Source organism: Vigna unguiculata, chromosome 8 (genome assembly GCF_004118075.2).
Source record: "Vigna unguiculata cultivar IT97K-499-35 chromosome 8, ASM411807v1, whole genome shotgun sequence".
NCBI classification, from domain to species: Eukaryota; Viridiplantae; Streptophyta; class Magnoliopsida; order Fabales; family Fabaceae; genus Vigna; species Vigna unguiculata.
In genome coordinates this window covers 31500875-31572963 of record NC_040286.1, presented here as the reverse complement: position 1 = coordinate 31572963, position 72089 = coordinate 31500875, and the positions used below count along the sequence as shown (strand labels likewise).

At 30.5% G+C, this 72089-nt stretch overlaps 6 protein-coding genes across 8 annotated transcripts; 3 read left to right on the top strand and 3 right to left on the bottom strand.

Moving 5' to 3' along the window:
- Positions 1 to 2593: 2593 nt before the first annotated feature.
- LOC114195235 (aspartic proteinase PCS1-like) lies at positions 2594 to 4313 on the bottom strand. Its single transcript, XM_028085633.1, has one exon. The coding sequence runs from the start codon at positions 4304 to 4306 to the stop codon at positions 2975 to 2977; it is 1332 nt and encodes a 443-aa protein (XP_027941434.1). The 5' UTR covers positions 4307 to 4313; the 3' UTR covers positions 2594 to 2974.
- A 6219-nt stretch (positions 4314 to 10532) lies between these two features.
- Positions 10533 to 18976, bottom strand: LOC114194213 (tRNA threonylcarbamoyladenosine dehydratase). The gene is made up of 11 exons (XM_028084326.1): positions 18872 to 18976; positions 18498 to 18544; positions 17461 to 17554; positions 16626 to 16773; positions 15820 to 16032; positions 15279 to 15413; positions 12917 to 13051; positions 12537 to 12752; positions 11839 to 11963; positions 11299 to 11356; positions 10533 to 10718 (listed from the first exon to the last, which is right to left on the bottom strand). The coding sequence occupies exons 1-11, from the start codon at positions 18964 to 18966 to the stop codon at positions 10608 to 10610; spliced, it is 1377 nt and encodes a 458-aa protein (XP_027940127.1). The 5' UTR covers positions 18967 to 18976; the 3' UTR covers positions 10533 to 10607.
- Positions 18933 to 23044, top strand: LOC114194212. 3 transcript variants are annotated; one of them, XM_028084324.1, is made up of 6 exons: positions 18933 to 19321; positions 19923 to 20016; positions 20205 to 20424; positions 21204 to 21352; positions 21429 to 21560; positions 21662 to 23027. In XM_028084324.1, the coding sequence occupies exons 1-6, from the start codon at positions 19233 to 19235 to the stop codon at positions 22859 to 22861; spliced, it is 1884 nt and encodes a 627-aa protein (XP_027940125.1). In that variant the 5' UTR covers positions 18933 to 19232; the 3' UTR covers positions 22862 to 23027. The 3 variants fall into 3 exon arrangements, with proteins under 3 accessions (XP_027940125.1, XP_027940124.1, XP_027940126.1); XM_028084323.1 differs by having other exon boundaries at positions 21429 to 21584; XM_028084325.1 differs by lacking the exons at positions 18933 to 19321; positions 19923 to 20016; positions 20205 to 20424 and adding an exon at positions 20431 to 20988 and having other exon boundaries at positions 21429 to 21584; positions 21662 to 23044.
- Positions 23045 to 40860: 17816 nt separating this feature from the next.
- On the top strand, positions 40861 to 51517 carry LOC114194645 (potassium channel SKOR-like). Its single transcript, XM_028084994.1, has 13 exons — positions 40861 to 41552; positions 43956 to 44180; positions 44399 to 44462; positions 45040 to 45379; positions 47261 to 47556; positions 48113 to 48193; positions 48711 to 48809; positions 49145 to 49366; positions 49555 to 49740; positions 49893 to 49968; positions 50056 to 50350; positions 50503 to 50624; positions 50982 to 51517. The coding sequence occupies exons 1-13, from the start codon at positions 41248 to 41250 to the stop codon at positions 51221 to 51223; spliced, it is 2553 nt and encodes an 850-aa protein (XP_027940795.1). The 5' UTR covers positions 40861 to 41247; the 3' UTR covers positions 51224 to 51517.
- Positions 51518 to 59474: 7957 nt separating this feature from the next.
- Positions 59475 to 66891, top strand: LOC114193210 (uncharacterized protein At3g50808-like). Its single transcript, XM_028082929.1, has 4 exons — positions 59475 to 59609; positions 66013 to 66285; positions 66394 to 66540; positions 66626 to 66891. The coding sequence occupies exons 1-4, from the start codon at positions 59574 to 59576 to the stop codon at positions 66791 to 66793; spliced, it is 624 nt and encodes a 207-aa protein (XP_027938730.1). The 5' UTR covers positions 59475 to 59573; the 3' UTR covers positions 66794 to 66891.
- A 1642-nt stretch (positions 66892 to 68533) lies between these two features.
- LOC114195103 (PHD finger protein MALE MEIOCYTE DEATH 1) lies at positions 68534 to 71318 on the bottom strand. Its single transcript, XM_028085496.1, has 3 exons — positions 71024 to 71318; positions 70186 to 70429; positions 68534 to 70091 (listed from the first exon to the last, which is right to left on the bottom strand). The coding sequence occupies exons 1-3, from the start codon at positions 71316 to 71318 to the stop codon at positions 68534 to 68536; spliced, it is 2097 nt and encodes a 698-aa protein (XP_027941297.1).
- Between the last annotated feature and the right edge of the window lie 771 nt (positions 71319 to 72089).

The window sequence follows — 72089 nt, the reverse complement described above, 5'->3', positions numbered from 1 at the left end:
TTTATGTCCAATTGTTGAACTTATAAATGTTAAATTTTAGATCAACTTTTAGACGTTTCATCATCTTCTGATGTATCAAATAAATCCTGACTAGGACAAGTCATTAATTAATATAAATAAATTTAAATCTAATATTATCAAATACAAGAAGTAATATTTTTACATATATAAAAAATATATGGTTTGTGCTAATCATTGATTTTAAATATTCTTATAATTTAAAATCTGAAAATTTTCGTGATAAAATAATTTGCCATCCGGACATGTATGGTTCAGATTAAAGTTTTTTTTTAAAAAAAAAATACAAATTCAAGACTTATAAGATTGTTCTATAAAATTTAAGTTTTAAATTTAATATTACTTGGAGATGATATTATATATTGAATAAGAGACTGACATCTATCCCCATCCCCACGCTTAATAGCCACCTGTTTGATCTTTTTAATGTGATGTGATGTCAAATATGTATGCTTCTCATTTTCCCTTTTATTTTCTTTCGGGGTTTTTATAGTAATTAAGATGAATCTTTTCATCCGAATAATTAAAAATGAAATTTTATAAAAATCACAAGTGTTCAAATTTAGAAAGTTTAAAATAATTTAATATTTTTACAAAATATACAAGTAGTCCCTGTAAAAAAATATACCAAAACGAAGAAACTTTTAGAGGAATAGAGTCCCACCAAAAAAAAAACTCAAATCATTTATGGCCACCCAATATATGAATGAATGTATAGTATTTGGACCCATTGAATAGAAAGGGATGTCCAAGTGACCCTCTTCCAATATTTGATTCACCTATATGTTCCATGTCAATTGGGAGACTCTTATTTTCTACACACAAATTTTCTTTTCATTACTTCTCAATTTATAAAATGATGTCAAAATTATATAAAAGAAATTAGAAAATGATCATTTTGATATTGGTTAGAAATATAGAAGAATTTTGTTATTTAATAATAATTTATTATTCTTTCTATATGAATTAATAGAATGGAAGGCCTTGTATTTTTAGGACAAAGACTAATTATTTTAAATTTGATATTCGCGGGTCGACCTTATATTTAATTATTTTTCTGAAATATAAGAAATAAAATTTTACTTAATTTAATCACACAAATAATTAGAGATGTATTTGGTCTAAAAAAAATTCTAGTATTTAACTATAGCACCCAGAAAAAAGAGAGTAACAAATTAAAATATAACATGCTTTTTTGTTTTTTTATAAATGAAACAAAAGAAAGGATGATTAAATAATTGACTTTAAATACTCTAACTTAAAATTTTCAATAACATAATACTACATCAATATCTTTTTAGTTAAAAATTACTATACATTTAAAATATTTAGTCACTATTTAAAAATAATCAATATAATATCAGTTTTAATTTAATTAAACTTTTTATCTTTACTTAATAACTAATAATTAATTATTGTATATGCTATAATAAAAGAAAAAGTTTGAAATTATTAAAAATGTTACATTATATATAATTAATTATGATGTAAGTCTTTCTCTAACTTATCTTCAAGTATTTAATTTCTCTTCAAATAGTTCATTGCATTGACAATAACCATAAGAAGTTCACGGGGAATGATGGATCCTTTTAACAGCTGTACAATAATTCTATTAATTTTTCATTCTTGTGCATTTTCATTTCCATTTTACCTCCTTCTTCCCTATCCTCACCCTGCACCATCATGATCTTGAGGTTTTCGTCAGATCTGTGAGTATATTCTACAGATGAGAGAGGAAATGAGAGAGGAAATGTTAACATATTGTTGAAAAAAAAAAGATGAAGTAGTTCATTTGTTCAACTGTCGTAAATTTTATATTATTCACTAACAAAATAACTTTAGTAAAGAAAACTAAAAAGTGCTTCGATATTTTTCTGATGAAATGATACTTGAAAATATTTATATTCTATGACAACACTTTGAATTGTGTAACATATAATCAAACAGAAAGGGAAAACTTTATCCCTTGGCTGGTAAGATTTGCAAAAAGAAAAATATATACTTTGATTGGAGGCAAAGTAATTTGGAAGCGCGGAGGCATAGAGAGAAGCCACGTGGACATTAGTTGAAAGAAGAGAAGTAAAAAGGTGGTTGAATCAGATTTTATCCTTAACTAAACGACACAAGGTTTATGTAATCATGTGAATGATGTGATTGTCGGGAATTATGTGGACGCAGTTCGCGTTTTGGGCGGTCTCAGCATCTGAGCTGTCAGTCTTTGAGGACCCCACCTTGCATCCTCGTAAAATCTATGCCACTTGCCACGACCACAACAACTACCGTCACTCTTGACTTTGTTCCCTTTTGCACAACACAAGCTTCTAACTTTTCCCTCTTCCGTTTTCGGCATATTTTTATTCTTCTTTCTACTCATTGTTCACTCTTTACTTGTGGCAGTGCTTTGTTAAATCGTCTATTCAGGTAAAGTTTAAATAGTTTAAATGCCCTCTTTAATCAGTTGAGTCTTATTCATATTCAATCGCTATCTTTAAGCCCCTACATGAACCCTAATTTCCTACTGACCAACCGTTCATTTAAAAGATTATATTTTGATTTAGACATTAAGTGGAGATGATTATTAGATAAATAAGAGAGCATCATCTTATTTTTGTATATAATTGAAGCTTATCTTAATTACATACAGAAACTATACACACAGACATTATTGATTGATGCCACTCTAATCGTTATCTATACATTATGAGTCTCCGTCAGATTAATAAACACGCACGACTTAAATATGACACAACACAAGGCAATGCTTCTTCCTTTGGCCTCCCCCGCATGCGTCCAAAACGTTGACGTTTAACCCTACCTCAACAAACACAACTTTTTCTTCAGCTCCAAATCCCAACGTCACTCATCCATCTAATCTATACAGTAACCATGGTGTAACATTTTCTTACACTCTACACATCATAACCGCATGCACCACCACGTATTCTAATGTTTACTCCTATGATCTGCTACAATCGGCCTCACCAAACCCAACTCTGTGATTCGCCAGATCGAACTCCACCCACAGATTCTGCTGATGGATGTTGCCTATGATGTTGCTGGCTGCACCCAATCTCTCCGACCTGCCAATTCCCACGCAGTGGACCCCGCCGCCCACGTCAGCCAGCACCCTCTCCTTTGGAACCACAATCTCCACGCCTTTCTCGAACTCCAACACCACGTCCCCTATCAGCCGTCCGATTGTCTCCTTTGCGGACCCGTCGAAACACATGTCCGCGACTCCGCCATACACGTACCCCTTCTTAATCCTGGGCCCCACAACTCTAACCACCTCCTCCCTCACCCTGTCGTAAGCCTCGTCGACCAGGAAGGTGAATTCGGATCCGGAGTCGATCATGGTCTGCCCCGACCCGCCGGCGTCGGGGTGAAAAACGGAAGGATTGATGTTTAGCCTCTTGCCACCAATCCTAATTCCCTGCATGGGGACGGTGTAGGCCAAGGGGTCCAAATTCGGCATGCGTTGACTTTGACCGAACGTCAACATGCTGACGTAACGGAGGCGCGCGGAGTTGGGGTTGTTGCCGAGGTAGAACGACCCGGTTGGGAGGTTCCCTGATCGGGATTGTCGGGTGGGAACGCAGTATGAGAATTTGGTGATTTTGGCCTGCGAGGGGAAGGAAAGGCGGCCGAGGTTCATTCCGAGGATGCCGCCGGCGTCGTGGGACTCGGTGGCGCAGCCGAGGGTAAGTGGAGGGGTTGTTTGGGTAGGGGAGAAGGTTAGTTTCTCTCGGACGAGGTTGCCCTCGGCGTAGGTGCCATCGGCGTAGAAGTAGGAGTAGTGGCAGAGGCGGTTCTGGTCGCAGGTTGTCGGGAGAGTAAAATCGGGAACGCGAGGTTTGCAGAGGGGGTGGGTGCAGGGGATGACGTAGAAGGAGGAGGAGAGAGAAGGGTCGAACGACGCCGTTGGGGGGGTTTTGTTATGGCACTGAATCCACGAGAGTTGGCTTCCCGTGTCCAACACCATTTGTTGATGCTGCGGAGGGGTCCCTATGGGGAGGCTCACGACCAGAGCCATGGAGTACTTGAACGGCCATTTTACGTTGTACGAGGCGGAGGAAAGGCTTCTGAATTTTGGGTTCTTCTTCAGTGGCTTCACTGCGGAGAGGGGAAGCGACCTGAGAGGGAAAGAGAACGAGACTGAATCATGGTTGGCGGCGGAGGAGGAAGCGGAGAAAAACAGCGACACCGCAAAGAGAAGTGGAAAGAGTGAAACAGTGGAACACAGAGCCATGGTTTTGTGTGAAGAGTTAGGGAGTGAGAGTGATGACATGGGGTTTTATTTATACAGGCAAAGTCTTAAAAAAAAAAGTAATTATTTATACTAGCATTGTTTTATTTGTGCTTTACGTCATAAATTGTACATATTTTGCAAAAGAACAAAATATAAATAGAATTTATGGTGTCGGAAAGAAAGAATTGGACGGCAAAAGTGGGAAGTGCAGCCCCTAGGTGAGGACGCGTTTTTCTTTGGTTGAGTGGGTGATATTATGATTCTTTAACAAAAACAGGGTGATGCGTGTTTCACATCCTTTATGTATGATAATACCCAATTAAATTTGGTCGAATCCATGTTCCATTTCTCTTCCTCTGCCCACCTCTTTTTGAATGTGGACGAAGTGGTTGAGTTCAATTTTTCAGATTTTTTTCTTTTCTTTTGTCGAATAGTATTTGTCCTGTTCCTACCTCAATGCCTACGATCGTTTCGTTTCTTTATTTCATTACACTTGTTTATCAATCAAATTCTGACATGTGTATGCATGTAACGCACCATTACCAACAAAATCATCCATTACTTGTGTAATAATGATATAGTGTACAAAATCCTACTAAAATTATGCGAGATACTATTCCATTACATTAACTAATACATTACCAGTTACTTTATTTCGTTCTCTGGAAGATGCTATCTAATCATGTCATTTCATTTGTTTATTCATTTATTAATATACATTAAAATTCATGGTGGGGCTATCCAATCATGCTTACTATATTCTTCTCTTCTTATCGCAAGTTGAAGTAGGCATTGCAACACCACCAACCATTTGTGTCTTGTTATGTAGATGATAATCTTCAAAACAAAATGAACCAAACCTCCAAATATTCTTTTAATATTTGAAACTCGACCCTGCAACTAAATCTAACAAACTGTGCTTGTTTTCTACATGTATTTTAAGTTGTGGATAATTGTATCAGACAAACTGGTTCTGCATACCTGCAACAACAAACACTTGATGAAAATATACACTTTATTTATCCAACTGGAGTGAGTTAATTTATCTTTGAGATAACAATGGTCTAAAGAAATCATAAAGTGATGCGATATTATTATAGCTTTTATGAATAGACAAACACTTTATCTTAGTAGTCACGACCAAACAAGGGGAGAAGCTACTTGATTATAAATGACTTAAAGAAAAACAATCAAAATTACTTGTTCATAAATGACCATAAATGAGAGTTGTTGAAACAAAAGAAACTCTTAGTACACCATCATTTTGGTCTTTAAAGACATCAAATAAATACACGTAATACATTGTCACAATAAAATTAGAAAAAAAAAACAAAATGGATTGAAAATAATTTTATTTATTTCATTTAATGATTTTATAATAATGTCATATATATATATATATATATATATATATATATATATATATATATATATATATATATATATATATATATGTTTCGACATAGAACTGTCTAACTTTTATAGAAGCCATGAAAACTTTTTCTCCTTTTAAAAATGTCCTTTCCAAGATCAAATAAAATAAAAAAAAAATGTGGAGACAAAAGAAATTAAAAAGGTACAACATGAAGGTAAAGAACGTGATAAAGTTAAATCCGTGTGATTGTTCACGGATTGATTACGGTATAAAGTGATAAACTAATCACGAGATATGTAAAACAATTAATACATATTTTAATCACTGAGATATATATAGTACCATTTTTTTTTTTGAAAAAAATAATAATAAACATGTTATTCATTTTGGATTTTAGGTGACGTTTCAAGTACAAGTTTTCTTGCATTTTTCTTATTCATGCATGAATGGGATTCTTGCGTCCATTGATGCTTCAAGAAAAAGATGTATCACAGTGTTGGATTAAACGAGTTAAGAGAAGTGTTTGATGGATCTAAATTCTCTATTGAATTTTGGTTATTGTCCTGTTTTCAAGATACATTAATTTTTTAAATATTAAAATTAATGTATCTTATAAAACACATAAGGAACAACAAAAAATCCAGAAAATGATCTGTATTTGTCTTAATGTATCATTTTTTTTAGAAATTGCAAATTAAAAATATTAGATTATTATTTTCATTTTTTTCGATAAGATTCATTCTAGGATTAAAATCAATAAAAATTGTGTCCAAATACATTAGCTATAGCATGCTTATAAAAAAAGAAAAATGAACTATAACACTATGGGAGAATATACCATGTCTTGGAAATATATTATTAGGAAAATACTAAGCGCAGAAAATATTATAGTTAAAAATTATTAGTTAAATTGTAGAGGGCAACTTTGGTTCCAGAATATGCCTTTTGGATTTAACTTAGGTTTTCTTTAATAAATTAAACTAAATAAATATTGTTGAGCGTGTAGTATTATAGTTATATATAATTGCGTTAAACTGAAAAGTGTTAGTATATGATGCAAATAATAGAAAACTAGCACCCGTGATAACGATTAGGAGTATATACATCGAATTATATCATTGATCGAAGTAGTTTAATTCATTGATTATTTATAATTACAACTGTTAATGAGCCATATATAACTCATTATTTATAATTACAACTGTTAAATGAGCCACATCACATCACATGAAATACCAATTCTTTTACTTCTATAATTCATGCAACTTTTGGTCGACTTAGTGATAAGTTTTTTTTAATTATAAAATAAATTTTAAAAATTGTCTCATTTATTATATTACTTTATTATAACTTATAGGTCAGTGAAGCAATTTAATGACAAGACTTAAAAAATGTTGTGTAATAATAACTTTTTTCAAGGTACTATATTTAGATTAATGTTACAAAACGAAATTGAAATTCGGGTTCAGAAATAAATTTGGTTTTTGACAATGGTCTGAACATTCTTAGGTTTTAACGGAGAATTATCGTATATTAATTATATACTAATATATGTATTTGTAATTAGGGATGTCAAAAAAATCTGTACCCATGGGTATCCGTATATAAAATCCGCAACGGGTAGGAAATGAATATTAAAAATTGATACCCACTACCCGCAGGTACGGGTATTTTTTATATCCGCATATTAGCGATGCGGGTACGGGTATCATAGTATCCGTACCCGTGGATATCCGTACCCGCTAAACTTGAATTCAAAAAAGTACCCTCATATACATATACATACACACACACACACACACACACATATATATATATATATATATATATATATTAATAAAAAATATTCTGGCCTAATTTTTTCTAAGTTGCACATCTTGTCTTTTGTATTCATTCTCCAAAAGTATTGGTAAGTTGTCTTCTTCCAAGTACACCCCTTGACATTTTTCTCTTTCCTTTATTTTTAAAATTGGGCAAATACATCAAATCCAATATAGATAATGACGTTTATGGTATGCTTGTTGTCAAATGAAGAAATCAAAATAAGAATACTTGGCACGTGGCAATTAAGGTTTATTATTTATTTATTTTGTTTATTTTTTAGGAATCAATTGAAGAAATTTGACTTTTTGATCAAAATACTAATTAAAGAATTTTCATTGTGTTGAACGTCATTTTATATTTACTTTTATAATTATTTGGATTTGTATGAACTTGAGTTTATTTGAACTTTATTTAAAATTTATAACAGTGGTGTATTTTATTTTATTTGATTTGAAATCATGATTAAATATTTGCTTTTTAAATACTTTTGCAAATACTCGCGGGTACCTGTGTATACCCGCGGATATGAAAAAAATAAGTGGATATTCGCATAACGGATACCCGACGGATATGGGTACGGGTATGAAACAGATATTTATCCAGCGGATAAGGTACGGGGGAGCTACTACCCGTATCCTACCCGCCCTGTTGACATCCCTATGTGTAATATTGTATTTTTTCGATCGAGAATGAAGATAAAAACAATTATGTATATATTTGTTGTATTTTATTGTTATTTAAATATTATATATATATATTTGTTCTTTTTAGTTTCTTTTAGTTTTGTATCACTTTTTTTTGTTACACACACTTTTATTTTTCTCTTTTATTATGATCTTAACCATAAACTTTTCTTTTCTTTGTACAATTATTTTCGAATGATATGTTATCAAATTTTAATGAATAAAATAGTTTTTAGGTCTCACATTTTATTAATACTTTTTTTAATATTTTTATTTATTATTTATTTTTTATAAAAAAATGTTTGGTTCTCAATTTTTAATTGTTTAGTTGTTTAAATTCTTCATTTATTAGGTAATATAAAAAAATTATTTTATTAATTCTTTTTTGTATTTAATTTTTGTTTGATTTGAAGAACTTTTATATTGTTAAAATAATTTTCATTATCTCTTAATGATTTGACTAGTTTGATATGTAAATTTGATCAAATCTTCAAAGTACTTCTATTTTATTATGCCTTTAAATGATATATTTTTTTTCATCCCATCCAATTTTGTTATATCAAGTCTTTTCCCAAGAACATATTTGATTATTTTTATTTTTTAATATTTTTATTTATTGATTATTTTTATCATACAAAATACTGTTTTTATGATTTTTTATATAATTATTTTTATTTTCTAAATCATCTCATAAGTGTAATTTTATCATAGTTATTTTTATAAAATTATTTTATTTATTATAATATAATAATTTAATGTTATTGTCATGGATTTTGTTTATCATCATCTAAATTTGAATTTGAAGTATTACAAATTATTACTAGTTTATTTATTTCCATTGCGATTTCATTCAAGTTGTGCAATTATTATTTTTGTACTAAAACCACCAAAATTTAATGTATTATTTGAAAAATGATAAAATAAAGTGAGTTATAACTTTTTAATTTTTTTTAAATATATCATATTAAGAGACCGATAATTAGATTAAAATTTATAAAGATAAACTAGTAATTTTGTAGTCCATTCGCTTTGTTCCATCAATTTTATTTTTGTTTTTGAGGAAAAAAATTGGAGTTAAAATAGGAGGTGGAATTGATGAGGAGTCACTATGTTACATTCCTATTTTTACTAATCAACAATGAAATAACTTATCTTTTAAGCCTTATTTCCTCTCTTCACTTCATCTTACTACCCAAAACATAGGCTAAGTAAAAACTAAAGCTAAAAAACACTCACCCATTAACCCAGAAGACACTTATTAGCAATTTATATCAATACTCAAAATGTATCGTCACATTATACTTTTTTAATATTCTAAATAAGTTATTAATTAAATAACTGATTTAGAATATTGTCACTTTTCAGAATTGTGAAACTTTAGATTAGATTTTACAAATCAATTATATTATATAACTAACTCAGAAGGTCATTATCTATATTTGTTACTATGATATAAGTGAACAAGAAAGTGTTTTTTTACTTAGCTAAAATATAATAAGTTTAATACATTAATTATCTGTATGTGTACTCTTTTAAAACCCTTTCACTATTAAATAATATATAGGTTTCGTTATCGTCTTCTCTCATCATTCTTGTTGTCTCACTTATTCTTATCACATTTTTATTTACTTAATTGTTATTTTTTCTGTAGCTGTTCACAAACTTTCTTAGTTTTGTGAAGAAGTGTATTCATCCATATTATCGTGGCTCGTTTTGTGTTCATGGTTTAATACCGAAAAGGAAATGTATAACTATTATTTATACAATATTTTAATACAAATATAATCATTATTTTTTCATTTTTTTAAATACTCCTGCATTAAGGATACTTGGATTTTAAAAGTTCATATTCATTATACTAAACGTACATTGAAAAGAAAATTATACGTGTTATGATAAGTATCATTTTAATTTTATAAATTAATATCAAACACTATAAGAAAATTATTAAATAATAATCAATTTAAAATCTAAAAATAATTAATCATTACACTGCATTGACTAATTTAACATCATTTGATAAACAAAAAATTATTAATATTTAAAATAGTATATATTATTAATACAAATTATAATTAATTTATAAATTAGGATCTAAATTAATTACATAACATTTTTTTTCATCTAACCTCTAAAGCATTAATTCATATGTGTTGGGTTACGGATTTGTCATTAGACTCTGAAGAATGCCATAGATAGAATGGGTTAGTATCATATTTGAAAAATTATAGAAATAAATCTAAATTTAAAATTAATAAGTTATAATTAAATTTAATTATTAATCTGATTTCAAATTTAAGAGGGATCAAATTCTTTTATTTTAAATAAAAAAAAACTAAATTGAATCAAAATTATAAATAAAAGAACTAAGTTAAAAAAGGTATAAAGATTCAAATTTTTTAAGTCACCGGGAGGAAAATAAAACTTAAATCATTCAAAAAGACTAGCCTCGACAGATTCACAGTCCAAAGTCAAGTTCAGCTCGTTTTAACACTGCAGTCACTCTACTGTAAAATTCTGGTTCATTTTCCTTTATGTCATCCAATGTTCGTGATTCATGTTCATCCACCTGAGAAACAACAACTACATTAGGTTATAACTTAAAATCATCAACTTAAATTGTTTAAAGATTCTGATTACAAAAGAGTTAAAATATATCAGCAAAGAATTACATTGACTGTTATGCTAGTGAATCAGAGGAGACAAATGACAATCATTCAATTACCTTATCACAGCATTATGCCCCAAATTAGTGAATTTGATCACTGATAAGGAAAATTTCTAAAGAGTAGGAAGTTAATAAATATGACTAAGAATCAAGGAGAGACAACCTTCAATGAACACACTCTGATTTGTTGCAAATTATTAAAAATCACAACTTTGAGGGCCCCATGCCCCATGTCTATTGATTTTGTAGTTTTCAAAAAATTCAACCAATCAGAGAAAAATGTGTTCCAAAGAGTTTGTTCCTAACACCTTTTGCTATTTTATGAATCATTGGAGCTTGTCATAATAGGATATGCCCTACAGTGGTTTCTCTATTTAACACACTATACAGATACAGACACAGTTCCATACCATGAATAGGATTCTTAAAACACAACAAAACATTGAAGCTTTTGCTGAATATGATGGAATTACTAAAATACCTCTTTGAATTTCAAAAGAATCAGATTTGAAACAGATGCTGGTTTTGTGATGTCCCACCTAAATAAAACATAAATGTACAGAATAGATAAGTATAAAAAATTCAAATGAAAAGCCAAAGGATTTACATTTGCTATCATTCTAGAAAAACAAAGGACGTGGAAGTGGTCAAATTTCATACGACTGCAACATGTTAGACAAAAATGTAAATTCCAACTGCAATACAAACCATAGTTTCTAAAACTTTTATTACTCATTTAAGCACAAATAATTAATATTGTGAGAAAAGTAACATTTTGAGATGTACAATTTTAATGGAGAAAAGAAATGGAGGAGTGCGCTTTAAGAGCACTTCAATACAAAAAGGAATATGAGGAAAACCATAAATAGCTTGAGGAAGCGTGCATATTTAAACTGAAGCAACAGATATAGCAACAACAGAGGGCACAAGTTTACAGCTGAAAGAAAAAATGTAACCAAATAAAGTAGCTTGAAAGTGAGAAATAGTTAATCTGAAAATAAAATCATAAGCCAAACGATACCTAACAAGCATTAATTCATTAACCGATCGCCACATTCCTCGCCCAACATCTTTCACATGCCTTTCTCTGGCACTTCTTCCATTCCATAACTCTTTAACAATATAGATCACTTCTTCAACATCTACCTATGAAAAAGAAAAAGAAAAATGATAAATAAAAGAAGAAATCTCCATTTATTTTTATTTGTCAAACAAACTACTATATATATGTCAAAACTACAAAAAAATTGACATAAAATTCAATCTGCAATTCATACACGGACGCCACCTTGAAGCTTCTTTTGTGTAAATCAAAAGAAGACCTCTTAGGTTGAAGAATAAAGTTATTTTTTTTAGTTTTCCCATTACAAATACAATAAAAGTAACATTGATCCAGCATTTAATGGTAAGGTGTTGATATTAGTATCACATAAATATCGACAGATATTTTAGAAAACTGTGCTTCGTAATTCTCAGTTATTAGAAGCAAGTATGCAGTAAGTTTTTGACAAAAAAAAAATACTTGAAAAGACCTTCTAAATATGCTGAAAGTAAGTAGATTGTGTCCACTATAATCACTTTTGGATCATTGAAAAAGTAAAATTGATGCAGGATAGAGATGGAATAATGCAACTGATCCTAATTGTTTTAAGAGGTCAAGATATCACATTTACTGAATAATTTGCAATTAAACAAAAATGAAATAGGAAAATTTCATACCAGTACTTCGGTGGATGTTCCATACAATGACTCCTCATGCTCGATAAGGCGTTGATGAAGAGTATGATAATGATCCATATCAAAATTGACTACAGGTTCTGTTTGAACATGAAATCCTGCTAATTCTGTCACAACATAGGATGCCATGAATTGCCCAAATATTGCAGGGATGGTGCCAAGCACAGGTATGATACGAACCCTAAAACCTGGTATAATCTGGAAGAGGACCGAGAAGTCAAAACATGCATCCAGCACCACTAAACGTCATGATAGAACAATAGTTTGACAATGTAGAAAATATTGTAGGCTTATCTTTATTACAATTAAACATATATATTTATATCTAAAGGGTGATTAAACTAATGAAACCATGAATTCACCTGGTAATCTGAAGGGTTTTCTTCTTCTCCGCTTGGACCCTTAAAGGGAAGCAGCTTAGCTTTGGGTTTTTCTAAAGAAAACACCACAGGGATACCACCTTCAATGCCATGATCTTTCCTCAAACGGTGTCTTACCTGCATAGATATGATTCCAGTGTGAGTTATGTAGCTAATACTAGAAAGAAGAAACTGAGTGAGGACAGAGAAAGTCATAGTTCAAAGATGAAATCAATCAGCTCTGAGATAACTGCCATCTAGCTAGTATTTGTAGACACATGAATTGATTCCCTTTACTGAGAGATTATTGAAAACAGTTTTAAAAAAAAAGTGTAAAGAAGCAGATGCACTGTCACGGGTTGGCCATAATGCAAGTTTAGCTACAATACTACATCTTTCATCCACCTTAATGACTGAAGTCACTGAGTCTTGGAAGACAAATCCAAAATTACATAAATTGGTGGATAGACTCGCACAACAACCTTATAAGCAGTACACTTTTGATGGTACCTTGTTTGAAAAGAAAAGGTAAGGAGGTCATAGGTGTTCAACAAGGCTTAAGAAACAAAATTCTAAGTCATTTCCATGATTCTCCCCGTTGTTGGACATTCTGGAAATGAACTCACTTACTGAAGGATTAAGGAGCAATCTCATTGGAAAGGATTACAAAGGGATGTAAAGAGGTGGATTAGGGAATGTGTCAAAGCAATGAACTAGTCACCTGCAGGGCTTCTTCAACCTCTGCCTATACCTACTAGAGCATGGAAGTCAATATCTATGGACTTTATGACTAGGTTGCCTAACTCCAATGCGATGAGTGTCATACTAGTAGTACTTAATAGACTCACTAAATATGCTCATTTCATAGCTTTAGGACACCCATTCAGTGCAGTAAAAGTAGCAGAGTTATTCATGAACACAGTGGTGAGATTGCATGCATGGCCAGAGGAAATTATTTCAAATAGAGATACAATCTTCTTGAACAACATTTTAAAAGGTTTGATGCAGTTATATGGTGTTAAGTTGTTACGATCCACAGCTTTCCATCACAGATTGATGGATAGACTGAGATCCTAACAAGTCATCAAAGGCTTACTTGAGATGTGGTAAAGGGAGTATACTCAAACAGTGGACAGATCAGATCACTTGGCAATGACTGAACTACATTAAAATACAAAGTTTCACACAACCACCCAGATGACACCTCTTGAGGCTTTATATGGATATGTTCCTACAATTCCTAATTTGGTACATAATGGAGAAACTTTAATTGAGGCCGTCGATTACACTGTGCGAACAAGAGAGCAGATTGGAAGAATGCTACAAGAAAGTTCCTGTAAATTTTATCTGTTTATCTGTTCATCTGTTTAAAAATAGGAATAATTCAATTTCTGAGAGAATTGTGAGTGAGTGCAGTCCGACTTCAGATATTTTAAGAAGAAAAAAAACAATCACAAGTGTAAATTTACTTAAATTTAAAAATAACAGAATTTAACTGGCTTGAGAGCAATTTAGGGGAGCAAAACCGCAGAGTCCAAATTAAAAAGTGTAATTGAGCCAAAAGAGAACTTCGAGCCTACACAAGTTTTTCTCATAAGAGGAACAAAAAATAGGATCCAGCAAGATATATAACTTAGGTTTGACATGCGTAAAAGTGAATATCAATCATACGCTTGAAATAACAGTTGAAAGTAATGACTATATCCAGATAATCCATGCCAGCCATTCAAGAAAATTATCAGGACAGATGCTTAAATCACATTTCGAAAACAGTTGCTCTCTAATCAGAAAGTAAAAGAAAACAGGTCCGTATGTATTATGCTTAATTCACAAATTTTGCAACTCAGAAGTCCTGGCAGGCAGTAACCATCCACAATCACAAGAATATTATTTTAATATAATACTTAACTTTAGTTAATTTGAATGAAAGATGACAATATGGAAAATGAGACATCCTGAAATGAAAGAAATAAAACCAAAAGAGAAAGATCATATGAAAAAGCTTTCCACTACTGTCAAATGTCAAAATTCTGGTGTTCATAAAATCAGCAAGAGAGCCCTAAGAATAAAGTATTATTTAAAGTAACCAAGATGCTAAAAACTTGTCTTTAACAATGATATTATCAATTTTCGTGCGCACAAGTTCAGCTGTGCTTTCTATACGCATTTTTCATTGAAGTCAGTAAATTGTAATTGGCAGATGGTGTTGAAGAGCAATGCATTAGTGCACTATTGGGATGATTAGGATATTAGGATGCACATCTACCGGAGGGAATGAGAATTGGTGTTAAATTTCCATAACAACTAATTTATATGGTTTAAGCTCTAGAAAATACAATAAAAAGGAGACATAAAGGAACATTACAGCTCGAGACAATGGATCATTAGTAGACTCTCTCAGATCGGCAATGCGTATTCTTGTTGGATCAGCTCTGGCACCAGCCCCAGTGGCGGATAGAACCTTCAAGCCCCTGCGTACGCATGCAGCGAGAAGTGCCACCTATGACATATGACAAAACAAACCATGCAAGGAAAGATCAATATTATGACAACATATATTTGAGTATGAACGGCATGATTGTTAATAGTAAGGAGCACAGGATAGGAGAACAGTTTTTATCAAGTTTTCCAAGGCCAACCAAGTCATATTGGCATACGTACTACCAATATAAATTATCCATCAGACCACATTCATATATGGATCCCAAAATGTTTCTATTTCACAAGTTAGAAGCTAAGGAATTGAAGGAAAGAAAAGTAAAAGACTATGAATATAAAACAACCATTAGTGCCTGATCACAAGACCTCTCACAACAGGGGATTGAGGGATACCTATGTTACATGATAGAATGGCAGCATGAACTTGTAACAATACAGTCAAGTAGAGAGTAATCTTTAGAGGATACCTTTGTATCAATGTTATCAATACAATCCAACACAAAGTCAGGGTGGCCTGAGAGAATTTCTTCTTCAGTGGATGAATCATATAATAGCACTTTAGCATCTACTTGGCACTCTGGAAAGACAGATAAGTAATACTCCTTAAGGCACTGAGCTTTCGAGATGCCAACATCTGCTCTTGTCGCAACAGCATGTCGATTTAGTGATGAAAGAGAAACCTTCTCATTTAACAAATAAATAAGTACAAAACTATATGGAAGGCACATGCATACAAAAATTCTAGAGTTGGGAAAATATGACAGCAAAAGATAGAACTACTTTATCTTTTTTTACTATGTTTTACCAAATACAGCTTAATAATATTGTTAACAGGATTTTAGCTTGAGATTCTTCACCCATGCACTGGAGTAATTAACAATAAAGGCTTGTATAGATTGACATTTAACGTGAATAGAGTAACTACTAAAATACTATTCATGATAGCTAATCAGCAAAGAACCAAGTAACCCAAAACTTTTTCCAATCTAAACTCCAGTTTCTTACTTAAACTATAATAGTTGATTAATTTACATTTCTTTTATCATTAAGGTAGTATATTCCAAAACTTATGACTATTATGTAGTCATACCATTTAAGCACATAAAATGCAGAATTTCCAGCCAAAATGAAGAAAGGAAGCTCTAAATAACATTGATGTAAGAGTCATAACATCCATTTCACAATGTAAACAAATAAAACTTCAGAGTTTGGTGGCAACGAAGTTTTCTAGATGGCATTAAACATTAAGGAGAGAATCAATCTGAGAAAAAACCTGGTCAAAGTCAACAAGAAGAAGCTTGCCAATCCCTGATCTCAAGAGCATAGTAGCAGCATGACTACCGACACCTCCAAGACCAATGACCACTACATATGATCCAGTCACTTTTTGCTGAGATTCAAAGCCAAAAAACTGAATGTTCCTAGTTACGGCATAAACATTCCACCCAAAAACAATTTGATTAACATAAGTTCGAGAAAAGATATACATATCAAGAAAGTACCATCCATGTACGCTTAATGTAGATCAAGTTGAGTAGAATAGATATATGCGGGCATTTAATGAAAACAAATGTATAAAGGGCATTTAAGCATTGCGGGAGATGTGTTGGTAATCCCAAAAATCAAAGAGAAGAAATCTTCTACCAGTCAAACTAACCCCTTTTTTTTTGTTTCTTCTTATCTCAGCTAATTCACATCAAGCAATCAAAAATCGCCTTCATGGCAAAAAGTAGTCTTTCAAAATAGAATCAATGTAATAATATTCCATTGGTTATCCATGATGGTGGGAGTTGTGGGGCAACATGTATAGTGTACAATTTCTATGCAAGGAAAAAATATTTCATGCCATGTCCAACCAACCTATATTAAACATCAAACACTAACTGTAAAAACTAGCACCAAGCATAGTCCAGCTATTTTGGTAATTGAGGCATTAGCTCTAAACCTTCTTAGACCGCTAAAAGAGCTCACAGTCAAAATGAAACAAGATTGAAGGTGCTACTTAGATCATGTTTTACCAATTAACTCAACAGTGTAGAACAGAGTTACAGTCAGAAATAAGTTCAGAGAAAATGCTAATTAAATTTATTGGCAACCACTTGCAATACCTAGTTAGCTGTTCTGAAACAATCTCATCTTTCAGAAGATCTTCGTTAACCACCCTATCATTTTTCTTTCCAGAAATAGAGCATCCCTCAACACCTGCATGAGACACAAAGTCCAACACTTACAAGGACACTTAGAGAAGCAGTCTTATTAATTTCCTGATGTGAAAGTAGGATTTAGGCAGATAGGAGCATTAGTCACATTGAAACTTGTTCCTAACAGGTTTATACAGTCTGCATTTGTATCGGTAGTTAGCCTGACTTCCTATAAAAAAGAATATAAATGATCTAACAAGTCAATTATATAGTCTATTAATAATTAACATAGGAATTCAATAAAACTACCTGAAATCTAAGACAAAAAACACGGGAATAACTACTTGTAGTACTTGAAATTGGTTACATTTAGTATGAGCTTTAAGGGATAGATAATAACATTTAGGATCTATGGGTAACAGAACAAACTAGCCAAAGTGTATAAAAAGTACCTCTCACCCTGAGCAAAGACACTCAACTCTAAACGCTCTAGCTAGAAAACCTAAAATACAATATCAAGGTACTTTTGCCCAGAAAAACATTGAAACTTAGATGAACTCAAACTAATACATTTACAAGGAATACCAGTTCTACAATAACTAAGATTTAATAAACTATCTTACGAATGCAGTTTTTTTCCCCGTTTGTTACTTATACATTAAAGAAAAAAAAAATGCAAAACCCATTAACTAAATAACTTCCTAAACAAACTATAAACTTGGTATTTAAATTCTATCTCCCCATATCTCCGTTCCTTCCTCTATATTTCCGCTGAAACAAACATAGGACAAGAAATTAAGCATCGACATGTGTGTGACTTATTGCAACTTCAACTCACCACTATTGATGAGTGATGAGTATGCGAGCGAATGTGCAATTTTTATAATTAAAGATTTTAATTAGGCAAATATGAAAGGCTATCGTTTAGAAGCAGGAAAATAGAGTCATCATAACAAAAGAAGTGGAGACAAATTGGTTAAAATCTATTCTTTCAGGCCACTTACCATTGAAATCAGCCGTAACATTCTTACTGCACTGCGATACACCTCTTCTGCAAACATCAAAACAAGCATTCAGTAGCATCCAAAGTACAGTAAAAAAAAGTATCCCTTTGCTCAATGACCTAAAGTTAAACAACGTGATCCAACCAACCCATCAACTTTTACGACACTCAATTATCGCAAAGTCTAAAATTGTAAGCAATAACGTTGTTTTAGCACCAGCCCTTAAGTTTGTGGGTTCCAACAACCAAAGGACCAGTTCAGTGTCATTGTATATATATGCGTGTCTGTGTGTGACAATACAAAACAAAAACAGTAGTTCAGCTCAAATATAATTAACAAGAGAAGAATAAAACGGTAAAGAAGAAGTTGCATACTTTTGAGATTGAAGAAGCCTAAGAAGAAAGAAGGTAGATACAGAGCCCAAGAGAGCTCCTCCTCCCACCAATGCCAAACATTTCCCTCTCTCCATTTTCTCTTTCCTTGCTAAAACCCCCCTAAACACAACTAATTGTAGAGGTTTTATTTCGGGTCCAATTAACCGGGTCGGGTTAAATTACCCTGTTTCAATTCGGACCCTTGTCTCTTTTTTCGAGGAAATTGAAAATTTTGAACAACAATAATATAAAACAAGGGTTCAACAATTTCTTGGGTGTGTTGAGGGTTCCATTCAGAGTGTGCTGCGTTTTCAATCTTTTCCCTTTACGCCACATTCTTCTTCTGCTTACGAGCAGGAACATGGATTCTCCGGTCAAGAAAAAGGCATTGTCTCGTGTTAACTTTAGTTTTAAGAAGAAAGGGAAGTACCCTGTATTCCCCCTAGTGAGGTTTGCACTTCTTCACGCATCTATCTCTAACTTCAATTTTCCTTTTTTTTTCTCTTCTCACAACTTTGCTTATGGAAGTGATTATTTGTTACTTTATGTTGATTTAATTGCAAACACAACCGTCATGATTTTTTTTCTATTTTTTCTGTTCTTTACTTGTGAATGGCGCAGTAGTCTTTAAACACCTTCTGCTTATGCATTGAGTTATGCCCGTTTATGGATTTGGTTGATTTTCTGGTAAAATGTGTTGGCAGCTATGTTTGAGCATGCAACAGTGTATACAACTTGAAAGTGTTCTTTCTCAAGATGTGTTTCATTTTGTATGCTATAGCCTGTTTAGATAAACTGCTTATAGAAGAGGGAAATAAGAAGGGAGAATATATTAGCTTTTTCATGTTGTGCATTTTATCTTTTGGAGAAGTTCATTGCAAAGTGTTTCAGCAAATGTCATGTGTACTAGTTGATTTTAACTTAGCGAGAAACTCAATTTACTTTGCCTTCTTATTTTCTTCTTCTATGGATGCTTGTGAGGAACTTGATCTTATATGCATTATTTTATACTAAGATGATTTTGACTTTTCCTGTGTGCATGTAATTACAGGTATAATGAATTTCGGCAGCCTGTTTGCCAGGTATGTGGTGTGGTTATGTTGGACTCTATACGTTCACACCTGGCTTCTCCTGAGCATAACGAGGTAATGGTATTTGGTTGGTTTATGCTTGAATAGTTAAACATTTCTCAGTGGTATTCTCAAAACTCCTGACTTATTTTTGGATGCTCTTATCATATGATTTATCGAAGAGTACCTTCTTACATGGTTTGTTTTTCCCTTTGTTGTTTCTCAACCTCCCTTTGTTCTTTTGGCATGATTATTATGGGCAGGAAATGAAAAAACGGAATACTAATACTACTGCATCGACTGACCATAATAACAATGCAAAGCCACTCACTGGTACCAACTCTCCCAAGGCTAATACAGAACAACCTCAAGACAAAGAACGCCAATTGCCAGAATGTTCACAAAATGTGCCTCAAGATCAGTCACCGTCGACGCTTCCAAGAGATTTTAGTGATGACAGTGGTAAAATAAGGACAAGATCTGGTACGAATTTGGTTTAGAAAATGAAGCTGTATGTGTTTGCTCTTGTGCGCTAAATCATAGAGAGTTGCAGTTGCATGCCATTCTACCGATAGTGATATTTGTTCATACATACATGTTTTGTGCAAAGATATATAATATCTAGCTTGTTCATTTAAAATTACAGGTATAATTCCTTATTTTTCTCTCTCCAATTCTTTTGTCACATCAATGATAGAGAATTTTCAGAAGACTGGAGTCTCTTTTTTGGGTTCTTATTGGCAATGTTCATTGGACTTTTTATTGAGATAAAAGGAGTTGATCCCTTGACTCTTTCAAATCCTTTTTCCAATTTCTTACTCATTTGTTATCTTGAAATTCTTTCCATCTTTGGATCCCCTTCTGTCGAATGCTCTATTTAAGGCATAATCTTGTATTTGCCTAGGTACTTCAGTGTTTTAATCAGAAACGGTACTTTTATCATCGTGACCTTGGTGTCAAAGCCATGACTTGAAGACATGAAGTTTGAAAAACCTTTTCTGAAGTCTGAAAAACTAATACTACCTAATACTCCCTTCACCGAGGCTGGTATGTCTCCACACCCACCAAGTGGAGCTTTTTGGTGTTTACAAAAACGAAATAAGAATTGAATAAGTTTTCCCATTTACCTAAATAACTTTTATGCCATTTTTCATTAAATATCCAAAGGCTGAAACTTTCTCCCTTTGGCACATCCAATATAATTCATGCATTTCATTTCAACATTTTTATCATATAGTCAACCGAAGTCATTTTCTTTCTAGTTTCAAAAGTAACCGAAATGATGGATCCTCCTAAAGATCAAGAATACGTGGAATCCAACAACAGCTCTGTAAAGATGAAATCCAAGATTTCACCTTCCATCCATGAAGCATTGGCATCTTCAAAACGTGGAAGACCACGAAAAACCAAGGTAACTGCCATCCAAAAACTTTGAATTCCATAAAATTCACTGCATTGGCTTCTGATGAAATTCTTCTTGCTCCCAGCCTACCAAGTTCATAATCAACCAGACACCCAACCCCCCATCAACACCCCGGAGGTCCAAAAGAATAAAGCATGTGGCAGATAGAACTGCCGACAATGTGCCTGAAGCATCGTCATCCGAGGAATTATTGAAGGTAAAAATAATTGCATTACTGAAGGTAAAATTGCTTACATCACTACTAGTCAAAGTACCTCTTCTTCTTAATCACTGTAACATCTATTTCTATCATAACAGAGGCGTACTGCAGAGAGTTCCCTAGTCAATGGCAAAGAGAGTTCCCAAGTAGATGGCAAAGAGAGTTCCCCAGTAGATGACAAAGAAGCCTCTTCCGATATTGACCCCTTAGTAATGTACAAAAGAAAAAGACTACCTCGGAAGCGGTATTCTGGTCAAACGAGCAAGACTACAAAGAAAAGTGCTCCCAGAGAGCCTCCAATTGCTGCAATTTCAAGCTCTACTACTGATTTACCCCCTTATAACGATCCTCCTGCAGCTGCTCCAGTCAATGTTGATGCTCCTCTTGTTGAAAATACAAATGCTGCTGAGCCAATACTCAATGGAAGACTTGTAGAAGAGGTGGAGAAAGTTAACCCTGCCCAAGCCAATGCTCAAGAGCAGGTTGCTTCCAGCAAGGGTGAAGAATCTCCAGATCAAATGGACCCAAAGGCTGATGAAGTCTCTTCTGGAAACACACCACTTGATGTAGAAGCCATTGACAAAATGATCGAAGATGACCCTTTGAGTGCTATTGAAAATATCCTGACTGGGAAGGTTTCCATTTCTTCCAAAACTTCACAATCTGCTACTCTGTCAGAACCACCAGAATCTCAAAGCTGCCCTACAGATGTTCTGTCAAAAGAGCTAAAGGACTTGATGCAGACCTTCAGCTTAGGTGATTTTGTTACAGACTATGAACAATTATCAAAAGTCCTACTTATTCTTGAAGAGTTGCATAAGAATGAGAATTTACTTTCTCTTGCCCAGCAAACATTCATGAGGACATTCAGACTCTTCTTCAACAGTGCTGTTGCTCACCACAAAGAATCTTGTACAGTTGGAATAAAGAAAGTCAAGTTGAACCGAGCTAAAGAAGATATTCTTCACAAACTGCAAGAAACTAAACATGCACAAGAGCAAATCACAACGTCCATTTCAATTGCCAACATCAGGGTCAATGAAATATCTTCTTCTATTGAACAACTTGAAGAACAGTTATCTAAACTGAAGGAAGAGAGGGAGACCTTTCAGTTGGCTATAAATGAAGGCGAGAAACAAAGGGAGACATTGAAGAATGATAGCATCTTGTGGGCTCATCAGACTAAAGACCTGGTTTTTGATCTTGCAGAGATTGAGGCCAAAGAAAAAGCCCTTCGACAGCAACTTGAAGCAGACAAAGATGCATATAACCAATTTAAGGCATCCTTTCCTTTTTAATTTACATCTGAACTAGTTGTTGTAATAATTAACTACAATGTTATGTTTAATTCTGTATTAGACCTGGTTAAGTGCAGAATTGTAGAATTATAACTTTGGTAACAAAATCATTGGACGAAAATTAACTACAATGTCATGTTAATAGTGTATTACTTGTCACCTTAAACTATTTGGTTGTCATTATTTCATGAATTCTACATTTCATGTCTCTCCTTTTGTTTCCACCCGCTATCACTCTAACAATCGTTATATCACGTTATCTTTTTATTTATAGAAAAGTTCTAAAGTATTTTGAACCAACTAACTAGAATTTATTCCATTTAAGTAATTCTAACATCTGGAATGATTATTTGAAAATATTTTCTTCATATCAAATGGCATGTGGGTAAACTTAGTATTTAGCATGCAGCTAGAAGCTTACCTTGCAAAGCAACATAACACAACACCGTGATTTGTTAGGATTATTTATGAGTTAAATATATTTATAATTCCTAAATTTAGACATAAAATTAATTTAGACATAACACAATACAATTTAATTCTCAAATTTAAAAAATAATAAATATAATCTTCCTAGTTTAACTTCGTTAAACATGTAAAAAAATTTAAACTTTTGAGATAAAAAGATTACATTATTTTTAAAATATGAGAATCAAAATGTATGAAATTTAGTATTTCAATTTTACATCTAAATTTAAATACTATAAATATATTTAATCCATTATTTTATTCTACTGTTTACTTTTTCTTTTTAGATACTTCAAAGTAAAATGACAATTAAAATCAATTATTTACTCTTAAAACTAGCCGTGCATATTTCTTTATTTAAAAGTTAAATTCATTCTAATTCCAAAAAATTAAGGCAATTTATAAATATGTATCAAATTACTAATAATTAAATTAATTTTTAATATATTACGAAAAATATAGATAATCACTTCACATAAGTATGTGTATATTTTACATCAATCCTAAACATACAACACAATTATTGATTTGTGTAAACTTATCCAGATGAAATATTACTTTAATATTCTAAAAGATTAATCTTGTCTCATAAGTTATTATATATATATATATATATATATATATATATATATATATATATATATATATATATATATATATATCATTATAAGAAAATTCTTAATTAGAAACAAAAACAAAAAATAATTAGTCACTATAGTGACCAATTTAGATACTAATTTATAAAATTAAAAATTGTCGTTCACTAGTATTATTATAAATAAAAAATTATAACTGATCACTAGTTAATTAGAGACCAATTTAGAAACTAAGTCATTTTAGTAGCTAAAATCTAAGTAGCTAATTTGTAGTGACTAATTTTCTTTGATAGCCAAAACCATAGTAACTAATTTTAAAGACTAATTTAGTGATCAATTATAATTTTTTATTCATAATAGTGACTATTTTAGTAACCAATATTTTTTAGTTTTGTAAATTAATATCTAAATTGGTTACCATAGTTACTAATCATTATTGGTCACTAAAATTTATTTATCGATATATTAATTAATTTTATCTTTTTCATTTTTTTATATTGTAAAATATTATTTGACTATTTCTATATAGTTATTTTTATTTTCTAAGTTTTTATTATAAGTGTAATTTTACCACTTGAATTACATTTATAATAATATAATAATTAATGTTATTGTCATAAAATTTGTATACCGTATCAAATATAGATTGAAGTTCAAAAGTTTAAAAAATAAAAAATTTAAGTTTAAATTTAAATTATTATTATTAGTTTAATAATTTTTATTTATAAGATTTTATTCAATATGATATTTTTGAGTGTATAAGAAAATATATTAATAAAGAGACGTTTGAAATATTTTTAAATTTAAATTTTTTTATAGTTTTTTTAACTTTATTTCATTAATGTTTGAAAATTTTATAGATGTTTCAGTTGTGAAATTTTATTTGTGTAAACTGTGAAATATTTTACATAACTATTTGATATTTTGATTAGAAATTTAACTTTTTATAATTTTTTTAAAAATATTTGATACTAAATATATAAAAATATATTTTTTATATTAAATATTTTATAATATTACGTATTATTAATGTTATTTTTTATTTTTTTATAATTGATATTGAAATAATAGAATGACGAGTATGAACACGATATGACATATTCATGTTACCTGATGATGACAAAAAATTTATTCTTTTGAAATAAGCATGATGATCAATTTTTATCTTGAGGATAGCTCGTTATGATCACAACCTCATTTAATTGAATTATTTTGGATAATTGTGGATAAGTGAAGGAAATTGTTTGAAAATATTAATAAATTTGTGACAATTCTTTTTTTTTGTTGTTATATTAATAATGTGAAATGTAATTGAGAAATTGATAATTAATTAACTAAAGAAAATTACAAATAAAACCCTTTTAAAACATATTATTATTAATATACCTTTATTTTTATTTACTCGTTATTAAAAAAAAACAAATAATCAGGCATGCTCAACTGAATCATTTCTGTTTTAAAATGATGATCATGCAAAAATCTTTTGGCACCCTAATTTACTAGATCTCATGCATGCAACACAGTAATCTTTCCTCATAAATATCATTGAACTGCATGCATGATTTAACAGATTCCCCTCTGAAATTAATATATAAATAGAATGAACATGCAACTCTCTTCCATCACATATTAACATTCTTCTACCGTTTTCAGAGTTTACTCTTTCCACAAACAAAATCTTCTTCTTCATACACGATGGTGTTGACAACGGCACTCACCATTCTCATCTTTTTGTCAACAACAGCTTTTGCAGCCACCGACATGGTTGTCGGGAACCACCGTAGACTTCTTCAGGATTTTGGTGATTACCCTGAGGAAAAACATCATTTTCAAATAACTGATATATTCAAAAGAGTTGACATTATCGTCTACACAAGCATCGGTCTTCTGTTTCTCACCATTATCAGCTGCTCTGTATGTCGTTACCTTCGCTCCAAAAAGGATGCCCCTGCCCCTGCCCCCGCCCCTGCGCCGCCACGACCACAGCAGTGATGCACTGCATCCAAATATAAATACACACGTTTAATAAATGTATTTGGGACAACTAGGTTATTGTTTTCATATGATTTATCTTATTAGTGAAAGTAGTTTTCTCATTACTTGGTCATACATGATTGTGTAGCACTTCTCCTTATTAATGAAATCCTATTCCTTTTCATTTGTTACTATCTAAAAAGTTGTTTGACAAAAAAAAATATATCATGAAATGATCGTCGTGTGTTTTTATTTTTATTTTTATTGTGATGTGACTGCTGCAATAAATTTTTTGAATAATATCTCTAGATTAGTCATTAAGATAGTTTTTATTATAAATTTATTTTTAAATTGGTTATTAGAAGTAATTATCTAGATTTTGCCTATTAAAAAAATTGATTTCAACTTAAGAAATTAATCTCTAATCATGTTTTTTATTAGAATCATTAATTAAGAATTTTATTATAGTATGAACTTATCAAAGGTTCCTTTTGATTTTACTCAAGTGATTTGTAAATTGTGATTTTAGTGTGAAATTGATTAGGATAAATTTCACAATAATTCCATTTTAAATTTCGAAGGAATTATTTTATGTTCACCATTTTTCCTTCAGTGGTTTTATATTATTATAAAACATAATTAATGTAGAAAGATTGACGGGAAATTAGAAGGTTTTTATCGTGTTTCTTTATGTATTTACTGTTAAGTAATTGGTGTAAAAGGTTTGGTGATAGTACTTTTTAAATAAAAAAAATGAAGGCATTTTTGTATTTTGTATTTCATTTGAATTTAAATTTGTAAAAATAGGTTTGTTAATTTTTTTTTTTGTAAAATAAGGTCGAATTGTTAGGGTGGAAAACGACATTATAGGTGAAGTTGTCATCCACCCTGTTGGTTTTTTTTTTTTTTTTCAAAAGTAAAATTGTGATGAAGAAAATCGATTTCTATTCATTGTCAAAAAGTGAAATCGTCCTTGCATTTGATAACTTCACTTTTCAATTTTTTTATATATTACCAAAATACAAAAAAGCTTTTGATATCTGTATGGTTTAATGTTTTTTAATAAACGAGTGGCATAATTCATTTGAAAGACATTTATTTTAGATTTAAATAAACTGATTCAATTTATGATTGACCTAGTTGAAGTGGGGGGGGAGGGGGGGAGGGGGGGGTTGACAGGATTGACAATGGTTTGAGAAGGTTAATATAATTACATGCACATGGGAAGATGCATGTTGGTGAAAATTAAATGTGACATGAATAGAAACCGGTTTTCTAAAATACAATTTCAATTTTTGAAAAGAAAAAAAAAACCAACAGGGTGGAGGACGACTTCATCTGTAATGTCGTCCTCCACCCTAATGACTTGACCATATTTTACAAAAGAAAATTCAACAGACATCTTTTTACAAATTTAAAATCAAATGGACCCCAAAATTAAAAAAAAAAGCCACAAATGAAACTATTTTATTACAATAGGATTTTAATCATCACGATGAAAAATCAACAACACACAAATTCTTGAATAATAAATAAAATCACATAAAAAATAAATAAAAATTGTAAAAGAAGAATAATAATTTTCAATATGCTCTCATTTATCATTTAAGAACTTTTATATATTTTTCAACCATAATTATTTACATTTATTATATTTATTTATATATGATTGGTGTTCTTTTAAATAAATAACATGAATAAGTGGATATAACACAAATTATACATATATATTAGTAAATTTAAAATTTAAACTAAATATAACAGGTATATATATATTGAAATTAAAATTCAAGTTTGAATGAATTATGAGTTAGCAAAAATAGTAAGAAACAATAAGAGAGTAACACTATTATAAAGTACTAGAAATGACAATCTAATATATAGTTCTCAAAGCATAGAAATGAAACAAATCAGTTCCACTTTCAACTATCACATATATTTCTCTTCATGTTCAGAATATATATATATACTATTCTAGTAATTGACAAATCTCTTATAAACCTACTATATAAATATATATCATAATTTGACATTTAAAATGTAAAAAATAAAATAAGTTATTTAATCATTTTAAATATCACCGGTGAAGATTTAAACATTTTTTTTTAATCAGCGGTGAAGATTTAAACATATTTAACTTAACTTAGTAGGAGACAATTAATCTCAAGAATTTTGAGTAACAAAATTTATGATTGTCTCAAATCTTTTGTCATATTCTATGATATGTTTGTTTTGTTCAATCATTGTTTTATTTTGTTAATCCAATTATGACTTCAATGAAATGATTTACATTAAAACACAATCTATCATAAAAAAATAATGAAAACCTACGTATTCAAAAATACAAAAACTACACTATTTGTTACTCATATTATATACCTTTGAAACAATTATTAAAATTGTTAATACTATTAAAAATTCTCATGGAAATTTTTTTGGAAATTTGTTAAAAAAATTTGTAAAAAAAGACTTTTTCCTGATATTTTTTCTAAGAATTTTAATTGACAGGTAATTGGCAGGTAATTCTTTCCTGAGTAATCCTACAAAATTATAGAATTTGCAAGTATTTCTTACAAAATTTGTTACGAAAAGTGTTTTATATAAAATATTTTACAAAAAAATTGGCAGAATTTTCTGCAAAAAAAATTTCATAACAAAATTTATAAATATTTTTTATAAAAAAAATTCAAAACAAAATTGACAGAAAATATGAGTTTTTTTGAGTAATAGTGTCTAATAATATTCAACCCATCAACATTTGGTAATCCAATATAAACACCAAATTGCTACATATAAGATCATGCACGTTCAATAACTTTTTGAACAAATTTCTTTCTTTAAAATGAAAATATAATTAAAAAAAAAAACTTATTACATGGGAATGGATCCAATAATTCAACATGTAGAATTTCTATTTTCAATTATTTAATGTAATAATTTATATATTGTTGATTAGTTTTAAGCACAGTCACTCTCTTTTTCTCTTTCTACACACACAAAGATAGCTTTGTAGTCCCAAACCAAAATGTCAACTCTATAAATCCAAATTATATCCATGCCAATATACAAGACTAAATGAATAACCGAAAGAAGAAGAAGCAGAAGAGCTATATTATGAGCTAGGTACTTGTGTTGTATTAATTGTATGTGTTCTTCTATCCTTCCCCACCTATCAAATGAACACACTGAACAATTCAACACATTGGGTGTCCAAGTGCAAGAATTGTTTATATTGTTTAAAACATTTTATCTTTCTGACACTTTTTACATATAGTATTTTTCCTTACACATGTTTTTTAATTTATATATGATGATAAGTGTTGGCATGCAATAGTATTAATCGTTCCTCATGTAGAGTCATAATTAATGATCACTCAATTGCATGCATGCAAACACATAAATTCCCTCTTCACCTCTGTCATCCAAAATTAATATATAAATAAACTAAAAATGCACTATCTCTTCCATAAACTCTTCCAACAAAATCTTCTCCATGCACAATGATGTGGGCAAAGGCTTCTCCAGTGAGCAAGAGCATGTGCATTATTCTGAGTTTGTTCTCAGCAGCAGTTTTTGCAGGCACAGACATGGTTGATGGGCACCACCGTAGGCTTCTTCAGGATCATCCTCACATAAAAAAAGCTGACATTATTATCTACGGAATTATCGCTGGCCTGTTTCTGGCTACTGTCGTCTTCTTCATCTTTATCTACTTTCGATATCGTCGTTTACTCACTGAGTAGAACACCACTGTCTCACACCAATGCTTCAAAATGTGTAAGCATGCACATCCAATAAATATTTACGACCACCATGTTATTGTTTTCATTATCATTTTTCTTGCCAGTGTCGCTACTTTTCTGATTATTTGGTCATGTCATTGTGTAACAACACTTCATTATCAATGAAATAACATTTCCTGTTCCTTTTTCTTTATCAGTTACAAACTCTTGCGTTCAAACCCTCTTTGTTTCCCTCTAATATGTTGCTCACGCAAAAAAATTATCATGAAAATGATTCGGTATTGATTTCGAAACTTGGATTCAATTGCTCTGTTATTTCGAAACTTGGATTTCGAAATTTGACGCATTTATTGTTGTTTGTAAATTGTGATTAAAACATATTCTTGTAGGCTGGATAATTAAATTTCAAAATAGTTAAATCCGAAATTTGAAAACACTTTTATTTTTGCTTTATGTTTACAATTGTTTTTGTCTTTCTTTTACTTGGTTACTCAAGTTTCCTCCATCGACATATTTTCTTTACCCAGAAAAGGATCAAATTCCTAAATACATATATTTAAAGAATAAAATTATTTATCTTAATAAGAAATTAGTGTAGTATCCAATGAGCAATTTGATTAACTTGAAAGATTTGTTTTCTAAATTACATAAATTTTAAAACATATTGTCTAAATTATGATAAGTCGAATATCTGAATTAACACTACTGTTAATGTTGTATTTTTACTGTTTTTAATTAATACAGAGTTGTTTTGGAAAAAAAGAGAGTCATTATACTTAAAACTTGTTATCCAATGACAAAATTACTAACGAAGACTAATAAAATGATTAATTTATGCGATGTAATACAATTTTTAGGTCTATTTATCAATTTTGTTAAAGATTAATTTTCTTCTACTTTCTTGATAATGAAATCTTGAACGTCAAGATATTTGACATAGTGAGACTTAACCTAAGTTAATTGGTGTATTATTGTACCTCTATAATTTTGGTATATATTAGGAGGATACAATGTTCATGTATCCATAGAAATTGGGTCTACCAATGAATTATTTTCATAGCCGCATAAAGGGATTAAAAATTTCAAGGAATATTTTATTTGTATTCATAAAAAAATAATATATAAAGATTACACTTGCAGTATTTCAACTTTTTTTTTGAATGAGTCATCCCTTAATCATGATTTTGATCCATTGCATAGGCATTCATAGACTGATTCTCGATTTTCTCCACCCATTGTTGTTTGCACAATTGTTCTGTAACGGAGATCAGGTGAACCGAGTTACAATTCAAGAGAAGAATTTTTAGTAGAATAATGATTGAGGGAGAGATTCTTGCGGGGTGACATCAATTGTTGCATTGAGGAGGTCAAGTGGACTAAATCATAATCGAATCGTAACGCTTAGACTGTTACACTCTTAAGTAAAAAAGAGTTGTATTCTGACTAATGACTATATAACTTCTTACCTAATGATAAATGCTTAATCCCAACAATTAATATTAGAGAACCAAGGTTATGAGTCTGATTCCTGTAGACAAGTATTTAGAGACAGATTGTTGTAACTTATTTTACAAATGACATTTAATTAAAGTTAATAAAAAATAAACAAATATATTAACTAGTAGTAAAATATCCCAAAATCAAATTTTGCAACTAAAAGAGAAGGAAATCCTAATATATTAATTAAGAATATTTTAAAATACTATTTAAAATAGTTTTGGTATTGTTAACCAAACAAAACCCCTATTCCATCAATTATTTTAAATCTCTTTCATTATTTTACTTTAATATATTTTTAGATGAAGGATGAAAATACTCATTTGCATTTGCGTTATTAAAAATAATTTATTAACTTATTTGTGATGAAATTGTATATTATTCATATTAATTACTGATTTATTCATGCATTTTTAGTTGCAATTTATTTTCATAAAATAATTTGAATAATGTTGTATTTTGATGATGTAATAGCTTAGCTTTTATATGTATGTTTTATATTTTAATTAGTAATGATAATTTTACTGTTTGAATTAATAGAAATTTAATTTCTTCATAATGTGTTAATTAATTTCATCAATTATATAACAATGTTAATACATGGAAAAATAGAATCTAATTATATACAAATAATCTAATAAAAAATAAAATTCAATTAGATAAATGTTTAATTATAGTTGACAACAACGTAAAACGAATAATATTTTTTTTTAATTTATTAAATGTAATTGTAATTTTATAAATTAAAATTAAATAATAATTATATTATAATTTTTAAAATCTGGTGCGACCAGTTAATTACATGATAATTTCTGTACAATGACATGACATGTGCCAATGTCCAGACACTAGGGATGGCAACGGGGCGGGGCGGGGACGGGTTTCGCTATCCCATACCCATCCCCGCATAAAAAATTCATCCCCATCCCCATACCCAAACCCAACGGGTATCAAACTTTTTTCCCATCCCCATCCCCACCGGGTAACGGGTATAATCTCGTACCCATACCCGTACCCGTGTTCTAACTACTTCAATATTAATTTTTATAAAAGAAAAAAAATTACGGTAAAGAAAACATAATATTATGAAATATTCAATATTAGGAGGATTTTCTTCGATGCCAAATACCTTAAAATAAATTATAATTGTTTACATTTTATATTAGAATACCAAATAAAATTTCATGTGAACCAAAACATTTGTTAAATTTGCAAACTACAACATTGATGAACTTAGTTGATAAAATTAAAAAATATTTCAAAAAAATATAAAAGGAAAACAAATATTTAAATTAAAATATATTTTAAATGTTTGTTTACTTCAATTTTTTAAATTCTAATGAATATCTTTTTTATACACTAATAAAAGTTATAATATATCACTTGATCAAAATGACACAAAGAATAAATAATAAACATAATAATAAAAGGAAAATAAATATTCAAATTAAAATATATTTTAAATGTTTGTTTACTTCAATTTTTTAAATTATAATGAATCTCTTTTTTATACACTAATAAAAGTTATAATACATCACTTGATCAAAATGACACAAAGAACAAATAATAAAATTTTGACATAGATTTTGTATCTTTTGAACTTCAATATATGTTGGATAGTGACAAAAAAATATTCATAGCAATTACATTAAATTTTTATATTGTAGTAAATAAAAGTTATTTATACAATTAAAGTGGAAAAAATTACAGTATGATTAATAGTGAGTTATAAAATAACAAATAATTAGATAGAATATATCGAAATATTATTCTACATGATGAAAATAAACAATAAATAAAAATATTAAAAGATTAACAAATGTGTGTTTTAGAAATAATTTGAGAGACTATCGAAAGAAATCGCACAAAGGAAATCAAATGTATAATTAAGGTATGATAAAATGAAAAATACCTTACAGAACTAATTATTAAATTATGTTTGAAGTGGTTAAAATTAAATAGAAATATCATTAGTGACCAAAAAATTTGTCATTAAATTACATATAAATTAGTAATTAAATTGGTCACTAAATCAAGTACAGATTCGATCATTGAATCGGTCACTAATTTAGTCATTGATTCAGACAATAAATCAACTACTACCACCAATGACGAAAAATAGTGACTGATATGGGTTACTGACTAAATCAGTCACCATTTCATGTTTTTCTTGTAGTGAATTATCATATACTATTCCTAAATATCATTATATATATATATATATATATATATATATATATATAAAATTTTAACCACTTCAAACAGAATTTAAAGTGAAAAAATTACATTATGATTAATAATGAGTTATAAAATAAAAATAATTAGATAAAATATATCGAAATATTATTCTACATGATGAAAATAAAAAAATAAATAAAAATATTAAAAAACTAACAAATGTGTGTTTTAGAAATAATTTGAGAGACTATCGAAAAAAATCACACCAAGGAAATCAAATGTATAACTAAAGTATGATAAGACGAAAAATATCTTAGAGAATTAAGAAAACTTTTCAAATATTAACATATAATTAATGGTTGAAAAATAACGAAAATTATTTTAATGAAACAAAAGAGTTCTTCAAATTAAACAAAAATTAATAATAATAATAAGTAAAGAATTTTTTTTATATTATCTTAAATTGAGAGTATAAACATTCTCATGTGAAAGAAAAATTTATAATAAATAAAAATATTAAAAAATAATATAAATATTCAAATGTGAGGCATAATTTTTTTTTAATTAACATACATCATTTTAACATAATTACATAAAGGTTATGATAAGATAAAAAATATATTGGAGATGAGAATGAGTTTCATGACAAATGAAATAATTAAAAGAAATAAAAAATAGAAAAAAAAATATATATATATATAGGGGTTACTTGATTAATTGTGAATATTTTAATAATTTAAACGAAAATGGAGATATGGCGGGGACGGGTATTATGACGGGTATATGTACATCCCCATACCCATCCCCATACCCAACTGAAAAAGTCGGGATTCCCCATACCCATACCCATACCCAGTCAATGCGGGGATTCCCCGTCAAAACGGGACGGGTTCGGGCAATACCCACGGGGACGGGTTTATTTGTCATCTCTACAGACACCCACCCACTGTTTATGCAAATTATTTATTTATTTTATTTTTTTTGAGTATTGCTGACTGCTAAGACCAGTATGCCCAGGTTTAAGACTTCTAACTATTACTACATGTCTCTGCATTTTCTTGTTCACAACTGTTAATCATCGTATCAAAGCTTCACCAAATTGAAGATAAAAAAAAGTACCCACTTGCTGTTTTCCTAACACAATTCACAATGCATCACACTTTAACACTTTAACCGATGTTTCCAACAATAACAAATTTTTAATTATTCAACAGGGACACTGATGCCCAGCCATTCGCGTGTACGGCCATTAATCAGTGTCTAACAATTATTTTTTCTTAAATACGTTCCTTAGTATTTAATTTTTAATAAAAATTAGAATTAATTTTTATTTTTAAAATTTTAAACTAATTTAATCTTTTATATTTAAAGATATATGAATTTAATCATTTTAATTAATTTTTATTAAATTTATTTAATATTTTAAAGACTTTTCAAACATATTTTTCGATTAATATTAATATGTAAATGTGTTAAAAAGATAAACAATTCAAATATTATCCTGAAATATATTTATTTAAAATATCAAATAAATTTAACAAAATTCGATTAAAACAATTAAATACACACATTTATAAAATAGAAGAGTAAATTCAGTTAAAATTTCAAAAATAAATTAATTCTAATTTTGATCGAGAATCAAAGGACAAAATTATATTTAACTTTTTTTGACAAAAATAGAGATAAAATTACAAGACAAGACACTTACTCTTCATTGTTTTGGTGTACACTTGTGCAAATTTAGGTTTTGGTGGTGGAGTGTCGACCAAACTGAATTCATTTGTGATAAGTATACAAACACTCGCGAGTTTAAGTTTAATAACTGAAGTTTTTGTTTCCTTGGTAGAGAACAAAAATTCAATGTCGCTTTATGTTTAAAATCCACATTATATGATTTCACGCTTTGTTGTTGTGGATGACAGTATATTTTTATCGTTGAGGTCTGAATCTAATGGCAGAGGAAATGCAAACAAAAGTGGCATGCGTGTACTGTGTACATACAAGTCACCTCTCTCTACTTCCACAATGTGACTCAGAGCGAGTGGTTTCGTGAGACAGCAACCACTAATTTTTCTGTGTACCACCACCATTTATCAATAACCCATGCCATGTCACATTAATCTTTTAGTTATAGATTCTTTTTTTTTCATTAAAGTAGCGTAATTTTTTTAAGTTTATTGAAACGATTAACCTTTAACCAAATTATGGACAATAATAAATTGTGTCAAAATTATATGATTTTATTGTGAGAAAATTGTTAGAGAAACATGATTTTTAATTTAAAATAATTTTAGTTAAGTGACATCAAGGTGATACGAATTTAATTCAGAGTATTTTAAATTAAAATTATACTACTTGAAAATACTTCTATCAAAACTAAATTAAAATTTTGACATTTAATACAACTTTAGTTTAAGATGTGTTTCGATTACAGGAGTCAAACACCTATCTTTAACACTCAACTTGTAGTCTCAACTTTCACCCTTCCATTCTCTCTTCTTTTCTACCATTCAATTTCTTCTCATTTCCATCCATTCGGGTGTCCAGACCATCGGGTACCTGTGTATAAGGCTCTGATGCTGATGCTTAAGTTAGTTCGGGTAAATGCAATTAATGCTATAATAAATGTGATGTGAATGTGTTTACCAATGACTCCTATTTAGAGTGTTTGATGTGGGCATGTAATTAGGATTTTCTTAATTGTGGCCCAATTACTTTTTAAATTTGATTCCTGACTTCTATTACCTTAGTTTGAAGGTTTTGGTTTTATCGTGTCTGACCAACCGATGGGCCGCTCGTGCTGTCAGAGCCACCCTATTTATGGTGACAAAGTTTCACTAGAATGAGCAGATCTTGACCGCTCGGTTCGTGAGCTTCCTAAAATCACTCCGAAAAAATTGTCACATCAACAATCCAAGGAACCATCCGCCTGTAGCGGGCAACCTTCGGCCATTTATCCTTGATCCAACTGACTAGGGATCTGGATGGGGACGTTGACAGGTCATACTGTAAAAAATGCACTAAAGTTGCATTACCTGGTATGATTTTATTACAATGAAATTATGTCAAAATGACATGATTTATCTATATCCATAATTATTTTAAAAGTTATCCATTTTAGTAAATTTTAAAAGGAATTACATAATTTTCGTAAAAAAAAGATTAGCTTCCTGTGACATTTTTACTACCTTCATCGATTCATGCACATATAAGATTCATTCTTAATTATATATTGTATACTGTAAAATCTTTTAATTTCTTTATAATCTTTATGGTTAATAAATATTAAACATCATAAATCATTAAGATAAACTCGTTCTTTCTATAGTGAAGAAAAACAACACGTACACCGTCTTCTTTTCTCAATTCTTTTCACTACGTACCAAACAAAAGTTATAATTTCATTGCTGTATAATAAAGGAAGATAAACAAATACAATAGAAAGAGAAAGGGTGAAACGGTAACATTTTGAAGAAGAAGAAGAAACGTTACTTATCTATCTTTAGTTATACGCTTATGATACATAACTATACGCTTATGATAAATAATTATACTCTTATCATAATAATATATATACGCGTATGATAATTGATATGTCTCGTGACATTACTTCTCTCTTGATTTTCTTATAAGAAAATGGATCAGGATTGTGCTCCCTAATTTTTTTATTCCTTTCTTTTTGGTATCGTCAACCTTTTCAGTGTTGTTGATGTAAAAATGCTTCATTAAAGGAGTTTAAAAATTTGAATAGAATGTGGACTGTGACAGTAGATTTCCATTATTGGTTAATCATATTTTGAAACACCATTAGTGGTTAATCTTGTTGTTTAATTTCTTGAATATGCCAGGTTTATGCATGCTGCTCCCCACCATGCTAATAGTTTATTAATCTGATTAACCAAAAAAGAAAATAAAAGAAAACCTATATATGTCTATCCCAAAATACCAAACTTATGTTTAACCTATTTGCAATTTAATAAAGAATAAATGACATCTCTTAATTAGTGCAATGCACCCCCTTTTTTGACTGTATAAAACATTTTATTTATTTGACTATTGAAAAACCTCCACCTACGTCACCTCGTAAATCCTAAATAATTATTAATTAATATTTTAGAAACGAGAGTTGAAGGAAATTTGAGAATAGGTTTAAATAAAGGATTAAATATTTTTTTGGTTTCTTAATTTTGGAATTAGTCCATTTCAAAACTTTGGATCAATTTAGTTATTCGTCTTTCGAAATGCGTGAATTTAGTCATTTTAATTAAATTTTGTTAACGTTTCACAAAAGTATTTGACATAACATTAAAGCAAAAATGTGTCAAACAGTATAAATAATTCAAATACAATCTTGAAATGCGTACGAAACATCAAATAAACATACTAAAATTTGATTAAAATGATTAAATTTATGTATTTCGAAAGATCAAGGACTAGATTGGTCTAAAGTTTCAAAATAGACTAATTCTAAAATTTACTGAAAATTAAGGGATAAAAAACATATTAAACCCGTGAATAGCAGATTTATGTGCAATTTGTTTAATTGATTTTCAAAGTTTATAAATAGCAGATTAGTACACCTAGTATTCTTAATTTCCTCTTCCCTTCAAACAAGCAACGTGGATCGATAAGCAAAATAATGTATAAGTTTTTAGTTGCAGAAAAATAAAGTATAAGGAAAATTAGGTGCATAGAAGCAATAGTGGTGAAGGCACTATTATTGTGTGGCTCTATAAACAACTCAAAAGCAGTGGGTACAATCATGTTGTGTGGATAGTGGATAACCCAATCCCATGGCTAATTAACACAAATTAGTTCCATTGGTGATTAGTGACAACAAATACCTAAATTTCCTTATTAAACTATAACTAACATTATTTTATTTCATGTGTTGTGGACTTTGTGGTTATAATTAATTAAACTCTCCAAATACTCATTATAATTAAGATACGCTTCTGTTTAGAATAGGTAAATTTGTTGTGGATGATAAGTTCCCTTCTTTTTCAAGCCCAAAATTTAACATTCTGCGTTAAATTTTATACAATCTTTTTTTTTTCCAATTAATCCAGTGATCCAAAGGTCAAATCTTACATTTATAAAAAAAATATTTTATTTAAAATATAAAGGCTATATTTTACTATTGAAATGAAATGAATTATAATAGTTTATTTTTACTGTAAAACTTTTGGTTTAATACATTATACGTTGAAAGAAAAAGGGACATATATACAGATAACCTAGATTAAAATATGAAAAAATATTAACAGATGTGGATTAGTTCACCTTACGCATACAACTCATACCCTTGTCATAATCAAATTATCTAAGTCTAGCAACAAAAAGGTTCACCTGGTCTCTGGGTGTTTATTATTTTTGTTAATTTAACTTTCTATCGTTTTCAAAGGAATATATTTAACATTCATTACCAAAAATTAAATTTTGTCGATATTCAAATTTAATGGTGATTCTTAAGTATAAGATGAAATTGTGGAGATCCAGTTTGATCCATTTAATATATCATAATATCAATTTGTTCATGTTGGTATTAGTTTTTAGTATCATCAAATACGTGTACGCCATAAATTTATATTTTTATTATATATGTTTTTCTATATATATATATATATTAAAGTTTAAAGCCTTTATTTACTTAAAGTGCTAAAAGATAAAAAACCTCACCATTACCTAAAATAAATAAAGTAGCTAGTTTCGAAACTAATGGTAAACAAAGTGTCATAGCAAACTTAATGAAATTAGCTACATCTTGACCATAAGTTTTTTGAGAAAAATAATTAATTAAACGATAATTTTATAAAATTCACAAGTAGTTAGAATTGTTTTTGTTTTAAATTTATTGACATATATTAACATAAAAAATAGAAACAAACAATATAATTAACCAAAATTTTCCAAATTGAATTTGTTCTGATATATTATATATTCAATATATAGTTGGCATGAATCTGTGGCTGAATTTTTGTGACGATCCGTTCTGAACTCCGATGCTTTAGTTGATGAACATGGATGTATCTCTGTAATGCAAACTTTAACCTAATGCATATTACTATGAGATTTGAGTGCAAGAGTGTAGTTGAATGTTGATGCAATGCAATGATAGTGCATAGTTTCATGATCATGGCAAGATGGAACGTGATCTTTATAAAGAATTGGATGGAAAAGGGACATGATCCATGAATGATTAGATCATGATGAACTTCAACCCTGAAAGCAGGTTTGGAATGTGATCTAAACTCAATCACAGTTTTTTTAAGTTTAATATTTGAATTAGGAATCTTTTTTTTTTTCTGTCTAGGAATCTATTCAACTATAGAATCAAAAGCAGATGGTTGTTTTATAATAATGTTCTGTGGAGACAGTGATTATGTCCACCTCAAGCCGAGAAGGCTGAGAATAAGATAAAGAAAGAAAAAGTAAAACAAATAATAGATTATAATAAATTACGTGAAGAAAAAAGGAAAAGAAAGTTAAATGAATTTGAAATGGAGGAAAAAGTGAATGATGACCATAGTTATTTTTCTTCTGTAAGGTGGGTCTGGAACAAAGGCACTAGATGTTTAAAGTATCAATTCATGCATAAATTGTGTTCTCCAAAGACAAAGACACTTCACAATTTTGTTTAAAGTATCATCAACTCATGCACATATTCTGCTTTTACGTACTCTCTAGACTTTGAAGAAAATGAAAAGAAAGTACGTGATTATTGTTGGCCATTTAAACTCTGGTTTTGCAAAATTTTGGTGCCACGACGAATTCAAACCTTTTATTTTCCTATATGTAGGTAGAAAATCGATTTCAATAAATTTGATTATCTCACACAACGTGTCAAAACATCTGAACAAGAATGATGGTGTCCCAACACGAAGAAGAAACAAAATAATAGGTCAACAATGTTTACAGCACACAATTTACAAGACAAGACACTTGTTGTTGTGTTGATTAATGAACAAAAACTACATAATTAATTGTCATTACGACATGAAGTTTGGTTTTGGTCGAAATGTCAATAATCTAAAACCACGAATCAATAACATTTCATATATATGGTGAAGTATTTTACATACCAAAAACCCAAAAAAACTCCACGTGGAGCCGTGGACAACCGTCTATTTGCGCCCATGTTTATCAGCCGCTATCTTCAATTACTCGTGACCACATTTACAACCCAAGTCCAACTCAACCATACCAAGCAAAATTCATAAAATAATCCCACAAAAAAATAACTTAAAGATGTGACACAATTTTTGTCCCAACCATCTACATTCAATTAACATTACTTTTTATATTATGTCAAATATATGTGTATTTTTTTCAATCCAGAATTCAGGGGAAATCCAGAGCAATTTCTTAGATTATTGAGATGTACTATTAAGTAAAAGATAGAAAGAGTTTTATTTTACCTCATTGGCTTTTTTTCATAATGATATTTTTTTACTAAAGATATATTATTAGTATTTTTTTTATTTAATTTTCGAATGTGACAGACAGCCCGTGGTGGTGTATAAAAGGGAGTGAGTCCTCCCTCTGCGGGGTTATGAGACCTGACAGGAAGGGAAATTGAAGAACCTTGCCTCTCTCACTCTTAATTTCGATCCTTAAGTCTTTTTCATAACCGTCATTTTTGTTATTTGTACGCCATAGCCATAACATAAACCCTCTTTCTTTCTACATCCATCTCTATTATCTCCCGTGACCTATTAACTTCCATTTCCAACATTTGTGGCTCTCTTCAACCGCGTCACCTTCATCACACCCGTGTATATATATATACACTACAAGACGACGTCGTAGATCAATTCGGAAATAGAAACCGTAGTTCAAAGCAAAATTGACATCGCTTGATCATAATAATAATAGTATCAGCAGTTTCCTGGGAGTTTATTTTATTTTATTTTTTTATTTTCTTTTGAAAATGACGGGGAAGAAGAATGTGAAGGCGGCGTCAAAGGAAGAGGAAGAGGAAGGGAAGCAAACGACGACGTCTTCGACTCCGCTTTCTCATTCGCGGTCGTTGTCTTCGTCGTCATCGTCTTCCGCTGAGAAAGAGTACGAGGTGCAGGACCTGCGGGACCGATTGAAATCATCGAGAGGGAGCCGGTTCGATCTGATAGAGAATGAGTTGGGACTCAACTCAAGATGGAGCAAGTTCAGTCGCCAAGCTCTTCTCCAGGGAATCTGTGGCTTCTCCAAGGACTTCGTCATTCATCCTGATAACAGGTTTCGTTTGCTTCAACTTCCTCTCTTTCTTCCTTTCAATCAGGATTAGGTTAATTTATCAATAATTTACTGGTTGGTTACTCAGTGATCATGGTTTTAATCATCACAATCATGGTTTATTTTTATTACTCCCTCCCCTTCAAAATTATTTGCCAGAAAAGAATAATAAATATAACATTCTTTTTTCTAATTTCAATAAATTAGTTACTGCTTTTTATTTAACTTTGTTTTTTTTTTCAATTTAACACGATAAATATATGTTTAAATTATTTTTAACGTGTTATGAAAATGAAAGGTATACTAAACATAATAATACACGTGTTATTGAACTTTTAAAAAGACAGATAAAAAGAAATAGACTTTTTCTAGAAGTATAGGAAGTAATGCTATTTTTATTCAGATAGAAACAGAATGAAATAAATACTTCAGCTTTAAGTTTAATTGAACTATTAATATTTTTTTTTCCTTGTCGTTTTTGTGATGATATTTAATTTTTGAGATTTTTTATCCTTATTATTTTAAAAGTTGAATGTATGTGTACTAGCCATAGCTTAATATAATTTTAAACATATATAATAATTTATATTTGTAATAGTTTGTGTTGATGATAATATAAAACATATAGTATATTCTTCTAGTTTTAGTGTTGTCTTGTTAATTTATTTATTAACTTTATATTTGATGTTTAAGAAAAAAGTTATGACATTTATATATGAACCTGACACTCTATACATTAATTTTTTCCATAAGTAATAAATATTTATGAAAAATAAAATATTTCTTCCATTAGTATGTGCATAAGATAAAAATTAAAATTTTGGAAATGAATATGACATATATTTTAAAAATTAAATTATTCACGAATTAAATTTTACTTTTCAAGTAAATTTATCTTTTCTTCTAAAAATATTTACAGAGAATTTTATGTAAACATACTCGTTATATTTTAAATATTTTTTTCTAAATGCTGGATGTTAAGATATGCAAATAAAACCAGCGAAGAAAATTCACTTAGTAATAAAATATAAAGTGCAATAAGTTAATAATAAGTAAATAATAGCTGCATTAGTAAAATCAAAATATAGTTAATTAATGACGTGCTGAGTTAAAGACATAAAATGTTAAGAAATAGATACGGTACGGGCTTCAACAAGGTAGGCTTGAATCTTGTTGCTATATGATTCCATCAATTTGATCAGACAGCAGTGATCTATTAAGTGGGGTGTAGGGAACGGTGGTTGTGTTGAAAGAGAACATGTGAGATGTATTTAGGTTGGATTAGATGTAGGCAAGTTTGAAATGAAGGTTCATTTCCCTCCCGCCACACGCGGCATGTGCTGGCTGGGTCCGTAATTCATGTGATTTTGCTTCGTTGTCCATCTTATCATAACCATCTACTTCATTAGTCATAGTTTACATTTTTTATATTTTTATATAGTTTCAATTTTATTAATTTCTCATCAAGCTGTGTGCATCAAGTGACTCATACATTTTACACTTGGACGGGCTATATTCTTTACAAACTCACACTGTGTACAACCACTCTATCAAAATGATTTTTTTTTTCACTTTTTTTTCTTAGGAATAATAATAACAATATATATTAAATTTTCATTTAATATAAATGTACATATAGTTAACGTAATTTGTTAAAATAATCTTACTGTCAAATTGTAGACTGTCAACAAGATTTTCAACTCCAATTTAGAAGGGAATAATCAACTGTCATTTTTGACATTTACACACTTGATGTTAGGACTGACTTGACACTCATGCTATATAATTATTTATGTCATATTTTGATATCTCAGTTTTGTCTCCACCAGACAGTTGAATATTTGAAAAAAAAAAAACTATATTTAGTACGCAAATCTGATATATATATATATATATATATATATATATATATATATATATATATATATATTCGGGAGTGGGTTTTGGTTTGGTGCGGGAATCCGGAAGGAGAGCTAAATAAGGCCGATCTTTTGTCCTGGGAGAGAAGTTTCCTAAGCTTTATAGAACGAACTCAAACGTGAAGCAGTGAGAATATTTGCCAAGTTCAAAATAAACTTTCTAACAAAATTAATCAGGTTTGAAAATTACTTAAGAATATTTATGAGATTTGCAATTATTAATAAGAAAAAAAAGATTTTGAAGTTAGAAATAATCAGATATTAGAGTCTCACGTTTCATCTTTTGAGCAAGATAGCTCGCTTGCGCGAATAAATTAAAGTAATGAAGCATTACTGATTCTGGTAACCGAACTACTTGATGACCTTGCTTCATATTTTCGATACACATTTCTTTGTTGAATCATAGAGTGTGCTCTCTCACTTAAGAAAACTACTGATAGTTGTGTAAGACGAAATTGTTTGATGCTTATGGTGATGGGCACTGCAGGTGGTACCGGGCATGGACAAAGTTCATATTACTATGGGCAGTGTATTCATCCTTCTTCACCCCAATGGAGTTCGGATTTTTTCGTGGCTTACCTGAGAATCTCTTTATTCTGGACATCATTGGACAAATTGCTTTTTTCTTCGATATTTTCTTGCAATTCTTTGTTGCTTACAGAGACAGCCAGACCTATCGTATGGTCTATAAGCGAACACCTATAGCTCTGCGGTAAACTTTTACTTCTTTTTTCTTCTCTTTAATGATGTTCTTCTTCATGTCATTATTACTGATGCTGTTTATGATTATTATCTAACATCAGTTTCTATTGTGCTCCTGTATAACTATGCCTTTGGTCTTTGAGAAAATCCGCAATTGGTTACAAATATTTTATTTGTAGGTGTCCTTTTTTCAATTGATTTATGTCTTACATGTTTCTTTTCATGTAGGTATCTAAAATCTGACTTCGTATTTGATCTTCTTGGGTGTATGCCATGGGACATCATCTTCAAGGTTATACTTCTTCCAGAAAAACCCAAACTTCTTGAGTCTCTATACTATTTATCTTGAATTGTTTTGACGCTCTTTAACATATCATTTATTAAAACGTCACAGAAAAGTTCCGTAGTATCCTGACATTCTGTCTCAATACTAGAATTTGAAAAGATAAGTTGCCTTTTTCTCTTTTAGCATTTTGTTTATTTCATGGTAATGGAACTTTAGTACTTACGGATATTTGACTTGTCTTTTGTAACGTAATAGAGGTAGTTTTGTCCCTCATAGCAGTGGTATACGAACCATTGCCCTTTACGTGTGTTTCTGTTTTGTATCGAACCGCTTCACAAGTTTTGGGACTTAAGTGTATATTTAGTCATGTTTTTACATCACTTTGCTGCACAAGAAGTCGTGAAGCCTGTTATTAAATGTGAGCTGGTGTAAATTAAATCACTGTGCAACTCAGCTATGATACGAGACTAATATTGGCTAGTTTTAGACGTTACCTGTACAGAAAATGGCATTTGATATGCTAAAATGTCAACAGCTTTTTGTTTTGATATCTAATTTTGTTGCAATTTCTTTGTTATTGAAGGTTTGTGGACGAAGAGAGGAAGTGAGGTACCTTTTGTGGATCAGATTATACCGGGTGCGGAAAGTCACAGGTTTTTTCCACAAGTTGGAGAAGGACATACGTGTCAATTACATTACTACCAGGATTGTGAAACTGATAGTAGTCGAACTCTACTGCACCCATACAGCAGCCTGCATTTTCTACTTTTTGGCTACTACACTACCGGAATCACAAGAAGGGTACACATGGATAGGAAGTTTAAAATTGGGTGACTATAGTTATTCACATTTCAGAGAAATTGATCTTTGGAAGCGCTACACAACATCTCTGTATTTCGCTATCGTTACTATGGCAACAGTTGGTACGTTTTTTTATGTTATTCATTCAGCAAAATCGATTTAGTTTGTTCTTCTTTATTAGTTATTATAATTCTGCCTATATCATGGTATGTGGTCAAAGTTAACATAGCCGGTCCAACTCGGAGTGAAGCGGAGGGTTGTTTTTAGGCAATTGATAATCAAATTCAAATTTAGAAAAATCTCTAAGACATTGATCGATGAGTCTTTTCTTCACCCTTTCTAGTTGTACAAAAATAGAACGAACACGCTGAAGGAGAAACAATTAGAAAAAGATATTATCCAATTAAATAGATTTAGTGATAAATTCGTATGTTAGAGTCCAATTGGACGGTTCAATCACTGTAACAACCCTTGCTAGCAGGATAAGGTATGGTCAGTGTTGTTGGTCTTTAGTAAACCATCGAATTCTACTCATAAACTTGTCACGGTTGCTTGATGGTTGTTGCTTTTAAAAATAAAGCAACAGAACAGTTTTGTCACCGATCAAATCTCTAAAGCACTCGAAATTGTTACCTCAAAAGCACCTGTGGTGCTATGAGATTACTGAATGGTGAACCATAGCTAATATCTGCTATCGCTGTTACCTTTTCTGCATCTGCTGAAGCTTTTATAGTTTGGTAATGAATAAATGGACGGACAATAGTCAGAAACTCTTCTGGTCCCTGGATATACTTGTAAGCAAAAGTTCATGGAAACATTTTTGCTTACATGGATTTCAACAAAATCTTCCTCCACCTTAGCTTAAGGTTATAGATTTCTTTCTCCTAGTAACGCGACAAAAAATAGCCCTCTACTCTATCCCCACTTCTTGAATTTGAAAGCTCCTAGAATGCTTCCCAAACTCTTCCTTTTTTCTAACAAAAATTGCTTTTAGTTTTGGACAAAGATAACATTTCAAATCTGTTATTTGTAAGTATAAAGCTCTCAGCAATTCGGAAAAACAAAGGATATTAGAAGGATAAAACCTCACTTGTTACATTCTTTTGGAGTGGCTTAGCTTACCGTTTGAGTGATATATTAGGATAAGAAAAAAATAGTCTTCTTAATTCATGGAATGTCCAGCAGAATAAGTAAATTTGCAGTAGTTTTAGACTTGTCTGTGGTAATTGCTCGTGTCCCAAGTAGGGTGCTACTGTATGTATTCGTTAGTTTACATTGTTTTTAGCGTAGCTTCATAACAACATGTTTGGATACTTTAAAACATTGGTGAGTGATCTTTCCCCAATAAAGCTTGACTCAAATAAAAATAAAGCAGAAAAATCATCTGAACTTATTTAATACAAAATCATTTGATTTGAAGTATTTCTCTCAAATTGTGATGAAGGAATTAATATATTTCAAAATCTTACTAAATTAATTTTTAAGATTTAATGAAAAATTATGTATTAAGTTTTAGTTGAAACGTTGTTAGTGGATTTCAAATAAATCAATCACAACAAGCTTATTTAAATAAATCAAATTAAACAAATATCAAGAAATTTCAGCAAATAAATTACAATTAATAGGTCACCTTGTGCTCACCTCATGACTTCATTGCAATCAATTACAAGTAAGGTGCTTAATCAGTTTCCAACGAGGATAAGTTATTAATAAAGTTGATTAGTACTTCGTACCATTGTCTTGGTGCCTTAAATCAATTATAAATTGTAAAGGTAATTTAAATACATGCAATCTGTTCAAACTAGAAAAACAAAATTTTCACTTGTTCAAAAACATTACACTCATCACCAAATCTAAAAAGACTAACAATTTTAAATGGTTATAAATTCCAGATAAACATATTTTTTCATAGATATCTGCAGATTTTTTTTCAAAATGTATGTTATGTTGTCTCTTTTTAAATTTCCCTGAATGAATCATGTTTGTGACCATTTCTTCCACAGGCTATGGAGATATACATGCAGTAAATTTGAGGGAGATGATATTCATAATGATATACGTTTCATTTGATATGATTCTTGGTGCCTATTTGATTGGTAACATGACAGCTTTGATAGTCAAGGGGTCAAAAACTGAAAAGTTTAGAGACAAGATGACAGACCTTATGAAATATATGAACAGAAATAAGCTTGGAAGGGATATCCGTGAACAAATTAAAGGCCATGTGCGCTTACAGTATGAGAGTAGCTACACTGAGGCTGCTGTCATTCAGGATATCCCTATTTCTATTCGAGCTAAGGTAATAAGAGAAAAAATGACTTTGATCCTCATATGTGGTCAATTATGGATGTCACCCTAGTAATTATCATCATTTGTTTCAAGACGTTACAATTTTATAGTTTTCCCACCTGCTTCTATATGATTTTTAACATTTCTTCACATTTTGTTGGTTTTTATGAATCACCTCCTTACTTTTTGTCTGTTTAGATTACTGTTGTCAAAGTTCTGATAAATGTACTAGTATACAAGTATGGTAACGTGTAAGGAAGGAAAATCTACAATAGATGTATAAAATGCTATTTGAAATGTCAGTTTAGTGTTGAAAGTAACAGTTTAGTGCTAAATGATTTATCATTTCATCAAGTTCTTAGTGGTGTATGTTGGAAAAAATCTGCAGACAACTTTTTCCCAGCATAGAGTATAATTTGGTGCTTATACATAAAATAAAGAGAAAGTCTCGTAATATGATAACGCAGTCAGTACTAGCTTTGAATTATACCTTTAGACAAGGACATATTTTATTATTTCCGTCATTTTGATCACGGATGATGTAATGATCTGATTACCTTTTGCAGATATCTCAAACATTATACTTGCCATACATTGAAAAGGTTCCTCTTTTTAAAGGATGCTCTGCAGAATTCATCAACCAGATTGTAAGTAACGTTTTTCCGTTGCCTAACATGTCAATATGAAATGGAATTAATATTATCTGTATTTTTTGCATACAGAGTTCTCTTTCAACTTTGTACTTTTACTATAATCTACAAATTACAACGAAAACTGATATAATCAGCCCTTTCCCGCTCTTTTTTGTTTGGCAAGTAATTTTTTTGTTCTATAGACTTTTTAGCACTGGAACATGTTTATTCTCATGCCATTAGTCCTTCTGGTAAACTGGATATTGTTATCAGTGTTTTAAGTTTTTTGTAGATTCCAGTTACTTTTTTCTCTGCAATCTATGTAATCAACAACAATTTCATCCTTGAAGGACTTGATTGAACGAGAATACTAACTGCACAAAATATATCTAATTGACTGAAATAATCATATTTACTAGGATTTTTGTTATGACCAGATGTACCAATAATGAGAGTTTTTCTTTTATCGTCCATTATCTTCTTAGTGTGTAATGTTGAAGTGATTATAGTTTATGTTCTTCTGATCTTTCAGGTTATTAGGATCCATGAGGAGTTCTTTCTTCCAGGGGAAGTTATAATGCAACAAGGAAATGTTGTAGATCAACTATATTTTGTCTGTCATGGAGTGCTGGTATGATTTTATATTTCCACATTCACTTCTACAATTGCTCAATTTCTCAATTGTTATATTTTTCTTGTGCTAAGGTTTCTGATTTTTTTTTAATATAGTCATGCTGCTATTCATATCGTTTTCTTACTCTGTATTGCATACTTTAAGAAAGTATTCGCATGAACAAAGGGCCCGAGAATCTTGTAAATTTTCCACAAGACAAAATATTCATGTCCAAAGTAGTCTATGATACAGGAAGCTTCGTAGAATTTTAGAACTGATTCATAAAGAACATTCTAGAGACAAATTTCATTTTTTTTTTTGTTTTTTGAGTGCCCAAAGCTGTTTCAATGCAGGAGGAAGTAGGCACAGCTGAAGATGGATCTGAAGAAACTGTTTCACTTCTGCAGCGTCACAGTTCATTTGGAGAAATATCTATTCTTTGCAACATTCCTCAGCCATATACTGTCCGCGTTTGTGAACTGTGTAGACTCCTGCGACTTGATAAACAATCATTTACAAATATCCTAGACATATACTTTTATGATGGAAGGAAAGTATTAAACAACCTTCTAGAGGTAATAATTTCATATATGCTATTTCTCGAATCCTCTTCCTTTTGTAGTTTCTGATTCTGACATGAATTAAAAATACTCTATGCTACTCTCTAGTTGAACGAGCAATGGATGTATCAACTTACACATTGAAGATTGTGGTTTACTAATTTCTCATCATGAGACACCTAATTTTTTTTCTTATTTTATAGGGAAAAGAGTCTTTTCGAGGTAAGCAGTTGGAGTCAGACATCACATTTCATATTGGAAAACAAGAAGCTGAGCTTGCTTTGAAGGTCAATGGTGCAGCTTTTCATGGGGATCTACATCAGCTCAAAGGCTTAATTCGAGCTGGGGCTGATCCCAACAAAACAGATTATGATGGAAGGTCACCACTGGTAAGGAACTTGCAACTTGTTATGATGTCTTACAAAATTTTGTTGCTTTCTCTTCATCTATGATGTTTCTGGCAAATAATAACTTAGCAACATGTGGATTCTATAACAAGAAATACTTTCCTGATATGAACCCCTTTTTGTTTTTCCGACAGCATCTTGCAGCGTCCAGAGGACATGAAGATATCACACTTTTCCTTATTCATGAACATGTAGATGTCAATATTAAAGGTAATTGTCAAACTTATTAAATTTCTACGAGTTACTTTGATTTTGGCTGACGAACTGACACAGCCATCCCTATTTGGTAATTTATAGATAACTTCGGGAACACGCCCTTACTTGAAGCAGTTAAGAATGGAAATGATCGGATTGCTTCTTTACTTGTTAAAGAAGGGGCCACCATGAAGGTCGAAAATGCTGGTAGTTTTTTGTGTACAGCAGTTGCAAGGGGAGATTCAGATTACCTTAAAAGACTTTTATCCAATGGCATGGATCCTAACTTAAAAGATTATGATTACCGAAGCCCTCTGCACATAGCTGCAGCTGAAGGTTTATACTTCATGGCAAAGCTGCTATTAGATGCCGGGGCTAATGTTTTTACCAAAGACAGGTATCATTCATCACACTTTCCTTTTTCTGCCATGTTTTCTCTAATTTCAAGTCTTACTCAATATAGTTTCTGTACTTTTCTTCTTCCCTCACATGATTTTGCCGAAATAGCATAACAGAAAGTTTCCTTCATTTTCATTTTATTACAAACAGATGGGGAAATACCCCGCTTGATGAAGCCCGGATGTGTGGAAATAAGAATCTGATCAAGTTGCTGGAAGATGCAAAATCTGCTCAACTGTTAGAATTCCCATATTCCTCCCAAGATTTTACAGGTACTACTACTGACATTGTTTCTTTTTGGACAATGTTTTACACCTTTTCTCTTAATTCTCTGCTTAGTTTTCTTTGTTAAATTTTAATTTTGGGGTTAACTTTATTATAGTTCCTTAACTGTATTGTCTCTCAATCATTGTTCCTTCATTGTCTCTCAAACACAATGTTTAAGAAAAACAATTACATGAATGTTATGCATCTAGTTCTACCTCTTCCATGAAGAGCTAGCAGACTAAAAAACATTATTGTTCCAATTGATGTGCATATGTTTTTGTTGTTATGCCTGACCATCTCTATTTTTTGAAGACTCTAGTTCACTAAGTGCTGTAAACCTTAATTTCATCTATCTTTTTCAGATAAAATGCACCCAAAGAAGTGCACAGTCTTCCCTTTCCATCCGTGGGATCCGAAAGATAATAGAAGACATGGAATTGTACTATGGATTCCACATTCCATCGAAGAGCTAATCAAATCAGCGGCAGAACAAATAAAATTTTCTGGCCATTCTTGTATTTTATCAGAAGATGGTGGCAAAATTACTGATGTGGACATGATTAAGGATGGTCAGAAGCTGTACTTAGTCCATGAAACACATTAATGCCTCTTTACAACCATATAACAAAGTGCCTCTAATGTGTTGTGCGTTCTAGAAATTAGCACATAATTCGATCTTATTAACCGCACAATAAGTGTCGTATAGTGATTTAGATCAAATAATGTGCTGATGATGTGCATGTGCAGTTCGTGCTGATGAAGTGCTCAATAGTTGTTAGTTGTGTAGCACACGTCAGAGTTCAGCTGGAATATATATCAAAGATTAGGGTGTTGATTTCATTGTACTAATTGGTCCCTCGTATTTATAGTTTACATATAAATAGTAACTCCTCAACAATTGAGTTTTAGAATTTGGTAGAGTTCTGGTAACGTTAAAAAATGAATACATTAATTAAAAAATGCAAGCATTCAGTAACTTTTCTTTAAATAATTTATCACGTTCTACAAAATCAAACCTTGACTAAAAAATCTGTTACCAACTCCTCAAGCGTTGCGTGTTTAGTCTTGATCGTGTTTTTAAGTGTTTTAGTTAACTTCAACTGTACGTAATCAACCCAAAGCTTGTAACCGAACAAGTTCCGTAGCATAACGTAAATCATTGTCTACTTAATTACACTCTCCTGGAATTCATTTAATTAAAAAAACCTTGTTTATGAGGTCATTGGTTCGAAAATTTTCTTTGTTTTTCTTGTCTGAGCATTAAGAGATAGTTAAATGAATCAAAGGGAAACAAATTGATTGTGAAAGTTACATTCATATGCTTTAACTCGAACTTGGCCTACCTGTTTTCAAGCTGATAAGACTGATGCAAATGAAATTCACCACCATTGAAATCAATCTGATGCAAGCATGCATGCCCCAAATGTTATACAGATACTGGATTTTGAAAGTTACGCTGTTGATGAATAATTGGTCGATAAGTCTGAGAAAAAAGTTAATCATAGACACAGATGCCCCACCAAGTCATGCTCCAGTCTCACTCACCTCAGGAAGACAGGAACAAACTAAGTTCAGGAAATGAAATCAGTGTCCCCAACAACACCATCCTCAATTTACGGCCATATTATTAAATATCAACTCAGCTAAAATCGGTTGTCTCTTTATCATTGTAATGAAGAATAAATTATTCTGTATTATACATTCATCATTCAGAACAGCAATGTTTGAGTCACATTTAACAACGTTTGTTCTCTCTCTTCCTCACAGTGCAGTACTAAATTTTCTTGTACTCCAGAAGTCAACAATAACAATCCTAATAATCAACTAACACAATACAAGAAGCTCTCGAACAACATCAACTTAGAAAATAAAAAATGACTCGTAGAATACTATTAAAAACTCTATATCACCATCTTCAAAACTCTAATCCAAGATCCCTTAACATATGCGTTGAATTTGACGAAAGTGCTTTTGAGCTGCCACGTTAGCAGAGACTGATGCATCATCGTCTTTTTTCTTGTTCAACTCACTTTCCTCGGACACTGTGTCGCAGTGTGGTTGAGAAGCAGTGGCAGCAACAAAAAGTTCCATGAAACAGCTTAAAAGAGGCAAAGCTGAACACAGAAGTAGTCCCACTCTGATGATATTATTCATCGCTAATTGTTCCACAAAGTTTAGATCAATTTTTGATAAGTTTTTGTGGTTTAAGCACTGCAGAGGGGAAGCTTTATAGTGGTGGGAGAGAGTCGAAATGAAAAGTCTCCAACGTGTTGAGGAAGGTAGAGAAAAGTAAAACTCTCGTGCTAGCCTATGGTCTAGAGTCACTGAATCCATTTCATGATTACAACAAATTCAGCATGACTTGCAAAAGTAATGACTTTGATTTGAGCTAAAATAAAATTCCAAGCAGAAAGAATTTTCTTTGCTCGTGCCTTGGGAAGGAAGAAATTTGTTTCGTTCTTTGTTGGTCAACATAGCCACCTTAAAATATGAAGTGGATAATATCATTTTTAGGAGAGAAAATAGGAAAAAGCAAGGAAAGAATACATCGACATGACTAGATGAAAGGAAGAGAAGTTTTTTTTTTTTTTTTATGCATTGCACTAGTTAATTATTACAAAAATGTTAGAATTCCAACAAGAAAAACAGAGAAAAATAAATTCCACGACATCATCTGATATGTTTTAAAATTTCATAAGATAATAATATCTTCAGATATTTCTTATCTTTCGAACATATATTAAAATGATTCTTTCCCTGTTAAGCAAGAAGAATCTCAAAATTTAAATCATGATTTCGTGTGAAGTTTGAAATTTTGACAAGTTGAGTTGACGAGAAAACATTTAACTAATCTAATTATCTGCAGTGGCAGATTCAAGAAATAATGACAGCTTGTGAAAGACTCATTTAATGGAAGTCTCTTTCACTCTGCAGAATAATTGTAATGATATTAACAGAAACCTCGGAAATTTATTGAGCAATAATCTTGATAGCTCCCAATTATGAATTCGGCTTTTCTCATGAGATTCATGCAAATTTATTCCCTTCACTTAAATGCTCTTTGGATTTCCATTGTCAAAGTAAAAGCCACTAATCATAGGATAGAAGTTACTGATTCAACCTAAAATGAAGGAAATTTATTGTTATCGATAACTTCAACCGTGTTTAAGAAAAAGTGCTAAGATGTGTTCTTTTGAGAAATATATTTTATTTTTAAATTATTTAAAAAAACTATCTTTCGTTCATAAAATAAATTATGTATTCATTTTATCCTTATATTTTATGAAATCATGTTTACAATAAATTAAATGTGATTATATTATAGGTTATTGTAGAGCTTAATTTACATAACAAACATGTCACTTAGATATATCATTTAATTTAAATATAAAAAAAAATTAAATTGTTTAAAAGTAAAAAATATATTTAACATTTTTTTTCCAATACCGTCTCTTTATTGTTCGAAAGAAGTATTACAAGAATCATCTTTACAAAATTGACATATATAATAAAGAAAGATATATCCTTAGTTTTATACTATAATAAAATTTGATCTTTAATTTATATGGATCTCTGTTATAATAAGTTTTTAGAATAGAAGTTTGTGTAGTATTGAAAAGGTTAATGAGTATTACATCATTCCACATAGACAGAAGATTATAGAGGAAATTTATAGTGTTTGTATGTGGCGATAGTAACAGAGGGCGTCTTTTAATTGTATCCGGAAGACAAGGTAGAACAAATTTGTCACAGGGGTTGGCATGTGATGTGAATACATCATTCATCTTTTTATTTATTTAATAAATCTATACTTATGGTTCAAATAAATTTATCCTATAAATGCAATTTAGAAAATATAACCATATTTTGATCTATTCTTTTACCTAATTTTAATTTATTATTTTAATCACTCTTAAATTATTATATTATATCACTAAAAAGTAAAAATAAATAATTATAAAATATTGGAGACATAAAAAATATCAAACCACCCACAAAAATTATTTAAAATTGATTTTTTATTGTCTAAAATTGTATTTTTTTTAATATTTTTTATTGTTTGAAAATAAGTATCATGTGCGAAAAAAATCAAAGAGTAAACGAAATTTCTTTTTACATTTTTTTTTTTTTGAAAAAGATGGTATATATGAAAAGGTTTAGGTTTAATTAAAAATAAGGGTAAAAGTGGAAATATAAAGTGTGGGAGTGTATGAGTAAGTGTGTGGGTACATGAAGTAAAAGCTTCAAAAATGGAAATAATGGGGGAATTGGGGTGCAAAATAAAAAGTTACACAATACAAGAAGTTCTCGAACAACAATCAAGATTTACACATGATTGTCTCCAAACTTATTCATAAACACACTCCCCACAGTTTCTTAAAAAGTCTAGCAACATCAACGGAGAAAATTAAATTATGACTCCTAAAATACTATTCAATGAATTCATACACAACTAATAAACTCAAACAATAAATCATAAACAATTTATACCTCACAATTTCTTTCATCAGTTAGTCTCAACCACATCATCAAAAGTGTAACACCCTATCTAGGATGTCATTAACATCTTATCAAATGACTTAATCATAATCAAAACTTAACTATGAACAAAAAGTTCAAAATCTTTATCAAATTTCAAAATCAAACTCAGTAAAAAAATGTAATTTATCAAATAAGCCAAATATAAAATAGAGTTAAATATCTCTAATACATTATTCTACCAAAATAAAACTCTTTCTACTAAAATCTCAATACATCTCCTAACTGTTGTGTATCTTTAATTGCATTTGCATTATCATTTGCTCATGTATAAAAATATGATCATTGTAGTCACACACAAACAAAAGAGTGAGCTAACATACACACAATCAACCTTAAAATCATAATTCACAATCGAACAATATAAAAATCACATCATATGCTTCGACCAACATTCTAACCGCACTCATGATCATATCCTATCGTTCATAACACATGCAATCTTACAAAACAACTCAAAAAATTTATTAAAGCAACACTGCAACCACTTATGACCTTACACACCAACTCAACACACAAATGATCTTAGCGCAATGCATCGACTCATACAAAACTACCCGATAAAATACTTTTGCAATTATCACACATTCCCACAACGTTTCCACTTTCCAGCCTCTTACTCTCCCATAACTAAGCAAATATTAGGTTATCAACTTTAACTCGCACATGTAACTTACTAATTATTCATTATTCACTAAAGTTAGAATGTGTCACTACTCCCAAAGTCTTATGGATGAAGTCTACTCCCCACTGCTCTCTCGGAGAGACTTACGAGCGAAGTTCACCAGTTGTATCAATACGCACAATTTACCAATTATTCATCCCACAAAGATAAAATCTCTCATATTCACTAGGACAGAGTCCACTCCCTACTGTTCTCCAAGAGACATACGTGGTGAAGTCCTTAAGTTCCATTTCCCACCACTCTCTCAGAAAGTCTTACGAACGGAGTTTCGTACCTTTTTGTTGAGTCATCCACCTATCCACACACCTTTTCATCTTTTCAAATCCCTCAAAACACACACACACGCACACGCGCGCACACACAGAGAGCTTATATAAACTACACCATCATCTTTTTTTATACCAATTTTGATACAACAAAGATAAATATACTAAAAGAACATTTTCGTATATACCTAGAATATATTTTTTGTTTTTTGTTATTTTTCTGTTGTACCTTCAAAACACATTAATAAACATTGATTTTGAAATTTTAAAGTATATTAACAAGAGTACTAATATAATTATTTTTTTAATAGTCAACATAGAACACATAAAAAAATCCAAGGAACATCCATAAATATCTGATGCAACCACTAATCATTGTTCACCTTAACTTAAACTATGATAAAATAACTAAAAAAGATCTTCACAAATTCTGCAAAAACTAAAATAATAAAACAAACAGCCGCAAATACCAAAATAAACTAACTTAAACTCTTCTTTGCTTGAGGAGATAATAATAATAATAATAAATCTATAATTACTCTAATAAAAGGAATCAAAACCGCAAATTTGCCAACTTTTTTCATATATATATATATATATATATATATATATATATATATATATATATATATATATATATATATATATTTTGTACCACAAAGTTCCAACTTTATCGTATAATCTAAATATATATCTTTAACTAAAGTAATACACAGCCCATGAGGTATAAATATTCCATCGAGGAGCCTAACCTTTAAATGCGATCACAACCACATGATCTTCCAAATTCGTGCTAAAGTCCTATCATCCAAACATTCATCAAATGTTGAACGGAGCATTTTTACATTGAATTTCACTAAAATACCAATTTTGCTTGATATAGGTCCATCCAACACTCTAATAGGTGAAAATAACACCGATAAGAAAAGAGGGGTGAAAATAGCATTTGAATGAGTATGTATTAAAGCAAATTCCAAGAATAACTATATAAACAATCCCATTTAACGAAAAACACATTAGAAATTCAAGAAAAATTTTCAAATATAAATTAGTCGATGGTTGATAAATAAAAGAAAATTATTTTTGTAGAACAAAAAAGTTTTTCAAATGAAACAAAAATTAATAATAATTGAATAAATAAGATAATTTTTTATATTATCTAGTAAATGAAAGGTTATGATATTGAACACTTAAATTGAGAGTGTTAAATATTTTCATATAAAAAAATATATATAATAAATAAAAATATTAGAAAAGAATAGAAATATTCAATTGTGAAACATAAAAAAATATTTAAAACATTTATTATTTGAAGATAATTGCATAAAGGTTGTGATAGATGAAAAATATCTTGGAAATGCGATTGAATTTCTTGACAAGTCAAACAATTAGAAGAATTAAACATCAAAAAGAGTATAATATATATATATATATTTATTTAATAGACTTAAGATTTTAAAAATTTAAGCAGGGATGGGGATAAGGCAGAAATAGGTATTATGACGGATACGGACGGGGATATCACATACATATAATAGATTGCTTTGTTATTTTAAATTATTGAACTTATCAATAACTAAATCAAAACTAAGATTTTCAGTCATATTTTTTCCAATATAAATAATTATATTGTGTGTAAGAAATGTATTTTCCATTTTATTTCGTAATCTTGTTTGGATGATGATCATAAAACAAAAATCATTCGATTAAAGTAAAATGTATTTCTTATTTTTGTCAAAGATTGATATATTTCAAAGATGGTTAATAACAATCAAATACTAAAATTGAAATTTTAAACTAATTTATTATTATATGTGATATTGACAACTTGTCACCAAATTATTAATAAATAGTAAGTGAGCAAGTAAAAAGGTGATTATTATTTTTTTTCATGTTTTTAAATTCAATAGTTATTTTAGTTTTATCTATAACAAAACCAATTTTTTTATCCCTCATACTTTAAAACAATATATATATATATATATATATATATATATATATATATATATATATATATATATATATATATATATATATATATATATATATATATATATATCCTAACCAGGGTCCATCATTGACCAGAAATCTTGTCAACGAAAAGGTATTCTGTTGGAATCATATAGGCGAACCAAGTATCTTCTAAATTTTTTAATTTTTTTTTAAATTCTTATGATAAAACTTTCAATGTTTAAAAAATTGAGAAATTTTAAGAAGTTCACAAAATCACTAAGCAAAGACTTTGAGGAGTTGAATGATAAATTGATAATTCAACATTTTCATCATATTCATACTCGTACTTTGACATAGAAGATGTATTTTTAGTACATTAAAAAATACATAATATTTATCTTTATCAGTCATACAAGAATTTATAACGTTGATGCAAGAGTTCAGAAAAAAAGTAACTAATATACACAAGTACAAATTTTTTTTTTTAAGCGAGCTTGTGGACCGTGATTCGCGCGGGTTGCTGACTTCGGCGGGATGGACCACTACTGGCCTCCAGGTTCACTGTCCTGGCCCACCCCACATTATTTTTGTGGGTCTGCAGGTTCATTGTCCTGTCCCACCCCACATTATTTTTACGAGCCTGTAGGCCCGCCCGATGGACCATACTCATATTGTCACCCATGTCCTGTAATCCTATTATAGTTTGTCAACCACTTTGGGCTCAACAACATTGAAAAAACTCGTTCAAGATGTATGTGAAGATGATTAAAAACATAAGAATTTTATTATCATATACTAAATTAAAAAATATAAAGAAGTTGAGTGCTCAATATACTAACGAAATTTAATAAAAACTTAATTGAAAACACGTATTTTTTGAATTATTCCTACTAAAATTAAAAACTAATAAAACGTAATTAAGATAGAAATATCAAAATTACATAATTATAATTATATAAGTTAAAATATCTTATTAAAGTAACATTTTTTTTAACAAAGCATTATTTCCGTTACCTTTAATATGATAAGATTGAACTTTGAATTTATTGAAAAAATCATCATTATTCTTAAATGGTTGTGTTATTCAAATAATGTAGCCATTAATCTTTGTATACAAAATTATCTACCTTAATAATAAATATTTCATCAGCAAAAAAATGGCCTCTTCTGAATTTAAAACATTAATTAATGCCTTTATAAAGGAGAATAGTAATTGGGGTTAGGGCCACAAATTTATGTGAAACTCTCATCGATTTTTGAACAAGTTGAGCGAGCACAAACGCTTCCGTTTCATGCCCATTTTCCGGAGTCTTTATTTGTCTTTTTCATTCGCCGCGTGTTCTTCAACTCTTTCTTCTTCAAACACTACAAATTCAGAGGTATTCTTTTCTCTCGTTACTTTCGCTATTCATCTCATTCATGCAATTGAGTATGCATTTCCTCCTTCAACATCTTTTCATTTTTGAAATATTAATCTAATTTCATTTCAATTTTATTCTGCAAGAAAGGACATGATGAGTGCTTCTTCCTCCAGACAAGTTGACAAGGTATGTGCCCACACAAATTTTCCTCTATATTTTCTACATGTTAAATTAAATTCAGTGGCATTTACCATATACTTTAATCTCTTTTCTCTACTCATTTATATATATATATATATATATATCCCCTTTCACAGAAAAGAATTGTGTGAAAAAAAAAATTGTTCTTTTGATAAGGGTATGCTTCTTTTACCAACTTTGTTTTCTATGCTTAGTTCCTTTTATCAAGAATTTATAGAGCACAATTTGTGAACTATGGAAAGAGGAGAGTGATATTATTAAATGAAATTGGATAATTATTTAGCCGGAGAAGAAACATGAAATGGCAGAATTATTAACAATTGATTTCTTGGGTTCAATTTCATACAAAAACCAAGATTAAAGTGGAAAAGAGTATGACAAGTTTTTTTAGGTTTTTCAAACTTTGTTTACAACTTTTTGTTTCAATGAAAATTATCACACTCTTCAAGCATAGAAAGCAAGAAAAATCCCAATCAAGCTTAAATTTTCTATTTTATTGATTTTTTTTATCAACATCAGACTGGTCTGCTGAAAAAATAACTTGAACAAAATTGTTTTTGTCAAAAATTAATTGATTAATACTATATATATATATATATATATATATATATATATATATATAAGATAAAAGAATATTTTTCTTATAAAACATTTATTGCAATATATATTAAATTCAACATAACTAATATTTGAAACATTATGGTGTATGTTTATTAAATATCTTACTTTAAATATAAATTTTATATTAAAATATATTATTTAGTAAAAGTAATTATTAAATACGCAAACACAAATATTGAAATAGTGATTACTTTTTTTTGTTATTTAAAGAATTAAATTACAGAACATAATCAAAAATAGAATTCTTCTTACAAAGTATTGGTTCTTGTATTTATTGACATTAATAATAATATTAAATTTTGGTTTTACTACATAAATGTAATATATCATGTGAACCTCTATACAGATGAAATATATTTAATAAACACAGTAGTTTTCTTCAACATTTAATGTCTTAAACATATATAAATATATATATGGAGTTTAATTTCTATAAACATTCCCTATGAATTGTTATACAGTCAATACATTAAACATTATAATTAATATGACTTTTAATGTATTATAGTAAAGTACAAAGAAAATTAATTATCATAAAAATTTATTGTAGATGATACTATAAAATTTCTTTGTAACGTCAATCCTTACGCTGTTTTATTTAATGCATTATTAAATCTATTATTTAGATAAATGAATTTCTAAATATATAGACTTTTTCAATAAACGCAGTAATTTTTGCAAAATGTAATGTCTTAACATATATAAATATATAGAGTGTTTAGTTTCTATAAACATTGCCTGTGAATTGTTAGATAGCCATAGAGTGTTTAAGAAAATTATAGTAAAGTACAAAGAAAATTAATTATCATAAAAAATTATTGTAGAATATATTATAAAATTTCTTTGCAATAATCCTTGTACTATTTTTATATCAATGCAATTATTAAATGTGTTATTTAGATAAACGAATTTCCAAATATTTAGAATTTTGATATAAATATTAATTAATGTATTTATTTTATATAATATTATTTTAATTTAATTTATTAATATATATATATATATATATATATATATATTAAATTCAATAAATATAATGTGATTTTAAATAAAATATAGAATTTCATATGAATAAGTGTCTACATTAAAAATACATTATTAAATAACAATTAATTACTATAAAATATACTTATATATTATACGTTGAAATTTTATCTTTTTTATAATGAAAAAAAAAATCTTCAATAAATTTAAAATAGAAAAATCCAAAGGTATTTTAGTATACAATAGATCTCTTAAGTTTTATTACTATTGTACATTCAATTTTATCATAATTAGATTTGACTATAGTATCAAATTTTTAATAATTAATTATAATATATTAATTATATTTGATATATATATATATAATATTTTTTTATTTAGCATATGATTTGTCAAATGAATTTATGTATATTAAGCTACATTGTTACATAAAATTATTTAGTACACAATTTTAAATTTGATTTGTTCATGTTTATAACATTCAATTATATAATTCAGTACCACTATGAAATTAATTAATTTACGGGATGTTATAAATGTTTAGTTTAGTTTTTAAAGTATCTCTATCATCACCAATCTTCTATATATTTTAATTATTATTATGAATTAAGTATTATAAAAAGTAATAAATATCGCTTATACTTTTAGTATAAAATAGAGATTAAAAATCTCTTTTCTTAACATAAGAAAGATACATTTAACAAAATTTATTAGAAAATGAAAATGAATCGGAATTGGTGAATTGACTTGTCAATGCTAAAATTTCGCAGTAGAATTGATATTTTTATAGTTTGTTAGTCTATTTAGACTCATCTATCTATATGATCTAGTAAACAAATCTTTAATAAATCCTCACTATTGAATAGTCTTATGCGAAGTTGTATTTATTTGAGAATGGTACATTGAACTAAGAGTCAAACTAGTCCTAGTAGCTTTATGTAGTGTCTAGCAAAACTTGGAAGGAAGCCTAATATCTTTGTTAAAATACTATACCCACAAGTATTTCATGTAGTCTAATTGTCCTTTTGATGTACAATTATTCTTATATACACGCACATAAATACTTAAGTTTATTTGTATAAAGTGAGTACTATTTGTTAATTTATTCACAAATGACCCACATGATATCATATTCTTGGACCACCCATGTAAATGGGTAATAAAGTTAATAAAGATACTTCATTTTCATATATAAATATATATATATATATATATATATATTTTTTTTAATTGTCATAACATGTTGTTATAACTGTGTAATGCTCGTCAATAATCATTATCTTTAACGCATGAGAGATACTCTTCCTTTAAACCTTAGTATCTCATCTTATCCAACTAAAAAATTAGTTTGATCAATACTCAACAATTCTCTAATACTTCTTTTCTTCAGATAATATTGAGGAAATCATTAGTCATGACTAGTATATTGCTAGTATATTGCGACTAATATGATCATATATTATTGTTACATAAAGACTTATATTTGATAGCTTCCAACAACATTGGTGATGATGGGGTAAATTTTAGTTGAGAATTTTAGTCTATTGAGCTTAAGGCTCAACAATTTTAGTTCATGGGACTTGAGCTTCAAAAGCTCCAACATCACACAAAAGTAAGTTTTAAAAGTTGTGTGACCTATTGGCAAGTACACCGCATCAGTTGTAGGATAGTCGAATGAGGATTATCATATCTATGGGGATTTAGAAATTATAGTAATAGTTTATTTTTCGGTTTTCTTTTGGAAAATATTGATATTAGCATATATTATATAGATTGAATGGAGTGGAGACTATGATTGGATTTCGTCTCATTTTTTTTCTACTGTGCCACTAATATATTGTCTATTTAATGTGCAAATCATTCAATGGTCCTGAGAGTACTCTTAAAAGTAGATCTAGGTTCATTCCCGAATCACTAAAACCTAAGAACTTCAGACCCAGTGCGATTTCTCCACTCCTTGTTGAATGAATTTCTTGCCTTAAGTGCAGGACTCTTTCATACAGCACACCTTCTACATCTTATGGGAACCTTTAGTAAGAGTGTGATGATTTGATTGGACCACAGTTTGTGATCAGTTTTCCAACTCAATCCAAACTAGTTAAATAGATAAGTTGTCAATTCATCATTAAGCATAAATCAAACCGCAAACTATTGAATGAAAGTATAGATAAATATCCAAAAAATAGAAGTACATAGAATTAGAACTTATTACATCAAAACTTGAACACGAGATAGTTGAACTACTCAGAATATTGCAATACAATTTCAACATCATCTAGGCATAAAATTTACAATAAAAGCATCTCTCTTTAGCCTCACAGACCTAGTCATACTCTACTACTACATTTCTAACTTTCCACTCAATGTCTAAAATGAGGACTGAGGTCTTTATTTATATAAATTTTTTTGCGGTGCTCAACCTAACTTTTGGCACTTAGACACAGAGGTTTCCTTCTCTGAAGGGTTTTCTTCTATGACTCAACTCCACCTTCTTGTGGCTCATCCGTGCACCTTCTTAAGTGTTAAACATCATTCTCTTATGTCTCAGCCATGTTCCACCTTCAATGTTGAACACCATTTTGTTGTGGCTCAGCTTTAAAAGTCACATTTTGGATCTTTCTTTAACCACCTTACTGGAGCTCAGCCACATATTTTAGGGATCAACTACATCATCTTTAATTATTCGTGAAATTGTTGCAAAATCATAAAAGATTCATCAGTTTCCTATTTTTCTTCTTTTTAGTACCTCATTCTGTAATTATAAATAAAAAGGATTTTTACTTACAAAAATGTGATCAATTAAAGCATGATAAATGTAAAATTTATTTAAAAATTTTACGTATTTTAGACACTTATCAACTAGCTCTTTGATCATAATGTTAGATATTGACATTGTTTTATGAATCTTTGTGTAAATATCCATATTATCCTTCTTGGAGCACTACTTAACCTCTATTACAACCCAAAAAAAAACACTACTCCCATTTTTCTATTTAAACCAAATGTTTATCTTTATAGGTCAATTGAGTTAAAAGAGTCACTATCTTTCAGACTCCCTCTATGAACCTTTTAGTGACCAGCCAACCTAACAAAACTCTTTATCTCTATAGTTGTCTTAGAATGGTCCTACTATGGAACAACCTCAACTTCAGAGAAATTAATAAAAATCCCTTCAATTGAGAGAGCATGTTCCAAAAAGTACACCTCTAACATCTAGAATCCTCACTTGGACAATTTCACATACAATTATTTCTCTCTCAAAATATACAATATTGGCCTGAAGTGTCTTTCAAGTTTTTATGTCATCAATAAACACTCCAACAATAGATATAAATATGGTCTGGAAATCTTATTCATGTAATATGTGGATATAATTGGAGCATTAATCACCTTAAAATGCAAAATTACATACAATGACCATACCATATCTTGAAAATTGTTTTTTCCCATCTTCAATCTTTACTTTAATACAATGATATCTAGATCTCAAATCAATCTTGAAGAGTACCACTATTCCATGTATCTGACTCACCAAATCATCAATGTTAAACAACAAATATTTATTCTATTCAAGTGCCTATAGTCAATGCACAATCTTGATTATCTATCTTTTTTCTTTATCAACAACCTTGGAACACCCCGTACAGAAACACTTTGTCTAATTAATTGTTTCTAAAAAAAACAAAACCTATTTATTCAATGTTTCCAACTCTACTAACGTCATCATGTATAACGTCATGCATATTGGTCCACATTCTAAACTATATCAATAAAGAAGTCTATCTGTATTGAAGGTAATAACTCACGATCTAATTCAAAAACACATCCATGAATTCCTACACAACTTGCATATTTCCACTAAACTATCATCACTTGCCACCATTTGAGCCAACATCGTAAAGCACTTTGCACCATCTTGTACATCTTGGAAAAAAATGATTGAGTTTAAAATATACCATCCTTATAAAGACTAACATATATGAATTAGTCTTTTCCATAATCTATAAGAATGGGATTGATAAATAATTAATACATATCTAAGATCACATCCATGCCCTTTAGAGTTATATCAACAAGATTTATCTTGAACTTGGATCCCTCAACAAACACCTTACATCTAGAGCATACTGAAGATGCAATCACCATACTAGATTTTCATATATACATCAATATATCACACTTAAGCTCACTCAATGGAAGTTTCAACTATTCAATACATAATTTGAACACAAAAGAATGTGTCACTCCAAAGTCATACAACATTTTCAAGAATGAACCTTCTTAGAATATATTCTATGGACCAAACTATCTCACAGTCAACTCCACTAATATTAGAATCTGCTTGTTGTTCTGAGTCTTTGCTCACTACTATGGAGTCCTACACTAAACTAGATAAAACATCAATCTTAATTCTGAAATCTTACGGCAAATAACTTGATTTGTGGCATTTATAACACAACCTCCAATAAGAAAATAACTAAATCTGAATTGGTGAATAATTTGACAGTAATGTATTACATTTTTTTAATGGACTCACATAATATATATAGAGATTTTTGTTGTCATGGCCATGAAAGGATATTCATAAAACTACAAAATGAACTTGAACTTATTAATATACACTAAAACGTAATGACATAACATTTATGTAAGATGATTACTTTGGTTATAAGAGGAGAAAAATAATAAAGTTAACAAAAAGATCAATGGATAAATAACGATGTGAAATGAACATTGATTTCTTTTTGTAGTACAAACTTATTTGACATTATTTACTTTGTAGGATGAACAAGAAGTGGAGGAACGAAAAATCCACAAACCAAGGTGGCTTGAGGCTTTTCTGAGAAAAATTTTCTTTAATTCGTGCTCAACTCATCCATTCCGTAAGAATGAGTTGAACAAGTATTGTATAAACTGCAATTTGTCAGTTTGTCAATACTGTATAGCTTCAGGTCCTCATCGCCATCACAAAATACTGAAAATCTATAGGCATGTTTACAAGGATGTTGTCTCTCTTGCAACTATGGAAAAGTATATTGACACCTCACAAATTCAGGTATGATACATAATATGATACGTTTTTATTCATGCTAAATATTTTATGTATAACATTCAAAATGAATGTTATAAGCTATGTGTGGATTTGGTTCCTTTCTGGTTGCAGCCTTACAAATGCAACAAGCGACTGGTTATTTCACTGAATCCTCTACCACATTCTGGTTCAACAGCAAACAATGAGACATCATGCAATACTTGCAAAAGAAAATTGACTGAACCTGATTTATATCGCTATTGCTCCATTTCTTGCAAGGTGATGACAATAATTTGGCAATCACAACCATGTATTGTTCTTCATATAATTTTAGTCTCTTACTGGTTTACATCTAAACTTGCAGGTTAGAGCTGTTTTAAATAACCCTGATGATTCAACTCCTCCCTTCATTTCCATCCAGACTCCTCGTCCTCCCCCTCAGCAGGAAAAGAAAGAGGAAACTGTTTCTGAACCTCAAAAGCCACAAAAGAGGAAAAGAAAGGGATCACCCCATAGAGCTCCCTTCTTCTGAAACTCTCAAGTATGTCACATGCCCTTCATCTGGATATGGAAGATTCGAATAAATTGCATCTTGGAGTTTATTGACCCTGACATTTGAACTAATTATTACTGTGTTTCAATTCTTAAAATATTATGGATATTAATTGGTATTTTGTGGATTGAACTTTGATATTATCATGTCATGTAGTACTATATATATATATCATGTTTTATTGTTGTGGATTTCGTGGTTGAAACAGAAAGAAATCTTTTAGCATTTATTAACACCATGCATATGACAATATAGTAGGTCTATTTGATAGGATTGGTTAAACTACTTTCTTTCATTTTAAAGAAATATAATCTGAACTGTCTAAAGGATGAAGAGTTCAAATTTCACAATTTGAGAAAATTAGTTCATGTGGAGAATATCAGAAGCATTTTGTCCCAGAAATATACGATGACGATTAGATATTTTTTTGTTGTGCAATGATAAATGTGTAAAAGCGAAAAAGAAGACTCTATCAGAGATGGTTGATTCGTTTTCTCTAAAACTATGTTTTCAACTAGATTAAATTAAGAAGGTATTAAAAAATAAAGAGTATTGGAATAGATGATTTTGTAGGTTAAGCTCAAACTTTTAAGAAAAAACTCAAAGGAAAATATAACTCTTCTTGATGATTAATTAAACTTTTAAAAAGGTAGCTGTACACTTTCCTAGCTATTATCATCTGCGTTTTGATGAAGACATACAATATTATTATTTATTATTAAATGCACTTTATTAACGGGTTTTTGGTATTGAATTAAAACAATATTTTCAATTGCCAACATATATGAGATCTATTTGCTAGCTATAAAGAGTCTATATGGGCGCATAAACATATATTTTCCTCTCTAGATTAGTTTTTCCTACTATTGTGACTTTTTTTTTTGTAAGATTTCTTAATAATTTTTTTTTTCTTGTTTTCTTATCTTATTTAAATGTTTAACGAATGGACACGTGTTATTCATTCTACGATAAGTTCAATTCCATCCAAATTTCATTACCAAAAAGGTTTAATTTAGCTCTAAACTAGAGGAGCAATCACCATGTCATTACATTTAGATATTAATGCGCTCAACTTTACCTTTTTTATTGTGGTAGTTTATGATGTCAATGAATCAAACTTTTTTTTTATGTTACTGGTGCTATTTTTCAGTCATTAATTCAATTATAACATTTACAAAGTTGATGAAGAAGTTTATACTATAATAATATCTCAAATTGTTGACCCAAACCAAACGAAAACCCTATTTGTGTGGAGTTTTGTAGGTAAAGCTCGAATTGAGACATGAACAAATCTAATTAAGACAAGTACTATTCCTTCCACTTACTATCTTTCCTTCACCGAATTGAAAGTATCAGATCACCAAGGGGGGAAATAAAACGTTACTTCAAAAGGGACATTAAAACACCACGTGAAAAAAACTAATTTTGAGCAACCATGATACAACAGTTTTTCCTCATTGTTGATTCCTTCAACTTTCGCATTGTTTTTTCCTTCACTTGAAAGTATAAAATCACCAAGGAATAAAAAAACAAAGGGAGCTATTCTTTGGTACCACCTACATAAAACCAACGTCTCAGATGGGAGACGTTAACATACCTCATCAACGAAAAGAGGTGTGAAAAAAATAAGACCAAAATATATGAACAATTGAAATGAGAACAGAGAAAAAAAAAAGGTATACTCTAATTCTAAGCAAGTGATGTTACAACAGTGTTTAATCACGCATACTCATATTCTAGCAGAAGAGAAGGATCTGCTGAAATGAGAAAAGAATCAGGAGAATCTGCACAAAAGGATGATTCGGTCCTGGAGGGTACGAGTGAATCACAGCAACCAGTGCAGACAAAAAGTGGTGGCACTGTCTCAGAATCATCAATGCCACAGCAGCGAGTATGCTGCCACACTTCACAAATGTCACAAGCCACCATTCTCTCCCCATCATCATCTTGAGCTCCGCACTCGCATCTCACCTTCCAGTTATCAGATCCACCCTGATACTTCAAATTCGTGCACAAATCAATGGCAATTCCCCTCACACAAAGTTCTACACCGGACTGGATTAGTCCAAACAGCACTTCCTCATCACTCACTCCCATAAGCTGTTTAATGTCTGTCACTATAAGCCTTTCTGCAATGCAGTAAGTGTCCCTCAGAGCAGCCTCAGAAGCCCTCTTCAAGTCTCCAACCGTTGCATGCAGCGGAACCACCACAACCTCACCACATGGTAGACCTTTCAACTCATACTTTTTGTCCACAAAATTTGGTTGCAGCCGGCAAATGAATGTCAATGACTGCTCCTCTATTTCATCCCTCTCTCCCCACTCCTTTACAAAGTATCTGCTGTCTAGAATTGTCTGAATGGCCAAGTCCACTACTTCTGAATCAGGGTAGCCCAATAGCACATTCTTGTACAAAAACAGTACATCGCAGTAAACATCGTTACCGGGCACCCAAGATGACTCTACTACTTGTTGATCTACATAAGCCATTCCCTCAGTCTCCAGTTCAGGGGCTTTGTACCCCTTGCCAAGATCGTGAATAGTGTACTCTAGAATTCTAGTTGATGGATTCACCATGCGACGAACAACGTAGTTTCCAACAATGACATTGTTCAGTGATTTAAGTACATAATCAAGTAAACCTGTGTCACCAATGTGAAGCCTAGCTGCATCTCTCACATCTTGCCTTGCCATCCCACCTGTGCCTGGTTTAACAGCCTTGTTTTCTTTCAGTGCGTCCACAATCACTTGAGCTGCAAACTCTAGCCTCCTTGTCGGCCACCTACTATCCATGTTAGTCACTGCATTGCTGAACTTCTTATACCTAACAGATTTCTCCTTCATGGAATTTGATCTGGTTGGAAGAGTGTGTTTGGTTGAATTTCTTGACATTAATGCTGAACAGGTAGAATCAGCGGCGGCAGAATAGGAGACTGTTATCTTAGGCGCTGGAGAACGGGAAGACTTTACAGTAAGCATAAACCTTAGGAGATCCCTGAGTGAGATAATGTGAGTCTCACTCATATCTCTATAGCACCGAATCATTTGTTTGATTTCTTTGTTGTACTTTGTCTTACTCAAATCTTTTGCAATCATGTCTAGCTCCAAGGAGCCCAGCGTTGTCATTGCTTCGTTGTAGTTTGGTTCTGTCACTCCAAAGCTTCCACGGCAAAATCTATAACCCCATCTGCCAAACCAGGAGTGTCCATAGGCGACTCCATGAAGTAAGCGAAGGTCCATAGACCTCTTACACGAAACATCTTCAACTGCAACTTTCCTGATATCATAAAAAATGTCGACCCTTGAACGCTCAATAAGTTAATTTAACACAACGAGAATGAAGATGAACGTTGAGTTGGGATTTTCTTTACCTTACTCGGAGGTTGGTGCATACCCTATCCCATAGATCCATAATCTCTCTGCCACTAAGAACCTTGGAGCCTCCTTCAATGCCATTTACAGAGAGCAAATGGCCATATCCATTGCAATGAATCACCCCATGCAACAGATGCCTCTGATTATCTATAGAATCTTCATCTAAGGGCTTATGCCACCCACTGTCCATCGGGATTATAAAATGATACCTTCTCTTTGATACAAAATGGCCACTCCAACCTATCAATTATTAACCAAACAGGGTGTTAATATCAGCATCAGTATCAGCCAATTTCGGTTTCTAAAACCCACTCAGAAATCGTCAAACCTCCAACCAATAAATGAATCATCACTTTTGGAAAACTAGTCGTGAAAAAATGTTTCTCTTTTCTTTTCTAATGAAAAAAAATGTCATTTTTATTCACTTTGTCTCTGTTTTCAGAAGTCTGCATTGCTTTACACACTTTTAAAATTGCTAAAGTATGGTTTTTGTAATTCAAAATATAAGATAAAAGTTAAAGATGAAATTTTCTCAAACCAACTTGATCACTAATATATCCCCCTCAATAGTCATGAGCTAAGTCTACCCTACGATAGAAAAATCCAAAACTGGAAAAAACCCTCGTCATCACAAGTAGCAAAACCGGCACCGAAACAGATAACTCAATCACGACGAGAACAAATAAAAAAATACGTAAAAAAATAAACTCTTTTCACGAACAGAACGCAATCACATCCATTTCAGAAAAGAGCTCAAAAGCCCGAATTTGAGCCAACCCAATTTCAAGAAACAGAAACCAAAGGAAACCCAAGAAATTGAAATCGGAAACGAACCTACGCAGCGGCAGTGATCACAGAAGGGGTGCGAAGAGTGGTAGACGTGCTCTTCGACGGTGTAAAGAGGAGCCATTACGTTGGACTTATCATGGATGAGAAGGGTACACCATAGGGGGTTCCCGGAGACACTATAATCTTCAGGTTCTCCAGCTTCTTGAAGGAAAACCCGAACATTATCGCGGAAAGTACCCAAAGGTACAATTGGAATACCAGGGTCACCGAAGGAGTGAAACCTGAAAAATTTTGGCCACCGTTTTCGCTTCTTGCAGGCTTCGATGAGAGTGAAAGACATTGCGAACTATGATGAATATGAGGAAATGGTTTGGGCTTCGATTACGATCACTCTCGCATCGTGATTTGGTGCGAGGAACAGAGTGCAAACCAGAGAAGAGAGCAGAAGAAAGCTTTAACTCAACGAACTAATTCGGTTATAAAGCATTGGCGCCTTTGAATTTCTTCACGTGGGTATATTCGTCATTTCGCGTGGAACTGTGGGAAGCGTTGATGATGTATCATCGACGGTCAGAATCTGGTCAACGAGTAGAGAAAACTTATTAAACAATACAAACTTATTATTTAAAGATTAAAAATGGTTTGGGGAAAACATTTCAGTCTTTGAAATTTAATATTTGATACTGAAAGCGTATTTCTTTTGAAAATGAGACACTAATATTTAAAAGAAAATTGAGAGTAAAATATTTTTTTTACATGTGGGTGTTGGTGGCAGAGGAACATGTTGTGTATGGGACTCTCTTCACACTTTAAGATTTGGGAATGAAAGATTTGTGTATCTTTAGGGGGACAATGAGGGTTGTCTCATAGTTTTGCTTCTACGCGGCACGTCGAAAACGGATGGGGTGACCTACTTTTCTCGCCCAGCTCCCATAATTGTGGGCTTCAAGGTATTTAGTCACATATTTAATAAAAATTTGAAAAAGAAAGAAGACTTTAGGAAAATTGTTGAAAACATTTTTATCCCAAGTCTCAAATCCTCCAAAAATTACGAATTTTACAATTATGGAAACAATATTTTTCGATGAATTTGCTTACCAATATTTTATTG

Coding starts and splice junctions, on each gene's coding strand:
- LOC114194212 (XM_028084323.1), top strand. CDS start 19,233: ATGGATTCTCCGGTCAAGAAAAAGGCATTGTCTCGTGTTAACTTTAGT. Junction 20,017..20,204: donor CTTCTCCTGAGCATAACGAG/GTAATGGTATTT, acceptor TATTATGGGCAG/GAAATGAAAAAACGGAATAC. Junction 21,585..21,661: donor AAATAATTGCATTACTGAAG/GTAAAATTGCTT, acceptor CTATCATAACAG/AGGCGTACTGCAGAGAGTTC.
- LOC114193210 (XM_028082929.1), top strand. CDS start 59,574: ATGATGAGTGCTTCTTCCTCCAGACAAGTTGACAAG. Junction 59,610..66,012: donor CCTCCAGACAAGTTGACAAG/GTATGTGCCCAC, acceptor TTTACTTTGTAG/GATGAACAAGAAGTGGAGGA. Junction 66,541..66,625: donor ATTGCTCCATTTCTTGCAAG/GTGATGACAATA, acceptor CTAAACTTGCAG/GTTAGAGCTGTTTTAAATAA.
- LOC114194645 (XM_028084994.1), top strand. CDS start 41,248: ATGACGGGGAAGAAGAATGTGAAGGCGGCGTCAAAGGAAGAGGAAGAG. Junction 41,553..43,955: donor GTCATTCATCCTGATAACAG/GTTTCGTTTGCT, acceptor TGGGCACTGCAG/GTGGTACCGGGCATGGACAA. Junction 48,194..48,710: donor CAGAATTCATCAACCAGATT/GTAAGTAACGTT, acceptor CTGATCTTTCAG/GTTATTAGGATCCATGAGGA.
- LOC114195103 (XM_028085496.1), bottom strand. CDS start 71,318: ATGTCTTTCACTCTCATCGAAGCCTGCAAGAAGCGAAAACGGTGGCCA. Junction 70,430..71,023: donor TGATCACTGCCGCTGCGTAG/GTTCGTTTCCGA, acceptor AATAATTGATAG/GTTGGAGTGGCCATTTTGTA. Junction 70,092..70,185: donor TGCACCAACCTCCGAGTAAG/GTAAAGAAAATC, acceptor TTATGATATCAG/GAAAGTTGCAGTTGAAGATG.
- LOC114195235 (XM_028085633.1), bottom strand. CDS start 4,306: ATGTCATCACTCTCACTCCCTAACTCTTCACACAAAACCATGGCTCTG.
- LOC114194213 (XM_028084326.1), bottom strand. CDS start 18,966: ATGGAGAGAGGGAAATGTTTGGCATTGGTGGGAGGAGGAGCTCTCTTG. Junction 13,052..15,278: donor ATGATCCATTGTCTCGAGCT/GTAATGTTCCTT, acceptor ATATCTATGCAG/GTAAGACACCGTTTGAGGAA. Junction 11,964..12,536: donor GAACATCCACCGAAGTACTG/GTATGAAATTTT, acceptor TCTTTTTCATAG/GTAGATGTTGAAGAAGTGAT.